At 44.7% G+C, this 65,991-nt stretch overlaps 3 protein-coding genes across 6 annotated transcripts; 1 reads left to right on the forward strand and 2 right to left on the reverse strand.

The window, feature by feature from the left end:
- Positions 1–2,127: 2,127 nt before the first annotated feature.
- Positions 2,128–34,029, reverse strand: LOC129825359 (leucine-rich repeat and fibronectin type-III domain-containing protein 5-like). Of its 3 annotated transcripts, none has more exons than XM_055885409.1 (6): positions 33,282–34,029; positions 8,119–9,035; positions 7,655–7,829; positions 7,102–7,441; positions 3,963–4,263; positions 2,128–3,844 (listed from the first exon to the last, which is right to left on the reverse strand). In XM_055885409.1, the coding sequence occupies exons 2-6, from the start codon at positions 9,007–9,009 to the stop codon at positions 3,230–3,232; spliced, it is 2,322 nt and encodes a 773-aa protein (XP_055741384.1). In that variant the 5' UTR covers positions 9,010–9,035; positions 33,282–34,029; the 3' UTR covers positions 2,128–3,229. The 3 variants fall into 3 exon arrangements, with proteins under 3 accessions (XP_055741384.1, XP_055741386.1, XP_055741385.1); XM_055885411.1 differs by lacking the exon at positions 33,282–34,029 and adding an exon at positions 33,095–33,243; XM_055885410.1 differs by lacking the exon at positions 33,282–34,029 and adding an exon at positions 10,347–13,065.
- Positions 34,030–37,424: 3,395 nt separating this feature from the next.
- LOC129825361 (sterile alpha motif domain-containing protein 15-like) lies at positions 37,425–40,486 on the reverse strand. Of its 2 annotated transcripts, none has more exons than XM_055885415.1 (4): positions 40,255–40,486; positions 38,796–38,902; positions 38,495–38,593; positions 37,425–37,633 (listed from the first exon to the last, which is right to left on the reverse strand). In XM_055885415.1, exons 2-4 carry the CDS (start codon positions 38,865–38,867, stop codon positions 37,463–37,465), a joined length of 342 nt encoding a protein of 113 aa, XP_055741390.1. In that variant the 5' UTR covers positions 38,868–38,902; positions 40,255–40,486; the 3' UTR covers positions 37,425–37,462. The 2 variants fall into 2 exon arrangements, with proteins under 2 accessions (XP_055741390.1, XP_055741389.1); XM_055885414.1 differs by lacking the exon at positions 40,255–40,486 and adding an exon at positions 39,155–39,291.
- LOC129825360 (methylmalonate-semialdehyde dehydrogenase [acylating], mitochondrial-like) lies at positions 39,428–59,262 on the forward strand. The gene is made up of 12 exons (XM_055885413.1): positions 39,428–39,707; positions 50,034–50,075; positions 50,238–50,312; positions 53,393–53,554; positions 53,638–53,716; positions 54,227–54,529; positions 54,881–55,002; positions 55,622–55,811; positions 56,007–56,188; positions 57,787–57,966; positions 58,286–58,384; positions 58,547–59,262. Exons 1-12 carry the CDS (start codon positions 39,669–39,671, stop codon positions 58,646–58,648), a joined length of 1,575 nt encoding a protein of 524 aa, XP_055741388.1. The 5' UTR covers positions 39,428–39,668; the 3' UTR covers positions 58,649–59,262.
- Positions 59,263–65,991: the final 6,729 nt, after the last annotated feature.

Genomic DNA, 65,991 nt, shown 5'->3' on the forward strand with positions numbered 1-65,991 from the left:
ATACATGTATTATTAACACACACCTCTGGTACCCATCAGAGACTGAGTCGAGGTCCGGGCCTGGCTCCTCCGCTACACATTTTAATCATCCATAATGAGAGAGAAATAATAAATACAAGTGCCTTTCGCTCCAGCCTGGCCTGTTTGGCTGACATACAGTACCAGTCAAAAGCTTGGTCAAACCTACTCATTCCAGGGTTTTTCTTTATTTTTACTATTTTCTACATTGTAGAATAATAGTGAAGACATTAAAACTATGAAATAACACATATGGAATCATGTAGTAACCAAAAAAGTGTTCAATCAAAATATATTTTATATTTGAGATTCTTCTTAGTTGCCACCCTTTGCCTTGATGACGGCTTTGCACATTCTTGGTATTCTCTCAACCAGCTTCACGAGGTTGTCATCTGGAATGCATTTCAATTAACAGGTGTGCCTTGTTAAAAGTTAATTTGTGGAATTTATTTCCTTCTTAATGCATTTGAGCCAATCAGTTGTGTTGTGACAAGGTGGTATACAGAAGATAACCCTATTTGGTAAAAGGCCAAGTCCATATTATGGCAAGAACAGCTCAAATAAACAAAGAGAAATGACAGTCCATCATTACAATAAGACATGAAGAGAACTTTGAACGTTTCTTCAAGTGCAGTCGCAAAAACCATCATGCACTGTGATGAAACTGGCTCTCATGAGGACCGCCACAGAAAGGGAAGACCCAGAGTTACCAGCCTCAGAAATTGCAGGCCAAATAAATGCTTCACAGAGTTCAAGTAACAGACACATCTCAACGTCAACTGTTCAGAGACTGCGTGAATCAGGCCTTCGTGGTCGAATTGCTGCAAAGAAATCACTACTAAAGGACACCAATAATAATAAGAGACTTGCTTGGGCCAAGAAACACAAGCAATGGACATTAGATCGGTGGAAATCTGTCTTTTGGTCTGATGAGTCCTAATATGACATTTTTGGTTTTTGGTCTTGGTCTCATTTTTGGTCTCTTTGTGAGACGCAGAGTGAACGGATGATCTCTGCATGTGTGGTTCCCACCGTGAAGCATGGAGGAGGAGGTGTGATGATGGGGGGGGTGCTTTGCTGGTGACACTCAGTGATTTATTTAGAATTCAAGGCACACTTATGGCTACCACAGCATGTGGTCATCCCATCTGGTTTTCGCTTAGTGGCACTATCATTTGTTTTTCAATAGGACAATGACCCAACACAACTCTAGGCCGTGTAAGGGCTATTTGACCAAGAAGGAGAGTGATGGAGTGCTGCATCAGATGACCTGGCCTCCACAATCACCTGACCTCAACCCAATTGAGATGGTTTGGGATGAGTTGGAGAGTTAAAATGCTTTAAGATTATACTGAACCTTAATCTCATTTGTTTTTCAGTCGTGACTCGTGATTATAGGTCGTTTGTAATGGAAACGACCTGTTTGTTTACATTTTCTTTGTTTACAAACATTGAAGTGAAACAAGCTTCTATTTTGGGGTCTGATGGGCTACAGTTGAACTAAGCTGATGGGGCATTTATAAATTATATTCTTCAAGAATCAATGGGTACATTTCATTAACACAGAAGTCCAAATATTGATGAAGTAACTGCAGAGCGTCCCTTTAAGAAAGCAACAATAGAGCTTGACAGCTTGTAGTCCTAAAAAAACGGAAATGATTTACCTCTGTTTTGTTCAGTCATTCCTATGAGCAAAATTAATGGAGAAAGAATAGGGTTTTGGAATAAATGCCGAAAATAAGATCTGAGGTTAACACAGGCTTATGAGATCTTATACGTTTTGTTCTATAAGATAATATGTCAATTAACATGACCTTTATGAATTATGAAGACTTTATATCCGTTGTTTTTAAATGACAGAAATGCTTCAAAATTCACAAAAAGTGATGTTAGCTGATGAAGATTATGTCATAGAACAAAACGTATAAGATCTCCTAAGCCTGTGTGTACCACAGACCTTATTTTCGGCGTTTATCTAAAAACTCTATACATTTTCCCATTCAACGGACCATGGCGGAGTTAGTGCCTACAAATAGTCAACATTGCTCTCTATAGGTACCTGGTAAATTATGTCACAAGCATATCAATAACTGTACAGATATCATAAGGTTAAAACTACATTAGATTCCTTTTTCTCATTGGTTTATTTATACTGGTAAACATCAAACAGAAACAACAGTTAAATCAAGAGCCGACTTCTCATATACCGTTTTGTGGCTTTCGTTTTCTCTTCACCGACAAGTCAATTTACAACGATTCTTAGCCTGACATGACAAACGATGTTTTAATAATAGTAAAAAACATGAAAATGGACCACACATCCTTTATCGCTCTTGTCATCCTGTCTTTGTTTGAACTATCATATCAGCTGTGACAATAATCCTATGAACATAAGTCTTTGTGTAATTATGTGATAAAATGTATTGATTCAAACAAGAGGGCAGTATTAAGCTCAATCGATGCCGACGGGTAACATGAATGCTGCATTGTGCTGTGTATCTAGTGCGGCTTGATGAAAATATTCAGCTCTGTCACCAGACTAAATGGCACCATATTACCTATATAGTGCACTACTTTTGACCAGAGTGCACTATAGGGAATAGGGTGCTATGTCACACAGCCTGGGTACATTCTGTTCTACACTTCTGTCTGGGGCGTTCTGCATATTCACAATCCCTCCAAATGCCACCGAGTTAATTAAGACATGTCTTCAACCGTTTGGAAAATTGATGACAAGAAATATGTCCATTCATTGTCTACACAGTGATTGTAATGACTTTAAGTAACAGGCAATGTTATAACAAGTATGATCGTCCATCCCTCTCTCTCTAAATAATGCTAGACCAACTGCATTCAATACCATGTGAACACTTACGGGTGTATCGCATAATATGTTACACAACTTAACAATTTTGTACATGAAGTTGCATTATACATTTTTTGGTGCCTTTCTTCAGTTTTATCCAAAGTCAATATAAAGATGACTTTGAGATGACATTTGCTTTAAGGTCGAAAATCAAATGTTAAACATTTGCCCTTTAAAACCCTGTTCGGCCTCCTTGTCTTCAGAAATACAAGAGGAATCTGTGGGTCTTGCAGATAAAAGACCACAGTAACAGTCTGAACAAGGTATAAAGTCACTGTCTGCTCCACCACAGGCCACAAATCCAATCCAAGAAAACAGAAACCCTATAACCCTGTAAAATCCTGATCATAGAGTGCTTTCGAGAAGCCACTCGGATCCATACAGCTTGTCTCTGCTTCTGCGTATGTTTGCCATTGCACTTTCCAACTGGGGCAGTTCTCCACTCATGGACAGACTGCGTTTGGAGCGCAAACCCCCACCAGGCTTTGGCTGCTGCTGCTGTACCAGGCTGAAGTAGCAGCACTCCTTGTACGAGTCTATGTTCAGAGAGTGCCGCCGGTTCACCCTCACGCCCCCTGCTGGCACTGTCATGTAGTGGCGGGAGGACCCCCCAGGTGACCTTGGCCCTCTAGCGACCTTCGTCCATTTTGTGGAAACGGCGGAAACAACCATTTTAGCTTCCGCTGAGTTATTCCGGTTTGTGTTCTCTAACTCCACATCTGTCTGGCAGTCAGGAATGGAGGGCTTGGTGGATGTGGTGGTGGTCAGGACTGGGGGTCGCTGCTGCTTGAACAGCTCAGGGGGAGGAAAGCCTCCCCTCAGATACTCCTTATCCACCTTCTCTGGTTTCTCCAGACAGAGAATCTGCTTGGACAGAGACTTGGACATGGACTTGGGGACGCCACAGCCCTGGAGCTGACCATCACTGCTCAGAGACCGGATCTCACCCATTTCCAAAGCCTTATGAAAGAGAGAGATTTTACTGATCCCCCAGGGAGAAATGACCTCATCAGCTGTACAATAACAACAGTACAGAGACAGTAGTAACAAAGAAAAGAGCAATACTCAAAACTCCTACCTTATCCTCATCGCCTTGGTTACAGACTCGGTACCTCACTATGAGGAAGATGATGAAGGCTAAGACGGACGCCACGATGATCCCTCCGATGATGACCACGATGGTCCCTCCCAGGAACTGGGACTGCATGAAGTGGCAGCGGAGGTACTGGGGATCGGTGGTGAAGCGGATGCACCCCACCACCCGCGTGGCGGTCAGGGAGGTCACCAGGTCGTCGTAGATGGCCAGCACACACAGGTCGTACTGTGTACCGGCAGCCAGGTTGTTCACCAGGATACTCTTACTGCTCGGAGGGATCATTCTGAAAACAGAGAGAGAGAGTGTGGAATGAAAGAGTTGAGAGCATACTAGGACAATTGCAGACCAATTCTAAATCATATTGCAAGAAGTGTTCAGAGATGAGAGAATGTTATGTCTCGGATTGTAACAGAATCACAATGAAAAGTTGAATTGCTAATGTGATGTGAAAGGGGTGGAAGATAAAAAAGAATACTTCATTGTCCTAATTGTGGAAACGGAGATTCGTCTTTTTCTTTTTTTACCCAAGCCCCTGAGACACAAAAACACCCAGTGAGAAGTCGGAAGCATGAATGATGAACGATTGTATGCACACCCATCTCTCAGAAGAGACCGTCACAATAGGTCCAATGGCTCAGTTGTTGGGCTATGGCGCTGTATGCTTGAAAGACCAGAACTGTGTGTTATTCATTCACAAATGGACCTCATAAACACAATGTATGTAGAGTATGTGTAGACCAGGCCTGTTCAATGTCTGTCCTGGAGGGCCAAAACACTTCTGGTTTTCATACTCTCCTAATAAGGAACTGGTTCAGACCTAGAAAACCAGGTGAGCTCAATTAACTACCAGGTAGAAACGAAAAACAGAATGTTTCAGCCCTCCAGGACTGAAATTGAACAGCCCTGACGTAGACTGTAAGTCACTTTGGATAAAAGTGTATGTTAAATGGTCATATCGTGTCATGAATATAAGCTTCAAATATGGAGTGAAAGGGTTGCCAGATGAAAGAGCCTTGTGTAGACTGGTTTCTCAGAAGAGGCCTGAAAGATCTTCTAAGGCTTTTTGTAACATGCTGCTTTCTCTTTCATCTCGGCTTTGCCCTACAGCTCAGTGCTGACATTTTGTTTTCATTCTGTTGATTAGGTATTATCATTGGTGTACATGTTGTGTGTACTTTATACACACTGTTAGGTGACTAGGTGACTTTGACTAGGTGACTTTGTAAGTCACTGAATAAGAATGTCAGTAAATTAATTACTTTGCACGATTAGAGAAGTAGCTAATCATTAATGAGAATGTGCATATTTGACATTCATTTTAAACAACATAATAGTCACTCAACACCAATCAGGAACTACTACAAAAGATCATTGTGCCTGGTTCTTGTTAGTTCTCATTCGGGCCTGGTTCTGAGAGTTGAAATGAGGCATCAATACCAATCAAGGACTCCAAAAACAGTCCTTATATACAGCAGCGGTACGTGGGTAAAATCACTGGGGAAGCCAAGCCAGGAAAATAGCTATATTACAACCTACTGTCTGTGTTGTGATAATTGTGTTGTTTGCTCTATAACCTGTTAGTTCATATCCCTTGCCACCGTGATATAGAGGCCTAAGGCCGATACAATAAGAAGACACAGTGGCAGAATAAATTCAACCACACCTTTGTTTTATCACAAAACCGGAGAGCAAACAAGCAGTTACATGACCTACTACAGTATGGTCAAGCAAGTTAATGTTTCCGACATTTTCGGACTACTAAAAAACTATTGATTTAGAACCACAGAGAGTTGCAATGAAACAGGAGCTGCCTCCACTATTCCAGCACCATTTCAACTTCAATATTTCAACATCATCAAATCACCTATTGACCTTAGACCTATAATTCTGCCGAATCCACATAAGCTAAATATGACAATGAAATGAATTTACAGTGCATTCGGAAAGTATTCAGACCCCTTGACTTTTTCCACATTTTGTTACGTTCCAGCCTTCTTCTAAAAGCGATTACATTTTTTTAAATCCTTATCAATCTATACCCAATACCCCACAATGACAAAGCGAAAAATGTAATTGATTATACATGATTTTGAAAGGCGCACACCTGTCTATATAAGGTCCCACAGTTGACAGCGCATGTCAAAGCAAAAACTAAGCCATGAGGTCGAAGGAATTGTCTGAAGAGCTCCGAGACAGGATTGTGTCGAGGAACAGATCTGGGGAAGGGTACCAAAAAATGTCTGCAGCATTGAAGGTCCCCAAGAACACAGTGGCCTCCATCATTCTTAAATAGAAGTAGTTCGGAATCGCAAAGACTCTTCCTAGAGCTGGCCGCCTGGCCAAACTGAGCAATCTGTGGAGAAGGGCCTTGGTCAGGGAGGTGACCAAGAACCCGATGGTCACTCTGACAGAGCTCCAAAGTTCCTCTGTGAAGATGGGAGAACCTTCCAGAAGGACAACCATCTCTGCAGCACTCCACAAATCAGGCATTTAAGGTGGAGTGACCAGATGGCAGCCACTCCTCAGTAAAAGGCACATGACAGCCCGCTTGGAGTTTGCCAAAAGGCACCTGAAGGACTCTCAGACCATGAGAAACAAGATTCTCTGGTCTGATGAAACCAAGATTGAACTCTTTGGCCTGAATGCCAAGCGTCACATCTGGAGGAAACCTGGCACCATCCCTATGACACTATGAGATGCAACAATTCAAGTTTTTTCTGTTAATGACGTTTGGCTCATTAATGGTGTGCCAAATCCAAATCCAAACTGGCTTCCCTTTACACTTTCTTTTGTTGGTGCGCCAGGACCATTCACAGTTGAGCTCACTTAGTTTAGCTGATTGGCTATTATTTTATTTTAAAAATGATCAAGGGAAGTCAAATGTTCGCTGGCTTCATTTGTATTCAATGCTATGGGTGGCAACAATGTCATATTCTTTTTTACCATACAGTATCAGATAGACGGCCTACACATACTGAGACAGAGGGACGCTGTTTCGCTCGCTCGGATGGTTTCTCCTGTGAGATACATTCAGCCTCTTGCGAATTGAAGGAAAATTATGAAACACAGAGGGACGGAAGATAAAGTAACTTTTTTTCTGCCTATATAAGCCAAGGCTCACCTGTAAACCAGAGAGTCATCGTAGGTTCCGTTGTATTGGATCTGGAACATTCGGATGCCCGGTATACTCCTCTGGAAGCTGAACCTGACCAGGGCCGAGGTAGACGTGGCCTCAGCGATCACCACCTTCTTCTCCTGGTTCGTCTTTGTGTTTCCCAGTGGCGCCACTCCTCCGCCTTCCCCACCACCACCCATCCTCGTTACCGTGGTGATATCAGAAGAACCTGGGTCCTGTTCCTTCTCCACAGTACTGTTGGTGATGTGTGGGAGTTTGGCGATCACCAGGTCAACAGTTTGTTGGGACTCCCCGGCCGGGTTGGAGGCAACACAGATGAAGGAGCCTGATGGAGCGATAGAGAACATTTATTTGCTTTTCTGTTTCCTTTCAAATGAAGGGGAAGCTAAATGTAACAAGAGAACAGAGTTCATCAAAGGATCATTTTGATTTGGATTATATGGTCTAAAAAACTGGCTTCAGGGGCTGTTAAAACCCAAAGCATACAAACAGAAACACTCAACATAATCACCATAACAGACATTTCAATGACACCCACCTGAGTCCTTCACAGTGCTGATAAGGATGTCCAGGGTCCCATCACTGTGCACCGCAGCCCGGGAGGAGTTGGACATGAGCCGGCCATCTGGGGCGATCCAGTGGATGATGGGGTCTGGGTCGCCCCTGGCCTTACAGCGCAGAGATACACTCTGACCCTCCAATGCTCGCAGCTCCTAGATGGTGTTAGGGAAAACAATATTACTTCTGTGATAATTATTGAGTTATCGCGACAAAAGCAGTTATCATGATTTGCAATAGCACGATAATCAATGTTAGGCAATCATTGCAATAAAAGCGGTTATCTTGGAAAGGGAGGACAAAAGGTGTGTTATAAAACAAAAGGTGTGTTCAGTGACACGCTTGATAATGCATATTTTGTCAGTTATCATGATACTGTTATCACTGGGTTATCGCGATACTATTTACCAATGATGTGTTGTGACTGTATCATCTCAGCCCTACCTGGGAGTGTCTGGTGATAAGAGGGGGCTCACAGAGGAACTCTTCTTCAGACACGGTCCAGAAGTATCGCCCAGCCAGGTGCTGCGGAGCCGCACATGTCTCCAGATCATCCTCCCTCCTCAGCCTCCTCAGCCACAGCAGCTCACAGTTACACCTCAGTGGGTTCCCCCCAAAACTCAACGCAAATGACGTCGGCCCCATGCTCCCTGATGTGGCCAAGACGCCGGCCCGTTGGAACACTGGGTCTGGCGGAAGCTTCTGGAGCTTGTTGGATGTGACGTCAAGGCGTTTGAGCTTCTGCAGGCCAGAGAAGGTTCCCTCAGGAATGTAGCTAAGCATGTTGTGGTCCAAGCCCAGGGTGTGGAGGCTGGTCATTCTCTGGATGGCCACCCAGGGGGCGCTTTCTAAGTTGTTGTAGGACAGATCTAACTCCTCTAGAGCTGTGAGATCATTGAAGGCCCCGATGTGGATGTGAATCAGCTGATTGTTGTTGAGAATGAGATGTTGGAGCTTGGACATCCCACTGAAGGAGTCGTTGGTGAGCATCGTCAGACGGTTGCTGTCCAGATGCAAGGCTCTGAGGTTCTCCAGATCTTTAAAGGCGTGAGGTGAAATGGAGCTGATGGTGTTCCGAGACAACGTCATGTCTTGCAGTTTGGTCATGTTGGCGAAGTCCCGTCGTTTGATGCTCGTAACGAAGTTGTCACCCAGACGCATCTCCACGGTGTGACGGTCGATGTCGGGCGGGACGAAGAGGAGGCCCTTCTTGTCGCAGAGGGTTGCTAGGTTGGGGTTAAGCATCTGGCAGACACAGCGTTTTGGGCACACCTGGACCTTGTGGGCTTTTACAGTCATGCCAAGTACCATCAGATAAACTAACAGGGTCTCCATCAGGCTTTGCAGTTAGGCTAACACACCTGGACAGATAAGAAAGAGAAAGCATTTTAATATCCTACATGTTGAATGGAGATAACCCCAAGACACTGATATAAGGTAATTTACCTCAAATAGGAGACAAGAGAGAAAGTATTTTAATAACATGCAATTGGATGAAGTTGCACCAGACGGATCCAAGGTGAGTTTTTTCCCCTGACAGAATGGGAACATACACCAAAGTAGAGACCGGAGAGAAAATATTGTTTTCGTTTATTTGGATACCGCTACTCTTCCTGGATCCTGGGGTCCAATCAAATGCCAAAACAAAGCCGTGATATACACCCACACAAAAACAATGAAGTAGAAACAAGAGAGACAGAATTGTATATGTTTATTTGGATTTCCATTAGCTGTTACTTTTTCCAGAGCTACTCCAAAGATATTTATAACTAACACAAGACAATGGGAGCAAATTAATCATAGTGGGCAGGACAAGCAAGGTGATGGGCAGAGACAAGCATGAGCTAGTGAGATCCTATTGTCGCGTTCCAGCATTTATTTGCATATTTCCGTTAGGGAACGCATACTCTGTGAAGTGCACGTGTGCAGTAACTCAATTCGCTCTTGCACCTGAACAACGCAATTTTTTGAAACTTTGGCAAAGGGTAAAGTCTACAAAGCAGGGTCTGCTTTGGTCGTTATAGATTCTAGTTTTGGAAACAGAAAAAAACTGTATGGAGATCGAATGTTTCATTGATGAGAAAATTAGCAGAATGTCGGCCAAAATCCATCTTGCTCCATCTTCTCACAATGCCTGCCACTGGGCTTCCTCTCATCACCATATTTGGTAGCGAGTGGAAACGGCAACCGGATGCTTCACATATATACATCTGGTAAAATAGCTGGCTTATTGTTCTACCTGTGGCTACTCTTCCTGGGGTTCAGACAAAACAGAACAAAACAATCATACAACAGGTGTCACACCCTGATCTGTTTCACCTGTCTTTGTGATTGTCTCCACCCCCCTCCAGGTGTCGCCCATCTTCCCCATTGTCCCGTGTGTATTTATAACGTGTTCTCTGTTTGTCTGTTGCCAGTTCAACTTGTCTGTCAAGTCAACCAGCGTTTTTGTATCAGCTCCTGCTTTTCCCCAGTCTCTTTTCTTGTCCTCCTGGTTTTGACCATTGCCTATCCTGGGCCTGCCCACCTGACCACTCTGCCTGCCCCTGACTCTGAGCCTGCCTGTACCATCCTGTACCTTTAACCCGTCTCTGGATTACCGACCTCTGCCTGACCTGAGCCTGCCTGCCATCCTGGGGGGGGGGGGGGGGCCGATAACCGGATGTTCTTGCCTGTTGCGGTCTGCTTCGCGGTCCTGGAGTGGGCCCACTCATCTAGACTGGCCTGCCAGTCATCCGACAATGTCTTAAATCATCCGGCAATGTCTGCAGCTGCGCCTCATGGCGACCAATCACAGTTCCATGGTGGGTGAGAGCCGACCGTAAATGGTGGAGTTCTGAATGTTCCTCGGACGACTGAGAAATCTCTGCTGGGTCCATTGTAGGCGTAGGTCTACTGTAGGAATAATGCTAGTACAAACTAGAACCCAGGCGCAGAGAAACACAGCAAGCAGAGATAAGGGTAAATCCAGAACCTTAACAGAACCAAGGCAACCGCACAAGCGCACACAAATAAAACATTAGACCTAAGCAAAGATACAGGCCAACTAAGGAACCTAAATAACAAGGCAACCAGGTGAACAGAGAAAGTAATTAAACACAGGTGAATCCAATAAATTATAATCAGGGTAACCTGGAAACTAGAAAACAGGGTAAGGGTGCCCTCCAGGGATAACCTAAGGAAACAACAGTCAAATAACACAGAAACTGTGACACTTGGTGGTTCCAAACTTCTTCCATTTAAAAATGATGGAGGCCACTGTGTTCTTTGGGACCTTCAATGCTGCAGAAATTGTTTGGTACCCTTCTCCGGACCTGTGCCTCGACACAATCCTGTCTCGGAGCTCTATTGACAATTCCCTCAACCTCATGGCTTGGTTTGTGTTTTGACATGCACTGTCAACTGTGGGACCTTATATAGACAGGTGTGCTCCTTTCCAAATCATGTCAAATCAATTGAATTTACCACAGGTGGACTCCAATCAAGCTGTAGAAACATTTTCAGAATGATCAATGGGAACAGGATGGACCTGAGCTCAATTTTGAGTCTCGTAGCCAGTGGTGATTTTAGCATGTAAATCTAAAAAATAAAAATAAATCTGGAATGCATGCCAGCAAAGCCACTACACAACACAACACTAAACAATACATTAATTGCACTAGGGCCTACATAAACCTATCCCAACAGCAGAGTCCCAACAGCAGTTCCAACACCTTACCACTGCTACATCTGACTATCAGCGGAGCCTTGTCTGGCAGCGAAACAGTTCATTCAGCCTCATTTACTGCCTCTTAAAAAAACATAACTGAAATGGCTGACTTGCTTAAACAAATGTGATGTCTTCTGACAATTGAGATGTACAAACTATGGCATAAGGGGACGACAAGCGGATAAGAGACAATCCGTAATTTTGATTAAGACATTAATGAGCGAGCTAGGACGGACGTAGTCAATGTAACTATTTGTTCAGCACTTTTGAAATGTAGGGCGACAGAATTCAGAACATGGCCCATTCTTACAGTGTTCTCCCTGTACACCAAGTCAGAACTGTAGGATAAATAAAGGGGGAATATATGCAGACAAGGAAACCTCTTACAATATTCAATGATTACATTTCTCTAAAACAGGTCATAGGCTAGATGTGCACCACCAAGTCAGAACAGTAGGCGAAATTAAGAGGTGAAAATAGACCAGATTATTAGGATGAGGCACATGGGCTACTAACAGCTTACTACACAACATACACTTAGTATTACTTTCTTAGCTACAGTATACATATCTCCCTGGCATATTACATCATTTATGCAGCAGCATACAATACATTTTTGGACTCACCTGGTTGTGCTGTGCTCACTTGAACAGGAAGGTGGTGTGGTGGTCCTTCGTGGGCAAATTTTGTCATCAATCACAGCAATATCATTTTAGAGAGAGCAGAGCACACACTGTCTCCCTGACCTGACATTCCAATGAACACCGCTGCTATGACTACGATACATCAAATTCCCTTAGAGAACAAGTTTATGACCCTGTTTTATAGATATTTTTACCACTACTGAGTACAACAGTTATAGAAATGTGTTGACTCCCTGTCCTGTGTTGACTGCTCTGGTGGCTGGTGCTGGTGAAAGGGTAGTAGTAGCCCTAGCAGAGATGTCTGAAGTAAAGTCAATGACTAAAGGACTGTGGTGTAATTGTGAAATGGACAAGTTATAACTCCTTAAGCATCGCAAATGATCTTGACCCAAAGTGGTCGTGTGTATATAAGGGTTTGCATGTGTGTGCGTTTGTGTATGTGATAGAGATATAGTGAGCTAGTATGCGTGTGTGAGTGTGTGTTTATGTGTGTGTGTGTGTGTGTGCCAACCAGCCTTCTGCTGTGCATGGCACGGCCTCTGGATGTGCAATGAGGCGGGGCGGACCTGCTACTTTCCGACTCAAATGGCACTGGAGACGTGATATTGATTCACCCTGTAGAGATGGGGCTTTTTTCACCTGTGAAAACTCAGCCAAACATGAAGAGAATGGTTACGACAGTAATCTCTGCTAAATTCGTTTTGTAAGGACAAAGGGACAACCCCATCGCCGAGACATGGGGAGCAGCAGGAAATCCATGTCGGAGCCTGTCTACCTAATTTTGCCTTTAAAACTTCTTAGGGATAGCCCCTTTTTTTCAATTGTCACCTAAAATGACATACCAAATCTAAATGCCTGTAACTCAGACCCTGAAGCAAGGATATGCATATTCTTAGTACCATTTGAAAGGAAACACTATAACACAAGATCTGGTAGAAGAAAATACAAAGAAAAAACTTTTTTTCTTTCTACCACCATCTTTGAAATGCAAGAGAAAGGTCCCAGTTCTAGCCTGTCTAGGATCAGCGTGGCGCTAGCGGCACACCCCCCCCCCCCCCCACTGAAAAACCAGTGCCGCGAAATTCAAAAAAAATATTTTTTTAAAATATTTAACTTTCACACATTAAAGTCCAATACAGCTAATGAAAGACACAGATCTTGTGAATCCAGTCAACATTTCCGATTTTTAAAATGTTTTACAGGGAAGACACAATATGTAAAGATGTACATCTATTACCTAAAAACACATTAGCATAATCCACCATCTTTTATTTGTCCACCAACACCAGTAGCCATCACCAATTTGGCTAAACTAAGATATTTATAGCCCCTAACCAACAAAAAAACTCATTAGATGACAGTCTGATAACATATTTATGGTATGGGATAGGTTTTGTTAGAAAAAAGTGCATATTTCAGGTAGATGGCATAGTTTACAATTGCACCCACCATCACAAATGGACTAGAATAATTACAATGAGCAACGTGTTTACCTAACTACTAATCATCAAACATTTCGTAAAAATACACAGCATACACGAATCGAAAGACACAGATCCTGTGAATACAGACAATATTTCAGATTTTCTAAGTGTCTTACAGCGAAAACACAATAAATCGTTATATTAGCTTAGCACATAGCAATTAGCAGCCCAGCATTGATTCTAGCCAAAGTGAGCGATAAAAGTCAACATCGCCAAAAGATATTAATTTTTTCACTAACCTTCTCAGAATTCTTCCGATGACACTCCTGTAACATCACATTACAACATGCATATACAGTTTGATCGAAAATGTTTATATTTAGCCACCAAAATCATGGTTAGACAATGTGAAATGTAGACAAGCTGGTAAAGAAAAAGTCCTTGCGCCACTTAGACAGTGATCTACTCTTATACATAAATACTCATAAACGTGACTAAAAAATATAGGGTGGACAGGGATTGATAGACAATTTAATTCTTAATACAATTGCGTTATTACATTTTTTAATTTATCCTTACTTTTCAATACAATTTGCGCCAAGCGAAGCTACGTCAAAAAACATGGCGTCCTAAGCCACTAAAATGTTTCGACAGAAACACGATTTATCATAATAAAAATGTCCTACCTTGAGCTGTTCTTCCATCAGTATCTTGGGCAAAGGATCCTTTCTTGGGAGAAATCGTCTTTTGGTGGAAAGCTGTCCTCTTGCCATGTGGAAATGTCAACTGCGTTCGGGATGAACTGAAAAGCGTGCCCAACTTTTCACATCGTTGCAAAAATAAATGTCCCAAAATCGCACTAAACGGATATAAATTGCTATAAAACGCTTTAAATTAACTACCTTATGATGTTTTTAACTCCTATAACGAGTGAAAAGATGACCGGAGAAATATAACAGGCTAAACTAACGCTTGGAACAGGTGCGCTGGTGTCCTCTAGGCTCATGACGCAGCTCCCAAAGAATGACTAGCTTCAGGGTTTTTCATTTGTAGGGCCTGTGAACGCGCAATCGACCCCGTTGGAATCGTCATCACGTAAAGGCATCCAGGGGAAGACGTAAGAAGTGTCCGTATAGTCATAGCAACGACAGTGCCCTTTTAACTGACTTCAGAAGAGTGGCCAACATTTCTCAAATCTGACTCCATGTCAGGGAAATTGCTGTAGAATGGGCTCTGTTCCACTTAGAGACAAAATTTCAACTCCTATAGAAACTATAGACTGTTTTCTATCCAATAATAATAATAATATGCATATTGTACGATCAAGGATTTTGTGGGAAGCCGTTTAAAAAATTTGCCAAATTAGCATAAATAGTCTAAACAGCGCCCCCATCCCCAACAGGCTAGCAATCACTCTGGCTGTAATTCCAAGGGTGTCCACAAGATGGCAGCAGTGTATGTGCAAAGTTTCAGCCGGATAACTTGACGCATGAGCGAACTACATAACATTTAGTGTGAAGTTACACAGGTACATTTGGGCAAATCGTAAAGGAGACATTGGCATTCATATGACATTTTTCTGCCAGAATATCGTCAAATCTGTATACTTGGACTTTGATTTAGCTTTTCCAGTATTAGTAGCTCTATTATAAGTTCAACATTTGCAAAATGTTCTTATAATTTTATAATTCTTGTTCTTATAAAATATAATTTTATATATTCTTATAATTTTGGTCCAAAAGGAAAAGGCATGTTGTCGCAAAAGGATAGCACTTACATTTTGCAACAGACACGGATATTCCCGTAGAGCCCAGCTCATTGGCTATCTGGCTAGCTTTTGTTTGACCCAGATTAGTGCTTATTTGACAAAGATACAGTCGATAAAATGAAGACCAGCCGCGTCATCGGTGTGCCATGAAGGCGTCGCTCTCTGACCAAATATGGTGTCCTATAGGATATACTACACCCCTAATGATATAGGGAAGTCTCGTTATGTTCTAGGATCTCTGAGGAATACATACGAATGCGATTTGACTGGTTGAAACAACATTTAGGGTGAGATTTTCACAGATTCCTTTCTTTGCAACTTGAACGAGGGGAAGTACAAAATCGATTGTGCATGCTATATGGACCTTTTTAGGATATGAAATAGGATTTCATCTAACAAAACGACACTTCATGTTATTTCTGGGACCCTTTGGATGATAAATCAGAGCAAGATTTCAGAATTTAAGTATACATTTCACCTTCTGAGGTGAATTTATCAAACCTATCACGGTGAAAAAAGTGTTTTGTTAGGAGCTCTCCTCAAACAATAGCATGGCATTTTTTTCGCAGTAATAGCTACTCTAAATTGGACAGTGCAGTTATATTAACAATGTCACGTTCCTGACCTTGTTTTCCTTTTGTATAGTTGTGTTTAGTGGGTCAGGACGTGAGCTGGGTGGGCAGTCTGTGTTGTTTGTTCTATGTTAAGTGTCAGGTTTAATTTGTATGGCTCTCAATCAGAGGCAGGTGTTTTACGTTTTCCTCTGATTGAGAACCATATATAGGTAGGTTGTTTCACATTGTTTGTTGTGGGTGGTTGTCTTCCGTGTCTGTATGTCTACCACACGGGACTGTTTCGTTTGTCATTTCGTATATGTAGTCTGTTCCTGTTCGTGCGTTCTTCGTAATTTTGTAAGTTCTCAAGTCCAGGTCTGTCTACATCGTTTATTTGTTTTGTAGTCTGTTAAAGTGTTTCGTGTTTCGTCTTACTTTAATAAACTTCAGTATGTCATATAACAACGCTGCGCTTTGGTCCAATCCCTACTCCTCCTCTTCGGACGAAGAGGAGGAGAACGACCGTTACAGAACCACCCACCAAACAAGGATCAAGCAGCGGGGAAAAAGGCAGCGACAGCAACAGCAGAAATCCCAGGACTCCTGGACATGGGAGGAGATCCTGAACGGAGAAGGACCCTGGGCACAGGCTGGGGAGTATCGCCGCCCCAAAGCTGAGCTGGAGAAAGCGAAAGCTGAGCGGCGGCGATATGAGGAGGCAGCAAGGCAGCGCGACAGGTACGAGAGGCAGCCCCATAATTTTTTTTGGGGGGGGGGGGGGGGGGGGGGGCTAGAGAGGAGTGTGGCTAAGCCAGGTAGCAGACCTGAGCGCACTCCTCGTGCTTATTATAAGCAACGCGTCACTGGTCAGGCACCGTGTTATGCGGTTAAGCGCACGGTGTCGCCAGTGCGTGCCCATAGCCCGGTGCGCTATAGGGCACCCCCCCGAAAGTGTCGTGTGAGTGTGGGCATCCAGCCGGGGCGTATTGTGCCTGCTCAGCGCGTCTGGTCTCCGGTACGCAGTTTCGGTCCAGGGTATCCTGCGCCGGCTCTGCGTGCTGTGTCTCCGGGGCGCTCGTACCGGGCAAATGTGGGAGTGGAGCCTAAGGGAGAGGTTCGTGTAGTAGGCACTAGATCTCCAGTGCTCATCCACAGCCCGGTTCAACCTGTGCCTGCACTCTGGAGAGTACGGGCTGGAGTAGTACTCCAGCCTGGGGGAGTGGTGCCAAGGCTGCGCACCAGAGCTCCAGTGCTCCCTCACAGCCCGGTCCTTCAGGTGCCTTTTAACATCAAGCCTCCTGTAGGTCTCTCCAGCCTGGTGGGTCCTGTGGCAGCTCCACACACCAGGCTGTCTTTCTGTCTCCTCCCTACAGGTGTGCCACTCTGCCCAGAGCCGCCTGCACTGCCAGTCTGCCCAGAACTGCCTGTCTGTCCCGAGCTGTCAGGGCTGCCCGTCTGTCCCGAGCCGTCAGAGCTGGCCGTCTGCCCAGCGGCGCCTGAACTGCCCGTCTGCCCAACGCCGTCTGAACTGTCCGTCTGCCAAGCGCCGCATGAACTGCCCGTCTGTACTGAGCCTTCAAAGCCGCCCGTCTGTACTGAGCCTGCAAAGCCTGCCCATCTGCCATGAGCCTTCAGAGCCGTCCGCCAGACAGGAGCCGCTAGAGCCTTCCGGCAGACAGGAGCAGCCAAAGCCTTCCGCCAGCCATGACCAGCCAGAGCCGTCAGCCAGCCATGACCAGCCAGAGCCGTCAGCCAGCCATGACCAGCCAGAGCCGTCATCCAGCCATGACCAGCCAGAGCCGTCATCCAGCCATGACCAGCCAGAGCCGTCATCCAGCCATGACCAGCCAGAGCCGTCATCCAGCCATGACCAGCCAGAGCCGTCAGCCAGCCATGACCAGCCAGAGCCGTCATCCAGCCATGACCAGCCAGAGCCGTCATCCAGCCATGACCAGCCAGAGCCATCATCCAGCCATGACCAGCCAGAGCCGTCATCCAGCCAGGATCCGCCAGAGCCGTCATCCAGCCAGGATCCGCCAGAGCCGTCATCCAGCCAGGATCCGCCAGAGCCGTCATCCAGCCAGGATCCGCCAGAGCCAGCCAGCCAGGATCCGCCAGAGCCAGCCAGCCAGGATCCGCCAGAGCCAGCCAGTCAGGATCCGCCATCCAGTCCGGAGCTGCCGTCCCTCAGTCCGGAGCTGCCCCTTATCCCGGTGCTGGTCCTTATCACGGTGATGCCCCTTAATTTAGGTGGGTTTATTTGGAGGGTGGTCATTGAGAGGGGGATACGGAAGCAGGGAGTGACTATGGTGGTGTGGGGACAGCGTCCGGAGCCACCGTGGACAGATGCCCACCCAAACCCTCCCCTTGAGGTTGAGTTTTGCGGCCGGAGTCCGCATCCTGGGGGGGGGGGGGGGGGGGGGGGGGGCTGGGTAATGTCACGTTCCTGACCTTGTTTTCCTTTTGTATAGTTGTGTTTAGTGGGTCAGGACGTGAGCTGGGTGGGCAGTCTGTGTTGTTTGTTCTATGTTAAGTGTCAGGAGCCGCTAGAGCCTTCCGCCAGACAGGAGCAGCCAAAGCCTTCCACCAGACAGGATCAGCCAGAGCCTTCCGCCAGACAGGATCAGCCAGAGCCTTCCGCCAGACAGGATCAGCCAGAGCCGAACGACCGTTACAAACAAGAATTGAAGCTTTCAGACGATATAAGACACTTATATGTACCGACATTTGTTGTTTCTCTAAAATCTGCGATGGTGACAAAAGGCGCTGCATGATTTACAACTGTCCCGTTGACGGGACGCCGATCCTTTACGTTGGGGTTTCTACACAGCAATTTGCATAGCAAGCCACACTCATCACCTAAATGAACATATAACTTGATAATCAATCAATTATTGAATTAATAATTTACTCAACCTTAGAATGTTAACCCTTAGAAAACATAGAGAACATATGCACACACACACACACACGATCACTACTTGTCTTTGTGAGAGGAATTGATGTGTCGAAAGCACAGAAAACACACAGCTCAGACACCCATACATACCCCACAAGACATGCCACCAGGGGTCTCTTCACAGTCCCCAAGTCAGAGCAATGACTACATGGAACTCTCTTCCACATCAAGTAACTCAATCGATTGTTGGCCGTCACCACATTGGCCGTCACTTCCTGTTGAATCTGCAGACGTGTTGCTGTGCGTTTTGTTGCTGTGCGTTTTGCTGCCAACTTTACTTTACTTTGCTAGCTGACAACTTTACGTTTTTTGTTTTGTTTCTGTTTTTAATTACCGTTTATATTTTTAGTTTTTCCATCGCAACTTTTTTCCCTCATTCAACTTTTTCACTCCGGACGCTTTATCTGGACATGGTTCGTCAACACCTTCAACAGCCGAAGCTAAGTAGTAACATTAACATGATGTCTTCTAATTGCAGTCGCTGTACTCATAATATACAGGAGAACGATCGCATTACGGCGAAAATAGCTGTGCTGCAAGCCCAGCTTCAGACGCAATCGTTAGGCAAGGGTAATTTCAGTGTAGGAAAGGAAGAAACAGCGTCTGTGCCACCAGTAAGTACAGATAGTAACGTTAGTATAAATCCCCCCGCACAGTCCCCGCAGCCGGACAACTTTCTCATGGCTTCTGGAGGGAAATGCTGTTGGAATGCTCAACCGGTGTCGCTCATTCAGCCGACAGAAACTTTCAACCGGTTTTCCCCATTATGTAGCGAGTCGGAGTCTGAGTCTGAGTCTTCTCTTGTCTCTACTCCTCCCGTTACGGGGTCTGAGACGCCGAAGGCTCCCACCGTTAGCTCTGACAAATTGAAAACCCTAGTCATTGGCGACTCCATTACCCGCAGTATTAGACTTAAAACGAATCACCCAGCGATCATACACTGTTTACCAGGGGGCAGGGCTACCGACGTTAAGGCTAATCTTAAGATGGTGCTGGCTAAAGCTAAATCTGGCGAGTGTAGAGAGTATAGAGATATTGTTATCCACGTCGGCACCAACGATGTTAGGATGAAACAGTCAGAGGTCACCAAGTGCAACATAGCTTCAGCGTGTAAATCAGCTAGAAAGATGTGTCGGCATCGAGTAATTGTCTCTGGCCCCCTCCCAGTTAGGGGGAGTGACGAGCTCTACAGCAGAGTCTCAGCACTCAATCGCTGGTTGAAAACTGTTTTCTGCCCCTCCCAAAAGATAGAATTTGTAGATAATTGGCCCTCTTTCTGGGACTCACCCACAAACAGGACCAAGCCTGACCTGCTAAGGAGTGACGGACTCCATCCTACCTGGAGGGGTGCTCTCATCTTATCTACCAACATAGATAGGGCTCTAACTCCTTTAGCCCCATAATGAAATAGGGTGCAGGCCAGGCAGCAGGCTGTTAGCCAACCTGCCAGCTTAGTGGAGTCTGCCAATAGCACAGTCAGTGTAGTCAGCTCTGCCATACCCATTGAGACTGTGTCTGTGCCTCGACCTAGGTTGGGCAAAACTAAACATGGCGGTGTTCGCCTTAGCAATCTTATTAGGATAAAGACCTCCTCCATTCCTGCCATTATTGAAAGAGATCGTGATACCTCACATCTCAAAATAGGGTTACTTAATGTTAGATCCCTCACTTCAAAGGCAGTCATAGTCAATGAACTAATCACTGATCATAATCTTGATGTGATTGGCCTGACTGAAACATGGCTTAAGCCTGATGAATTTACTGTGTTAAATGAGGCCTCACCTCCTGGTTACACTAGTGACCATATCCCCCGTGCATCCCGCAAAGGCGGAGGTGTTGCTAACATCTACGATAGCAAATTTCAATTTACAAAAAAAAAAATGGCGTTTTCGTCTTTTGAGCTTCTAGTCATGAAATCTATGCAGCCTACTCAATCACTTTTTATAGCTACTGTTTACAGGCCTCCTGGGCCATATACAGCGTTCCTCTCTGAGTTTCCTGAATTCCTATCAGACCTTGTAGTCATAGCAGATCATATTCTAATTTTTGGTGATTTTAATATTCACATGGAGAAGTCCACAGACCCACTCCAAAAGTCTTTCGGAGCCATCATCGACTCAGTGGGTTTTGTCCAACATGTCTCTGGACCTACTCACTGCCACAGTCATACTCTGGACCTAGTTTTGTCCCATGGAATAAATGTTGTAGATCTTAATGTTTTTCCACATAATCCTGGACTATCGGACCACCATTTTATTACGTTTGCAATCGCAACAAATAATCTGCTCAGACCCCAACCAAGGAGCATCAAAAGTCGTGCTATAAATTCTCAGACAACACAAAAATTCCTTGATGCCCTTCCAGACTCCTTCTGCCTACCCAAGGACGTCAGAGGACAAAAATCAGTTAACCACTTAACTGAGGAACTCAATTTAACCTTGCGCAATACCCTAGATGCAGTTGCACCCCTAAAAACGAAAAACATTTGTCATAAGAAACTAGCTCCCTGGTATACAGAAAATACCCGAGCTTTGAAGCAAGCTTCCAGGAAATTGGAACGGAAATGGCGCCACACAAAACTGGAAGTCTTCCGACTAGCTTGGAAAGACAGTACCGTGCAGTACCGAAGAGCCCTCACTGCTGCTCGATCATCCTACTTTTCCAACTTAATCGAGGAAAATAAGAACAATCCAAAATTTCTTTTTGATACTGTTGCAAAGCTAACTAAAAAGCAGCATTCCCCAAGAGAGGATGGCTTTCACTTCAGCAGTAATAAATTCATGAACTTCTTTGAGGAAAAGATCATGACCATTAGAAAGCAAATTACGGACTCCTCTTTGAATCTGCGTATTCCTCCAGGGCTTAGCTGTCCTGGATCTGCACAGCTCTGCGAGGGCCTGGGATCGGGAGAGACACTTAAGTGTTTTAGTACTATATCTCTTGACACAATGATGAAAATAATCATGGCCTCTAAACCTTCAAGCTGCATACTGGATCCTATTCCTACTAAACTGCTGAAGGAGCTGCTTCCTGTGCTTGGCCCACCTATGTTGAACATAATAAACAGCTCTCTATCCACCGGATGTGTACCAAACTCACTAAAAGTGGCAGTGATAAAGCCTCTCTTGAAAAAGCCAAACCTTGACCCGGAAAATATAAAAAACTATCGGCCTATATCGAATCTTCCATTCCTCTCAAAAATTTTAGAAAAAGCTGTTGCGCAGCAGCTCACTGCCTTTCTGAAGACAAACAATGTATACGAAATGCTTCAGTCTGGTTTTAGACCCCATCACAGCACTGAGACTGCACTTGTGAAGGTGGTAAATTACCTTTTAATGGCGTCAGACCGAGGCTCTGCATCTGTCCTCGTGCTACTAGACCTTAGTGCTGCCTTTGACACCATCGATCACCACATTCTTTTGGAGAGACTGGATACCCAAATTGGTCTACACGGACAAGTTCTGGCCTGGTTTAGATCTTACCTGTCGGAAAGATATCCGTTTGTCTCTGTGAATGGTCTGTCCTCTGACAAATCAACTGTACATTTCGGTGTTCCTCAAGGTTCCGTTTTAGGACCACTATTGTTTTCACTATATATTTTACCTCTTGGGGATGTTATTCGAAAACATAATGTTAACTTTCACTGCTATGCGGATGACACACAGCTGTACATTTCAATGAAACATGGTGAAGCCCCAAAATTGCCCTCGCTAGAAGCCTGTGTTTCAGACATAAGGAAGTGGATGGCTGAAAACTTTCTACTTTTAAACTCGGACAAAACAGAGATGCTTGTTCTAGGTCCCAAGAAACAAAGAGATCTTCTGTTAAATCTGACAATTCATCTTGATGGTTGTAAAGTCGTCTCAAATAAAACTGTGAAGGACCTCGGCGTTACTCTTGACCCTGATCTCTCTTTTGACGAACATATCAAGACTGTTTCAAGGACAGCTTTTTTCCATCTACGTAACATTGCAAAAATCAGAAATTTTCTGTCCAAAAATGATGCAGAAAAATTAATCCATGCATTTGTTACTTCTAGGTTAGACTACTGCAATGCTCTACTTTCCGGCTACCCGGATAAAGCACTAAATAAACTTCAGTTAGTGCTAAATACGGCTGCTAGAATCCTGACTAGAACCAAGAAATTTGATCATATTACTCCAGTGCTAGCTTCCCTACACTGGCTTCCTGTTAAGGCAAGGGCTGATTTCAAGGTTTTACTGTTAACCTATAAAGCGTTACATGGGCTTGCTCCTACCTATCTTTCCGAGTTGGTCCTGCCGTACATACCTACACGTACGCTACGGTCACAAGACGCAGGCCTCCTAATTGTCCCTAAAATTTCTAAGCAAACAGCTGGAGGCAGGGCTTTCTCCTATAGATCTCCATTTTTATGGAACAGTCTGCCTACCCATGTGAGAGACGCAGACTCGGTCTCAACCTTTAAGTCTTTACTGAAGACTTATCTCTTCAGTAGGTCATATGATTGAGTGTAGTCTGGCCCAGGAGTGTGAAGGTGAACGGAAAGGCTCTGGAGCAACGAACCGCCCTTGCTGTCTCTCCAGGGCCGGTTCCCCTCTCTCCACTGGGATTCTCTGCCTCTAACCCTGTTACTGGGGCTGAGTCACTGGCTTGCTGGTGCTCTTTCATGCCGTCCCTAGGAGGGGTGCGTCACTTGAGTGGGTTGAGTTACTGACGTGAACTTCCTGTCTGGGTTGGCGACCCCCCTTGGTTGTGCTGTGGTGGAGACCTTTGTGGGCTATACTCGGCCTTGTCTCAGGATTGTAAGTTGGTGGTTGAGGATATCCCTCTAGTGGTGTGGGGGCTGTGCTTTGGCAGAGTGGGTGGGGTTATATCCTTCCTGTTTGGCCCTGTCCGGGGGTTTCTTCGGATGGGGCCACAGTGTCTCCTGACCGCTCCTGTCTCAGCCTCCAGTATTTATGCTGCAGTAGTTTATGTGTCGGGGGGCTAGGGTCAGTTGGTTATACCTGGAGTACTTCTCCTGTCTTATCCAGTGTCCTGTGTGAATTTAAGTATGCTCTCTCTAATTCTCTCGTTCTCTCTTTCTCTCTGAGAACCTGAGCCCTAGGACCATACGTCAGGACTACCGGGCATGCTGACACCTTGCTGTCCCCAGTCCGCCCGGCCTTGCTGCTATTCCAGTTTCAACTGTTTCTGCCTGCGGTTACGAAACCCCTACCTGTCCCAGACCTGCTGTTTTCAACTCTTAATGATCGGCTATGAAAAGCCAACTGAGATTTATTCCTGATTATTATTTGACCATGCTTGTCATTTATGAACATTTTGAAAATCTTGGCTCTCTCTAATTTTCTCCTTCTCTCTTTCTTTCTCTCGGAGGACCTGGGCCCTAGGACCATGCGTCGGGACTGCCGCCCGTGGTGACTCCTTGCTGTCCCCAGTCCGCCTGGCCTTGCTGCTATTCCAGTTTCAGCTGTTCTGCCTGCGGTTATGGAACCGCCACCTGTCCCAGACCTGTTGTTTTTCAACTCTTAATGATCAGCTATGAAAAGCCAACTGAAAATTATTCATGATTATTATTTGACCATGCTTGTCACTTATGAACATTTTTGAACATCTTGGCATAGTTCTGTTATAATCTCCACCCGGCACAGCCAGAAGAGGACTGGCCACCCCTCATAGCCTGGTTCCTCTCTAGGTTTCTTCCTAGGTTTTGGCCTTTCTAGGGAGTTTTTCCTAGCCACCGTGCTTCTACACCTGCATTCTAGCTGTTTGGGGTTTTAGGCTGGGTTTCTGTACAGCACTTCGAGATATTATCTGATGTACGAAGGGCTATATAAAATAAAATTGATTGATTGATTGATCGAGCAGTAAAATCAGATTTAAAAAACACCTCATGGCACAACATGGACTGTGAAGAGACACACACACAAACACACACGCATACGCACACACACTAACACATGTTCCTAATTGAAAGCAGCTTGCTAGACAACCTCCAGCTATACAGAGACACTCAGGGGCAGCAGCAGCATACCATTGTTCTAGTAGAGGATATCTACTGTATGCTTTCCCTGGGGCAGTGATCGCCCATAAAAAAAGCCTTATGCAGCATCATACACACGCACACACACACACACACACACACACACACACACACACACACACACACACACACACACACACACACACACACACACACACACACACACACACACACACACACACACACACACACACACACACACACACACACACACACACACTTCCTTCTGCAGCAGGCCCAGTCAGGTCACGAGGGATCTGTTTTCAGATGGTCTAACGTATGCTGGGGCTCATGTAGAGAGAGCTACTGCATCATCACACTCTGCTGCTAGTCTGGGGGAGAGAGAGGGGGAGAGAAAGAGAGGGGGGGGGGGAGAGACTTATACAGGATACTAACATCAAAATGAAAACCTTCAGTCAAAATCTAAATAAATCTAAAACCTTGATTTTGGACAAAATTACCTGAATTGACGATTACTATTAAGGACTATCAAGAAAAAACTTCTAACAAACCAAAATCTGCAGAAGAAACACAGCAGAACCTGGAAATACCATCCAACACAAAACTGAGTGAGTAATATTCAGTCTGAAGCTACTTCTGAAGCCAAAAAGTAAAATACAATAATCTCTAGGTTATTTTGTTATATAAAGCTAAGTTAATAAGTATACTAAGCTACCAAGCTCAACCAAGCTAATTGAAGAGACCTGGCGGCACCTTCAATTAGCACTGAAGTGTGAAGTCAGATGTGTGAAAACTCTTGAGCCCAAAAATGGCAGGAGAGTCACCGCCCCCCACCCAAATGCAGAGGTTTTTGAAGCCCCAATGGCTTATCCCTGTCCAGAGGTCATGGTCATTACAATACAGTACCCCTGGATGTTAAAAATAACCCTGCAAGGAATAAGTACAAAAAAAGCTCCTCAAGGACAATCCAGAGACACTATTTGCTGACAGCTACAAGGAGGGGAACGTAAGCAACTTAATATTCCACACAGACCATCCCCTGGCATGGCACAGTGCTATAAGAGTACACTACCCCTATGTCAAGAGAGAGGGTATTGGCCCAGGATGGAAACCATATTGAGAAAATTGAAACAACCTCTGTCAACGTGTACAAGTCTGGGACAGTAATGGTGCAGGGCATCTTCATACATTTCCAGCAGGAATTTTACGGGATCAAAGAGAGCGCACAGCAGGAAAAGCTCTCTCTCTGTGATAACTTACCCATCCTGAGTGAGTCTGATCTCTTCAAACTGTCCTGCAGATGAGGAGAGTCACCCCCCAGCACTGAACACACCCAGGTCCCACAACTGCACTGCTCCTCCATCATTGAGAGGGATAAATCCACAGAGCTGGAGAGAGACATGGTGGAGCTCAGAGAGCTAGTTCACACAATCCAGACAGAAAAAGCCTACAAAACAGGCAAGCACAACAACACCCCCCCAAACAAGACCCGAAGGGCAGAAGGTGGAGATGGACGGCTGTCTGAGAGAGCTGGCTGCTCTACAGACTGAGGTGAGAGAACTTAAGAGGTACACATGCCACTGAAGGATGAGGTCAGAAAGCTGAGGTGTGACAGAGAGCAGAACAGCCCACCACAGACCCGGAACACAACCTCAACACCACGATGGGACAGACAACAAGGACCCACCAACCCAACAGACCCCACCCTCCCTAACAGCCCTCCTGTCAGCTCCCCCGATAGCCCTCCTGACAACCCCCCCACACCCACTGAGGACACACAAAAGCCAGAGATTGTGCTCCTCATTGACTCAAAGAGAATAAACTTTTTCCCAAACACAAAGTGGCTAAACTCTGGTGCCTAAACACTAGGCATGCCCTGGAGCTGTGTCAGAGGACAGACTAGGGACCCCAGCCACATCTTAACTCACACGGGCACAAATGACCTGAGGGCCCAGCAGGAAAAGGTGTCAACAGCACTCAAGGGAGTGATTGAAAAAGCTTATTCCACTATCCCCAACGCACAAGTGGTTATCTCCAACTTGCTTGAAAAAATAAAGGAGAGCCGCACTCTCTCGGAGCTCAGATGCAAAAATGTAATGTCCAACATTTCGACAGACAAACTGTCTTCGTCAGGGTATATCTCCACCCTGCTACCACAAAAATACTTTCACCCTGCCACCATACAGCAGGTGAATACAAGCATTTCATGAGACTGTGCCTCAAAACCTAATGTATACCTGGCCCACCACTCCACCATGGACTTGAATAGCCTTTATGACCAGGTCCATTTTGGTGGCGCCTCTGGACTGGGGGCCCTCGTTGCATGCCCCGGACTGGGGACCCTCGCTGCAGGCCCCGGACTGGGGACCCTCGCTGTAAGCCCAGGACTGGGGACCCTCGCTGCAGGCCCCGGACTGGGGACCCTCGCTGCAGGCCCCGGACTGGGGACCGTCGCTGGAGGCTCCGGACTGGGGACCGTCGCTGGAGGCTCCGGACTGGAGACCGTCGCTGGAGGCTCCGGACTGGAGACCGTCGCTGCAGGCTCCGGACAGCGGATCAATACTGGAGGCTTCATGCCATGGATCCTTATTGCAGGCTCCGGGCCATGGACCATCACTGGAGGCTTTGTGCCATGAATCATCACTGGAGGCTTCGTGCCGTGGATCATCACTGGAGGCTTCGTGCCGTGGATCATCACTGGAGGCTTCGTGCCGTGGATCATCACTGGAGGCTTCGAGCCGTAGATCATCACTGGAGGCTTCGTGCCGTGGATCATCACTGGAGCCTTCGTTCTTGGAGTAGGCACTGGATACACTGGGCCGTGGAGGCGCACTGGAGGTCTCAAGCGTAGAGCCTGCACAACCCGTCCTGGCTGGATGGTTACCTTCGCCCGGCAAAGGCGGGGCGCTGGCACAGGATGCACTGGGCTGTGCAGATGCACCGGAGACACAGTGCGCAGAGCCGGCGCAGGATATCCTGGGCCGTAGAGACGCACTGGCGGCCAGATGCGCTGAGCCGGCACCATCCGTCCTGGCTGGATGCCCACTCTAGCCCGGCCGATGCGGGGAGCTGGAATGTAGCGCACCGGGCTGTGAACTCGCACTGGAGCCACCGTGCGCTCCACCGCATAACACAGTGCCTGACCAGTACCACGCTCCTTATGGTAAGCACGAGGAGTTGGCTCAGGTCTGAATCCTGACTCTGCCACACTCCCGTCCTCCCGGTCTTTTGTGCCAGCCGTGACCCTGTGGAATCCTGGGCCCTTTTTCTCTCTGCCTCCGCTTTCCTCGCTGCTTCACCTGCTCCCAGGGCAGGCAATCCTTTCCCGCCAGGATCTCCTCCCACGTCCAGGATCCTTTCCCAATCAGGATGTCCTCCCATGTCCATTCCTCCTTACCACGCTGCTTGGTCCGTTTGTGGTGGGTAGTTCTGTCACGAACGTCTTCAGGGTGGAAATGACCGGACCAAGGTGCAGCGTAGTTAGCGTACATTTCTTTTCATTTATGAATGTCGCAAACAAAAACAAGAAACAACAAAACGAACGTGAAGCTGACTATGGCTATACAGGCCACTAACACAGACAACCACCAGCCACACCCCAAGCAAACCCTGGCCACACCCAATATAGCCCCCCCATATCAGACCTATGTCTCTTCTGCCCACCCCATGCCCCCCACCCCTGCGGCAGGACATATGCCCAGGCCGTGAGCAGAGCAACAGGCCCAACCCCCACTATTACACCCGCCCAAGCCGCATCCTGCGACCTAAGAAGTTGCCCTAGAGCACACAAAAAAACTAGACAAACCTCGGCCTAAACATCAGCGCCACATGTAACTTCCACAAAGCTGTGAACGATCTGAGCGACAAGGATAGAAGGGCTTTCAATGTCATCAAAAGGAACAGAAATTGAACATACCAATTAGGATCTGGCAAAAAATTAAAGATTTATGGTTGTGAGGTCTGGGGTCCACTCACATACCAAGAATTCACAAAATGGGACAAACACCAAATTGAGACTCTATATGCAGAATTCTGCAAAATATCCTTTGTGTACAATGTAAAACACCAAATAATGCATGCAAAACAGAATTAGGCCGATACCCGCTAATTATTAAAATCCAGAAAATAGCCTTTAAATTCTACAATTACCTACAAGGAAGCGATTCCTAAACCTTCCATAACAAAGCCATCACCTACAGTGAAAAGAATCTGGAGAAAAGCCGCCTAAGCAAGCTGGTCCTGGGGCTCTGTCCGGAAACACAAACAGACCCCACAGAGCCCCAGGACAGCAATACAATTAGAAAACAAAAATATAATTATTTGACACATTGGAAAGAATTTACAAAAATGCATAGCCTTGCTATTGAGAAAAGCCGCTGAAGGCAGACCTGGCACTCAAGAGAAGACAGGCTATGTGCACACTGCCCACAAAATGAGGTGGAAACTGAGCTGCACTTCCTAACCTCCTGCCAAATGTAAAACCATATTAGAGACACACAGGCCTCAGATTACACAGACCCACAAAGAATTTGAAAATAAATAAAATATTTATAAACTCCCATATCTATTGGGTGAAATACCACAGTGTGCAATCTCAGCAGCAAGATTTGTGACCTGTTGCCACAAGAAAAGGGCAACCAGTGAAGAACAAACACCATTATAAATACAACCTATATATCTGTTTATTTATTTTCCCTTTTGTACTTGTTGTTTCATATTTCACAAGGAGGAACAGATTAAGGGCATGGTAGCATTCCAAATACCCTTATGCTGATGTAAACACTTTCCGATTTGTTGACCTGGAGGGAATTGTTCAACACATTAGATAGTTTGATTAAAAACATTCCTTAATTAAACTGTCAGGTTGGGTTTAAATGGTTTAAGTAGGTCAGACCTGAACACATCATCCTGTGTGTGTGTGTGTGTGTGTGTGTGTGTGTGTGTGTGTGTGTGTGTGTGTGTGTGTGTGTGTGTGTGTGTGTGTGTGTGTGTGTGTGTGTGTGTGTGTGTGTGAATGCGAGTGAGTGAGTGAGTGAGTGAGTGAGTGAGTGAGTGAGTGAGTGAGTGAGAGACAGAGCGAGTGAGAGTGTGTGTGTGCCTACGGGTTTGTGAAACAGAGACTGTGTGTTTGTTGAAAGAGCAATTTATATCAGTGTGTCTGCCAACCTTAATGCCAACACGATTAAGGTTGGCAGCTCTTGGGTGACATTCTTGATACCATGGCAACACCAAAACAACACTTTGGGCTGGCATGTATTTAAAGGTTCATTCTCAGACAACCCAATACTGCATAGAGCCAGTACTATTGTATTTTATTGACCTTTTGGATTCCAATTCTACTATTGCAGAGAGGTATACTACGATTGAAGCTAGATCTACTCAGGGTTTTCTAAAGTTAGCCAGCTTCAGTTAGCTTCACATTCCAGCTCAGGCTTTATCCGTACTACGACAGTGGATATTGCTTGTCCGCCTAACGCTAACTATAACAGTCTTGTAACTGCGTGTGCAGGTCGCACATAAATAGTCAAACACAACTCTTCATTGAAACAAGCGAGTCAGTGCCACGTTTTTTGTATTTGTTGCCGAAATCAAAAGGAGAGAAGTTGTCTTGCAAATTCAGCAACTAGGTGTGAAATAGGCTTTTTGAAGTGTCGTCTTTACTTTATTACTTATCGTTAATGCCGTCTTTGGTGTGCTTATCAATGCACCAGCTCCTTTTTCCCTCACTCCTATCAATACAAAATTGTATTAAGGCACAAACAAGTTTTACTGTGTGTGAAGTTTCAAATGCATTCCCAATTGATAAATGTCTAATGTGATAGGTATTCCTCAAATGAAGAGGATGATAATGCAATCTTTGCCAGATGGAGGGGATCTGATTTCATTGGTACTCAAACAAGGGGCCAGGGTTCCGGTCTGGAAGCACGCTTTGACAGCACCTACAATATTGTTTCGGTACTGCAGTTTATCTGAATCACGGCCGAGAAAGACAATTCCCATTGACCGCCCCATAGACAAGTCAAATTTGAACATTCCTAATAAGACACTATAGTCATCACCTTTGTACACCAAACATGCATTGAATTATTCAAATTATTGTCGCTGAGGCCGATTTTTTCCCCCCCCATCACTCACAACTGAAGATATTCATGCTCTGATGTCATGACCCCAGCTAGCCAGGGTACGTTCCGGTTGGCTTGTTTAGCTGTCCGCGTGCTCTGTCAGAGTCCCGGGGCATGTTGGCTAGTGCGCAGGCGGAGTAATCCCAGTAAGAAAGATGGCAGAAACCACGAAACAGCATATGCGAATGTGAGTAGATTACATTGTAATTTCTCTATTGATTTGTTGTTAATAAAATAAAATGTAATTTAAAAAATAAAATAAAAATTACATTGACAACAAAGGTCGGGCATCTTGGAGGCAGTCTCTAGTTGTTATTATACCTCACTGCTCTCAACTCGCAGCTCAGCCACTTCATTCAGGATAAATGGAGTTAGCACTGTGTTAGCCTGTGTTAGCCCGGGAGCAGGTTAGTTCTGAAGGATTCGTTGCCATAGAAATGTACCTGGCTAAAAGGTGAGCCACTTCCGTGGTACCGGTTATCCAGAGTTGAACTCAGAGTTGACCAAAGTTACCCCACTAACTCCTTAAACCATGTACGTAGTTTAGGGCTCTGGTCCTGTTCATAGATAACTGCTGGTATTTTGTTTGCCATTGTGGTCATACTTTATTGATTTCTGAACGTTGGAGGAAAAAGTGAATTACATTTAGGGTGGCTGAAGGAATGGGGTGACTGAATCAAACTGATCTTATAGGTCTTTCTGTCTCACTTACACACACACACACCGTCAGACACGGAGGCATAAAATAATGCTTCATACCTTCCATTTTCTTCCCACTGATATAAGATAAGTAACCTGGTTTAAGTGAGCTTAACCCTGGACGTAATGAGCTGCCAGCTACATTCTCTAGTGGATGAGATCCCAAAGGGCTGTGAGGTCTGGGGTGTTGCTGGTTCAGTTTCACCATGGAGAAGGGCATCTTAGCATGCTGAGTGAACAGGCCCCGCTGTATCAATAGAACTGCCTTGAGAGCTTTCTGAATTGTTCATTGAGGTGTGAGACTTCCTTTTCCCTTTGGCCTGAAGATTCAAAAATGCATCTGTTGTTGTTGTTTTTTATAGAGAATGCTTATTTCTCCTGGCAAATACATCCAATTCCTATTGAATATGTTGTGCTTTCAGCAAGCTACTGTGGCGTAGGCAATAGATTGGTCGATGTGCTCATTCTGCTTAAGCCCAAGCCACAGCTCTTTTTATGGGTTGGTGGTGGAAGGAACTATACTATTTTCTATGCACATCTCTCACTTTTTAGACTACGAATCATGCTTGTGAAAGACATAAGCCTTGTCTTCAATGGGAAGGCTATGTGGTGATGAATATTGTTAATGTGTGATATTGAATATAGAAAGTAATCAAAGATGAAGTTGTAGCCTTTCTGGCAGTCAGCAAACAGAATCAGTGAAATTAGTCATTCAGGGGTTATAGTGTGCCAGTCACAATGGTGCCTCTCAGGCTCCCATGAATAATAAGATAGATGATATCCAACACAGACACAAAAATAAGAAACACGTTTATAGGGTCACATATTCACATGTCAGAGACCTGTATCAACATAAATCTATACCTTGTCCAGTCGTTAATTAATTTGGCTACTTTAGTCAATCCAGGCTAATTTATTATATGCTATATAACAACATAACAAGTGAATGACAAATGCCTCATTTGCATTTTAGTAAGGGACGTTTATGGCATTAATTAAGCGTGGGCATATTTCCTTCTCTCTTAGCACTGCACGTTATCTTGGTTGGACTGATAAGAACTCATATCATGCCGAGCACGAGCGCAGTCAATTCATATCTTAATTCAATCTGATGTGATCCACCATGCATCTGTAAGTGGACAAGACGAGAATGGGTACATTACATGATTCTCAATTTCACCTAGAAAAAGAAAAGAAAAACCTCAACATGCAAGCAATGGGGTTCTATAAATACACATTTAATCTGACCGCGCCTTTCTCATCATATGATGGGAATTTTTGACCTTGCAGTGTTATAGTGTTATGGGGCTCCCGAGTGCCGCAGCGGTCTAAGGCTCTGCATCTCAGTGCAAGAGGCGCCCTACAGTCCCTGGTTCGAATCCAGGCTGTATCACACCCGGCCGTGATTGGGAGTCCCATAGGGCGGCGCACAATTGGCACAGCGTCGTCTGGGTAGGCCGTCATTGTAAATAAGAATTAGTTCTTAACTGACTTGCCTAGTTAAATAAAAAAATAAAAAAAGCTTTTCAACCATACTATTTAGGAGATTACTCACGTTTTCACATAGCCTACTCCGGCGTGAGAGAGGCAATTGAGATGGGAGCCTCATTGCACTAAAAACTGTACCACTGCTCCCCATGCAATTTCTTCAAATGCGATTCCCCAAAAGAGTTCAACAGCAATGTGATGCGGAGGCTAACGTTTAATGTATGGTAGGCTATAAAATATAGGTAAAAGTTTACCTTGAAGACGGAACATCAGTTATGTTCGATCCAGGGTAGTACCGCGTACATTCTTCCCCAAATGCTGTTATGAGCGCCAATGCATTTTGACAGAATTATGTGCAATGTAAATGGGGGTTCCTTGACTCAGGACACCAAAAAAATTGCGCTGGATCCTACAATAGTTTGTGACAATGGCCATCGAAACCACTGATGCCCTTCAAGAAATCCATGACCAGCATACAAAGCAACATTCCAAGGCTTTCCTTCCCCAGTTTATCTTCGTGGAAAATGCTCACTGGAAGTTGCCTATCTAAAAAAAAAAAAAAAAAACTGCAGGTGAATAGGGTCCCGCTGTCGCTTTGATGGTGCCGCTTTCCAGCTTCAACTCAGTGGCTTGACTCTGCGCATTCCACCCGCATGCACCGTTTAGCAGGGAAAACGCCTTTGAAGAGACAGGCAGCTATCTATTCGGCGCTGTCTACTGACGGCGGGTGCTGAATTAGGATCGCGTTACAGCAGCCAAATGTTTGCATCGCTTTTTGTCGGCAGGTCCGCGGATGATATGCTGGCTCAACGCGACCTAATTCAGACGGACACCCCGCCAGATCCAATGTGTCCTCCGGTCTGGACGTCACAGAAGTCGTTGACTACTGTCAACCTTTCCCCGCCACCGAGCCAGCTCCATTTCGCGGGTGACTGGAGGCGCTGTGCTTGGAATGGTAATAGAGGGTGCCCACAGCACTAGGGACCATTTGTGCATTTATCCAGACAGATGCAGTGCTTCCCAGCACAATCTTAAAACTGTAGTTTACTGATTCATTAATTTAGTCAGAACTCAACTGAGAATGCAGTATTCCTATAGTATGCAAATATATACACTGCTCAAAAAAATTAAGTGAACACTTAAACAACACAATGTAACTCCAAGTCAATCACACTTCTGTGAAATCAAACTGTCCACTTAGGAAGCAACACTGATTGACAATAAATTTCACATGCTGTTGTGCAAATGGTATTGACAAAAGGTCGAAATTATAGGCAATTAGCAAGACACCTGCAATAAAGGAGTGGTTCTGCAGGTGGTGACCACAGACCACTTCTCAGTTCCTATGCTTCCTGGCTGATGTTTTGGTCACTTTTGAATGCTCACTCTAGTGGTAGCATGAGACGGAGTCTACAACCCACACAAGTGGCTCAGGTAGTGCAGCTCATCCAGGATGGCACATCAATGCGAGCTGTGGCAAGAAGGTTTGCTGTGTCTGTCAGCGTAGTGTCCAGAGCATGGAGGCGCTACCAGGAGACAGGCCAGTACATCAGGAGACGTGGAGGAGGGCGTAGGAGGGCAACAACCCAGCAGCAGGACCGCTACCTCCGCCTTAGTGCAAGGAGGAGCACTGCCAGAGCCCTGCAAAATGACCTCCAGCAGGCCACAAATGTGCTTGTGTCTGCTCAAACGGTCAGAAACAGACTCCATGAGGGTGGTGTGAGGGCCCGACGTCCACAGGTGGGGGTTGTGCTTACAGCCCAACACCGTGCAGGACGTTTGGCATTTGCCAGAGAACACCAAGATTGGCAAATTCGCCACTGGCGCCCTGTGCTCTTCACAGATGAAAGCAGGTTCACACTGAGCACATGTGACAGAGTCTGGAGACGCCGTGGAGAACGTTCTGCTGCCTGCAACATCCTCCAGCATGAACGGTTTGGCGGTGGGTCAGTCATGGTGTGGGGTGGCATTTCTTCGGGGGGCCGCAAAGCCCTCCATGTGCTCGCCAGAGGTAGCCTGACTGCCATTAGGTACCGAGGTGAGATCCTCAGACCCCTTGTGAGACCATATGCTGGTGCGGTTGGCCCTGGGTTCTTTCTAATGCAAGACAATGCTTGACCTCATGTGGCTGGAGTGTGTCAGCAGTTCCTGCAAGAGGAAGGCATTGATGCTATGGACTGGCCCGCCCGTTCCCCAGACCTGAATCCAATTGAGCACATCTGGGACAACATGTTTCGCTCCATCCACCAACGCCACGTTGCACCACAGACTGTCCAGGAGTTGGCGGATGCTTTAGTCCAGGTCTGGGAGGAGATCCCTCAGGAGACCATCCGCCACCTCATCAGGAGCATGCCCAGGCGTTGTAGGGAGGTCATACAAGCACGTGGAGGCCACACACACTACTGAGCCTCATTTTGACTTGTTTTAAGGACATTACATCAAAGTTGGATCAGCCTGTAGTGTGGTTTTCCACTTTAATTTTGAGTGTGACTCCAAATCCAGACCTCCATGGGTTGATAAATTTGATTTCCATTGATAATATTTGGGTGATTTTGTTGTCAGCACATTCAACTATGTAAAGAAAAAAGTATTTAATAAGAATGTTTCATTCATTCAGATCTAGGATGTGTTATTTTAGTGTTCCCTTTATTTTTTGAGCAGTGTATATAAAATAAATATGAATTACCATCTTATTTATCATCACAAATAATTATGAGCTCACCACATTTATGAGCAAGCACTAAGCCAATTAAGCTCAATGATTTGATGCAGTGAGACATACACACACACAATCTAATTGGTGCATAATAAGAATAGATCTGCTGCAGCTCTGCAAACAAATAAAGCACACAAATAACAGCAACTGTAGCCTAGGCACCTGTGGTTAGGACCCTATATATAATATCCTTACAATGTGTATCATGTACTGGCAAATTGAAGAACAGCCTTATACCATATGCTAATTTCAGCATCTTTCAACCTAACAATTTCTGCATTATACAAGGCAACATCCTTCTCATGTTTGGCAAGAAAATGACAGGTTGGCTATAACCACCTTGGCAAGAAAATGACAGGTTGGCTATAACCATCTTGGCAAGAAAATGACAGGTTGGCTATAACCACCTTGGCAAGAAAATGACAGGTTGGCTATAACCACCTTGGCAAGAAAATGACAGGTTGGCTATAACCACCTTGGCAAGAAAATGACAGGTTGGCTATAACCACCTTGGCAAGAAAATGACAGGTTGGCTATAACCGCCTTGGCAAGAAAGTGACAGGTTGGCTATAACCACCTTGGCAAGAAAATGACAGGTTGGCTATAACTGCCTTGGCACTCCCTGCTTTGCCTCTGGCACCTACTCCTCAGGCTAAAGCACAGGGCTAGCCACAGGCTATTGCTGATGTGTTTATGTAATGGAGGTGCTTCAGTGATTTACAACCTTGCTTGAGACCTGAAGACTTGCGTTAGCTACCTGAGCTGTGTAGGCTTTAGATCAGCGGGCTAACATGGTATTGTGGCATGAAGAAGTGATGAAGATGCCTGGGAATGATACGTCTGATGTCATCTTATCATCTTCTGCACTTCTTCACGTTGAAAATGCACTTAACACAGGTGTTCTCTGAGTGCGTTCTCTTAACAGGAAATATGACTCTTCCTCAGAACAAATACATTCCTGCCTCTTACCACAGCAATTCATAATACACAAAGTGTTGGGTTTCATCTAATACAGCACTACACTGAGGATCTCTACTGCAGATCAATACAGCCTCATTCAGCCACTGTATACAGGCACGGTTCAGATCAACAAGGACAGCTTGTGCCCAAGGTGTTGGAATGAAGGGATTTGTGGTAATTTCAAGAGCCTTTTGAGTTTTGCTCTGTCTAATACATTATTTTAGAATGCAGAAAACGACATACTGTTGTTGTACCTTGCATTACCTAGTTAATCAATAAAGGACATTGTAATGAGGAAACTGTGTGCCAACTGTTCATGGACCAATTGAGTATTCATTTCATTCAATAAACCTTCATACTCTGTCGGTCCATGCATAAGTGGAACATAGCCTTAAGGGGCCCTTGGCTTAGAATATTTATCTGTTTTTATGCACACTATGTCAGGAGGTCTAGACCCTTTGGCACGGCAGGTAGTGCACTAACTACAGGGTCATAGTTCTAAGCCCTTCACTTCACCAGCTGTTACCCCACAATCACATTACTACAAATGAAATCATCTGAAAAACTAAATGCACACCCCAGAACACCAATTTAATCACAAAGTGCCTTACAAAACGCTGTCTTGAAATAGTGTCTCAACATCTGTAATTGAATGGAACATTATTGTCTCATCATTCACAACTAACGTCATCTTACAAACAACACACTGACAGACAGCTCATTCATTCATGTTTCTTTTATCAGAAGGACAGATTCCATTCACTGTTTCCTGTCGAGGAACTGTGTGTAGGTGAAGGAATCGGCCCAGTCCCCTGTTCTGCTCTTCTTCTCCAGGAACAGGCCCATGCTGTCTCTGGGGGGGTCTGCGATGCTGCGGCTCCACAGCGGCTCTGATGTCCCCAGCAGCTCACGCACATGTGCAGAGATGGCCTACAGGGGGGTATAACACAGGGAGGAGGAGCTGAGTCAAACCATAGGCTACTAAAATATAAGTGTCACGTTCAGTAGGGTACGTTGTAGAACGTTTAGATAGAAATGTATTGCATTTTAGAATAGACATGCCCCTCTGAAATGTATACACTCTTAGAAAAAAAGGTGCTATCTAGAACCTAAAAGGGTTCTTCGTCTATCCCCATAGGAAAACCCGTTGAACAACCCTTTTTGGTTCCAGGTTCCACCCTTTCCACAGAGGGTTCTACCTGGAATCCAAAAGAGTTCTCCTGTGGGGACTGCCGAAGAACTCGTTTGGAATCTAAGAGTGTAGAGTGAGGAAGAAATGGCAGCTTTATTCATATTATTTCTATCTGCAATAATCAGTTCGTTGCACACTCCTGATTACAGGGGTGTTCAGGGCTGATGACCCTAACTCCCACAAGCATTAATAATAGGCTATAAATGAGAGCATCACCATGCACATTATAAATATGAACCCTGGTCCAGTTTAGCTGCTATCACCTGGTGAGTTGGCCTCTGAAATATCAATTATTATCTGTGCTGCATCTGATTTTATGCATTTGGCTGTGCATGATATAGCATGTTGTGCAGCCCATCATTAAAAATTAGCCTACAACTGAGATGGGAAGATTGTCCAATTCTTTCTTATTTGGGTTGGAACAATCCTGCACACATTCATGTTGGCGCTTCCAGTAAGTTTTAGTGCAGAGATTACTGGAGTCTAGCCTATTTCTACTTTCCATTCAGACTTTTTCATTCAAAAATAACTCTATCGAAATTAAAAGTAAGTCAAATAAAAGCTTAGAATTTTAAAGCTTTGTAGGACCATCTCCTTACCTTCATATCCTCAAAGTCTGTGATTCCTAATCTTGGCAGATAGCAGCAATTTACATAAATCAGCTTTTTACCTGTGATGAGGTTCTCAGTGAAACAGGCCTGGGGGGATAAAGACAGAGCTGTTGAATAAGTGTCTCTCTATCACCAAAGTAGCCTATGCCTAGACTGCTTCTGTCTAAGCCACATTATTATAAAGTTACTCTGATGTTAGGCTAGCTAAAATAAAACTGGAAAGTTACTTGTCATTGTGAAGAAATTAGTAACTAAGTCACTTAATTGTTAACTTAATATGTTTACTCACTGTATAATGTGGATATCCTAAGGATCTTATCCATTTTTCCACGTCCTGGCAACTCCAGTGAAGGAAGGCCATCTTGCCTGTGTTTCTGTTACCATAGAAACTGCCACCTGTCGGGAAAGGTGCTAATGTATCTATCTCATAAATATAACATTTTAGGTAAGCACTGAAATACTTTCAAATGTATCCTGATGTAACTTATTTATAGCAGTAAAACTCAGACCAAGGTCAATATAAAAAGTGTCTGTCACATTATAAATAGTGGAATCCGAAATAAGTAAAAGTAATTTCAAGTGACTAATTGAATATGCTCTATTCTATTTATATTCTACGATATTCAATAATATTCTAATGTATTCTACCATGTTTGAAAGAAGACACTTGTTCTCACGTCTTCGTTCGATAATGAAAAAAATGGTGTAAATTAGAATGATGGACTCGACTTGGGATCAATGAAACACATGTAACAGAGCACTCATTTTCGTGTCAGCGTCGACTGGTCGCAATCATTAAAGGCCAGCCAATGCGCTTCATACATTTGGGGGAGTTTTTTCTTTTTCGCCTACTGATTGGTTCTTTCCCATGCTATTGTCCCGCCCAGATTGGGTCCTATTCACGGGAATCATGCATGCCAATTTCACAGACTGTTAAAGCATCTGCTGCGCTTGTCAATGTGGCCCAACCTCGCTGTCTCAGTGAAAGAGCAGATAAACATTTCAGCGTTTGCTCTTTCTACGTCCTCAGCCAGTTTGACGCCATGATGTGTGACTGTTAGTCGGCTAACCTTTTCTAGTGTCTAGAGGTATCTGTATTTTGGGTCTGACCAGCTGGGGAGTGCGTACTTTTGGGCTAAAAGCAATCACAGTTGCTTCAACCATGGCAGGGATACTAGCAAGGTCGTTATGGAGCAAAAAGGTAAACCACATACCTCGTGCAGCTTTTCTAAATGCATTGTTTGTTTGAAGCTTGAGTGGCTGACTAGCTATCTTGCTAGAATGGCACGTTAGCTAGCTCGCTAGTTGGTGCCACACTTTTCGATGTCGAAACATACACTTATAATTATTTCCCCCCTTGGCATTGCAACATATAGCTATTTTCTGTAGCATGCAATTGGGCAAGTTAACGTTAGCTCTCGAGTTCAACTAGCTAGCTACAATGCCACATAGTTAGCTTAGCTAGTCGTCTTGCAGAAAGTTAGGCTTTTGGATCTTAGCCAATGGAAACTAAACATTGAAAAGTGATCCTTATGTGTTCTATATCGTGGAGCTCTGCTCCTAGTGGTTTACCCCGCTGCATAGGCAGCGAATAGCCTGAGAAATTATGTACACACCTGCAGCCAATAATAACGGCCATCTTTAAATCGGACGACCCTGCTGACGTGAGTAACTACAGGCCCATTAGTATACTACCTGTGGTGTCAAAGGTTGTTGAAAAGTGTGTAGCAGAACAACTGATTGCCCACCTCAACAACAGCCCCTTCACATTACACTCCATGCAGTTTGGCTTCAGAGCGAAACACTCCACAGAAACGGCCAACTGCTTTCTACTGGAAAATGTGAAGTCCAAGATGGACAAAGGGGGCGTTGTTGGGGCTGTGTTTCTGGACCTAAGGAAGGCTTTTGATACTGTTAACCATGAGATTCTCATCACAAAATTGTCCAAGTTCAACTTTTCCCCCGATGCCTTGAGATGGATGAAATCATACCTTGAGGGCAGAACTCAGTGTGTCAGAGTGAGCAATGAGCTGTCGCCCACTCTTAGCTATGATGTGGGCGTGCCCCAAGGGTCAATACTGGGGCCCCTCCTGTTCAGCCTGTACATTAATGATCTGCCTTCTGTCTATACATTAATGATCTGCCTTCTGTCTGTACTGGGTCTGAAGTTCAAATGTATGCAGATGATACAGTGATATATGTGCATGCAAAGAGCAAACAACAAGCTGCACAAGAACTCACTACTGTAATGGTCCAGGTTACAAAGTGGCTCAGTGACTCATGTTTGCATCTCAATGTGAAAAAAAACTGTTTGCATGTTCTTCACAAAGAGGGCAACAGATGCTACTGAGCCAGATGTCTTCGTGTCAGGGGAGAAGCTCCAGGTGGTATCTGATTTTAAGTACCCTGGCATCATACTTGATTCCAACCTCTCTTTTAAAAATCATGTGAAAAAGGTAATTCAGATAACCAAATTCAACCTAGCTAATTTCCGATTTATACGAAATTGTTTGATTACAGAGGTAGCAAAACTGTACTTCAAATCTATGATACTCCCCCACTTAGCATACTGCTTGACTAGTTGGGCCCAAGCTTGCTGTACAACATTAAAACCTATTCAGTCTGTCTACAAACAGGCTCTCAAAGTGCTTGATAGGAAGCCAAATAGCCATCATCACTGTTACATCCTCAGAAAGCATGAGCTCCTGAGTTGGGAAAATCTTGTGCAATACACCGACGCATGTCTTGTATTCAAGATCCAAAATGGCCTGGCTCCCCCTCCACACAGTATTTTTGTTAAACAGAAAACCCAAACATATGGCAGCAGATCCACAAGGTCTGCCATGAGAGGTGACTGTATAGTTCCCTTAAGGAAAAGCACCTTTCTCTGTGAGAGCTTCCCATGTCTGGAATACACCGTCATCAGACACACATAACTGCACCACATATCACACTTTCACAAAATGCATGAAGACATGGCTAAAGGTCAATCAAATTTGTGAACATAATCCCTAGCTGTGTATTGCCGCTTTCTATGTTGTCTGTTGTCTGTAGCTTGTGAGGTGTGGAAACACTTTTTGCTTTAATGAATTTTGTCTTGCTGCTTTTTGTCCTATGTTGCTCTGTCTGTATGCTATGTCTTGCTTGTCCTATGTTTCTCTGCATGTGCACACTGCTCAATGATTGTCTATATTGTAATTGTTTTTAATAACCTGCCCAGGGACTGTGGTTGAAAATTAGCCGGCTGGCTTAAACCGGCACTTTTACTGAAACGTTGATTCATGTGCACTGTTCCTGTAAAATGTAAATAAATAAAAAACTCAATAGGAGCACAGGTGACCCAATCAGCCTCCCATTATCTTCAGCGACAGGACTGGACTGAAGACGCCTAGAGAGAAGACTCAGGACAAACCCGCTGTCAATTTCCTAGTCTCCACGTTGTCCTTCATGAGCATGCCTTTTCCACCCCAAAAGCTCTTTTAAGAGCTCAGTGTCGCTGCGCCACTATGGCGGCTACGGACCCACACGACTTATGTTTCGTGTGTTGGGTTTTGCAGCACGCTAGGGGCGGCCACACAGATCCCCGGACTGCCATAGCTGCACCCTCCTTTCTTTAAAGGAGAGAAAGAAAGGAGAGGAAACAGCAGTGGACATTTTTCAAGGGAGATCTCCCTCTGGAAGATGCTATGTCTGTGCTAGCCTCAGATTCTGAGGCATCATATGACGACGGTGTCTCCGGAGATGACGAGGACGTTGGGAAGTGTCTGGGTTTTTCTTCGGAAAAACCCTGTCTACTGACCAAAGCTGAAATGACCCCCCCCCCCCCCCCCCCTCCCCCCTCCCTATGGAGAGCGAGGGGGATTTCACATCCTTGGGCGAGGAAGAGACGGGCTCTAAATTTTCAGCAGCCATCTCCTATATAATGCCCTCTCTGCACTCTGACTTTACAGGGCTCATTGAGCGGGCCACGAGCCGTCTGGAGATTACACTGCCCCCCTCCATTCCCTCTGTTCTGGAAGTGGATATGATGGTGGGCGGCCCTTACTCTAGACAAAGACTGGTGGCTGTGCCTTCGGCACTGGCCATGCCCTCTCTCACTAAATATGTGTAGGGTGCATGGGAGTTGCCTTTAATGGCCAGAGCACTGGCGAAGGCGTACACCCCGTTCACCAAAGTGGACGGGAAATGGCCTCAGGAGATCCCTAGGCTCGAGGACGCCCTAGCCGCGTACCTCGCCCCAGGTTCGAGCTCCTGGCCGTCGTCCAGGAAACCCACACTACCTACGACTAAGGACCGACTCACAGCACAGCTGGTAGAGAAGTCATTCATTCTAGGTGTACAGGCAATAGCAGCAGCTAATAATGTTGCCCTCCTGGCAGCCTCTATCCTGTCTCACCACGGGTAGGACTGAGCTGTCGGGAGAGGAGATGGAGGAAGCGTTGAAGATTTCCGGTGCCATCCTCCATCTCACATAGGCGTTGGCTCTATGTGTGGGGAGGTCCATGGCCACTTCGGTGGTCGTGGAGCGACTCTTCTGACTGTCTTTGACGGCTATGAAGGAGACTGACAAAGTCTCCCTAATGAACACTCCCATCTCTGACAGTGGTCTCTTCGGAGCAGCCGTCAAAGATGCGACGGTGCGTTTCGGGAAGCTTGAGGAGGATAAAAAGCAGCTGTCTAGACACCTGCCATTAGCAGGAGGGTCTCGAGCAACTTCAAAGGAATCCCCTCGCTCCACCGTCTCCAGTAGTCCTGGGTCTACTGCCAGACAGGGAGCCCGTCGAGCGGCAGCACCTGGTGTAGTCAGAAGAGGCAGTCAGAAGAGACGATGAGTGGGAGAGGGCAGGAGAGCGCGCAGCACCTGGTGTAGTCAGAAGAGGCAGTCAGAAGAGACAATGACGGGACGAGTGGGAGAGGGCAGGAGAGCGCGCAGCACCTGGTGTAGTCAGAAGAGGCAGTCAGAAGAGACGATGACGGGACGAGTGGGAGAGGGCAGGAGAGCGCGCAGCACCTGGTGTAGTCAGAAGAGACGATGACGGGACGAGTGGGAGAGGGCAGGAGAGCGCGCAGCACTTCAGGTGATAACGCCCACTGTTCATCCCCCAACAGGGTTGGAGGAGCCAATGTGTCCTTTGTTAATAAAGAATGTGTTCCCTCTGACTTTGTCACAAGATAACCTATTTTCCATAACAAGAAGGAACCTGAGCGGTCTCAATTTATCTCTCTCTCTTCCTCTCACCACTGTGTGTAGCACAGCCCACTACAAGTACGTAGCTGAGCACACACAGGAGGATGTTGTGAGTGGGAATGACATGAGGGAAGCGAGACGGACACTCTTAATAAGCCGTCATGCTATACCTCATACAAAACCCTACACACTCTCAGGAGTGAGGTGGCTAGGGGTTTAAAGAACAGTCTGCGGACACAGCCCCATGTTGGGCCGATGACGCAATCACTGTTGGGAGACGGCACATTAACTCAGGCAGGCGTCCCAGTTAGTGTAGCTCAGACCCATCCTGCGTTCACAGAGGGCTGGAACCACAAGGTTACGAGTATAACCAAAGGGTCGGCGTCCCCGTTTCTCACAGAATGCGTCAATATTTCCTCCCCCTTTCGTGCGGGGCCCACCCTGGGCTGTCCCACTACTTCAGTGTCGAGGGACAGCGACGGCTTGGGCCATAGAGGAATACAGGTCCTTCCTACGGCTTCGTGCTCTCCCGCTCTCAGAGCATTACTCGGAGTGGCAGCGAAGCCAGGAGGAGAGGGTGCAGCTAAGTCGTGTGCTGGAGAAGGGTTATGCCATCTAATTCCACCGAACTCCTCCCCCGTTTTCTGGCGTGGTGGAGACGGTGATGGAGACGCCAGAGAAAGTAGCCGCTCTTGTGAAAGAGATTACAGAACTTTTGGCGAAGGAGGCGGTCACCGTAGTTCCCCAAGAGAAAAGGAACAGCGGGCTATACTCACCCTACTTCCTAGTGCCAAAGAAGATGGGGGGAATGAGGCCAATATTGGATTTACGCACTCTCAATGAGAGCGTAGCCAAATGGCCCTTTTGAATGCTTGCGACAACGTCTGCTCTAATGTATCCACAACAAAGACTTTTGTATAAGCATAGACCTAAAGGATGCATACTTTCATGTGCCGGTGCATCCGCGTCACAGGAAGTTTCTGCGTTTCGCCTTCCAAGGGGTGGCGTACGATAATGCCGTTCGGGTACGCCCTGGCACCTCGCAACTTTTCCAAATGCGCGGAGGCAGCATTGGAACCATTGCTTCGTCAAGGGCTAAGGCTACTAGCCTACCTAGACGACCTACTGGTTCTTGCCCCGTCAGCAGAGCTGGCGATCATACACACGACACAGACAGTGATTCATCTCACACGTTTGGTGTTCGCTGTGAATTTGGAAAAGAGCACGCCTTGGCCCAGTCATCGGATTGTCTACCTGTGCTTATAGCTAGACACTGGCTATGAAGGCTCGAATGTCAGATCCTCGGCGGGCTGCCTTGTTGCTAGCCCTACGAAGGCTTTATCCGAATCACATGGTGACGGCGCATTCCGTCATGACACTCATGTCGTCTGCCCACTCCGTGGTTCATCTGGGACTTCTGCACATGCACAGAATACAGCAAGGGCTTGCCCAACTATGACTGGACCCAGTGAGGCACCGTCATCGTTTTTTTTTTTTTTTGGTAGTTCCCCTCTCGCTCAGAGCGGACCTGAACTGTTGGAGAGACCTGTGCGTCCTGACGCAAGGGGTCCCAATAGGCAGAGTGTCCTCCTACATGCCAGTGTTTTACAGACGCTTGTCTGACTGGATGGGAGGGACATGTCAGGCTCTGGCGGTAGGTGTGTGACCTCCCTCGGAACACCACATCAGCCTCCTGGAGTTGGAGACAGTTCTACTGGTTCTGACCCACTCTGTGTCTACCCTACGGGGTCAGGACGTGCTGCTCTGGTCGGACAACCAAACCACAGTAGCCTACATATATCGGCAAGGAGGAGTCAGGTCTCCTGCACTCCACCGGCTGGCGGAGGAATTGTGGCTGTGGGCTCACGAGCACCTTCGCTCGTTGACAGCAACACACATTCCAGGCTATCAGAACGTCGGTGCAGACCTCATGTCTCGAGGCGGTCCCCAAGACGACGAGTGGCAGCTGCACCTCGACATTGTTCTCCAAATATGGGAATGGTTTGGGGTGGACCTGTTCCGAGGTGGAGCTGTTCGCGTCACGTGTTAACGCGCAGTGTCCCCTATAGTTTTCCCTACGAGCCCAGGATGAACCGCCACTAGGGATAGACGCTTTTGCGCACCAGTGGCCAGATGTTCTCCTGTATGCATTGCCACCGCTGTCCTGTGTTCTCCCATTGATAGCCCGGGTGAGAACAGGAGGGCTGTCTATCATATTGATAGCCCCCGATCGCCCAGGGACTCCGTGGTATGCGGAGATGACTCAAATGTTGATTGTGCCATCATGGCCAATTCCACATCAAGAGGACGCGATGTCTCAGGTGGCAGGCATGATAAAGCAATTGCCTCTAATCGGCCAGCCACTGGGGGTTTGGCTCCTGAGAGGGACAGGCTAGAGCGCCGTGGGTTATCTGATTCAGTAATCAGAACGATACAGGGCTCGCGTGCCAGTTCCACATACAGGACGTATGCCAGCAGATGGAACGTGTTTTCACAATGGTGTGCCAAAGAGAATGTGGACCCCGTGTGCTGTCAGGTTGAGAGCGAGCTCTCATTCCTACAGTTCATGTTTGACAAGCAGCGCTCACCCGCCACCATTAAGGTATTCGCGGCAGCGATTTCAGCATTTCATGAGGGGTTTGGCAGAGTCACCGTCTTCAGCCACCCTCTAGTGAAACGATTTCTACTGGGAACGCGGCGGCTTAGGCCAGCGGTTAGAGCCATGCTGCCCCAGTGGGATTTAACTTTGGTACTCAAGGCGCTCTGCGACATGCCGTTCGAGCCATTGAATCAAATCCCCCTCAAGATGTTGTCTCTGAAGATGTTCTCTCTTGACTACAGCCAAGCGTGTCAGTGATTTGTGTGCTCTTTCGATGAGACCCGACTGCCTTGCCATCAATGGCGACTTGAGCAGAGTGGTGTTATGTCCTAACCCGGCATTTATGTAGAAGGTTATTAAGAGCTCATATAAGTCACAGACCGTTGAGCTATGGGCTTTCTCCCTCCGCCCCCGCCTCCCCATGCGAAGCGGAGAGAGGAGAGGCTTCATTGCTTGTGCCCGGTGTGCGCCTTGGCGTGCTACGTGCAGCGCACGGCAATGATTAGGTCATCGCCTCAGCTGTTTGTGTGTCACGGTGCTAGTACAGTTGGTGGACCACTTTCAAAACAGCTGCGGTCTCATTGGCTTTGCGAAGGAATTGAGACGGCTTATGAGGCGGCAGAACGGCCACTGCCTCATGGCGTCAGAGCCCACTCCACTCGTGGAGTAGCGGCGCCTGCGGCCCTTTTCAGAGGAACAGGGGTAGAGGATATTTGTGCAGCGGCGTCTTGATTGTCATGTCTCCTTTTGTCCGATTCTACCTGTTTAGACTAGAGGTCGACCGATTATGATTTTTCAATACCGATACCAATTATTGGAGGACAAAAAAGCCGATACCGATTAATCGGCCGATCTTTATAAAAAAATTTTTTTTATATATATATATATCATACACACAATGAACACTTTTATTTTAACTTAATATAATACATAAATACGCACACAGCTCTGAAGTGACAATGATACTGAAGAGTCTGCTTAGGAGACAAATACTCTCAACTGTTTGAATAAAAATAGAGTTTAAGTTACCTGTGATGAATGTTGACAACAAAACCTTAATTTCTATATGCAGGAAATCCTATTTTAATAATTGGCATGGTAAGAATTGACAATCAAAGTGCGAGTCATAATTCCCATGACACCTAGCAAAATCTGAAAAGCGGTTCCTTCATTTATTGCATAGGATATTTTTAGATTCACTTAAAATAAGGTCTGTGTTTCCTGTAGGCTTACATCACCGTGCCAATTTTATAACTGTGTAGATATCCATAGGACAAGGTAACTCTGATCAATATTGGCTAAATATAAGCGAAGATAAAAAAAATTGTAGAGTGGATTTATGAAAATATGTTGACAAACGTTACCTTATCCTAGTGAGATTTACACGGGTATCAAAACGTCGAGGCGGTTTAAGCCTGCACGAAACACAGACCTTATTTGAAGTAGATCAAGACATTCTCTATGGAAGACATGAACGGTAAAATAACGAAGGAACCCCTTTCAAATTCAGCCGCAAGTTATTACAGGAATTATAACACGTCGACTATTTCTCTCTAAACTATATACCTTTGACTAATCCAGAAACTATCACCTCGAAAACAAAACGTTTATTCCGTTCTGTATTTTATCTAACGGGTGGCAGAATTACGTAAAATTCTGGCAAATTAGTTCGCAAAGAGCCAGGCGGCCCAAACTGTTGCATATACCCTGACTCTGCATGTAATGAACGCAAGAGAAATGACACAATTTCACCTGGTTAATATTGCCTGCTAACCTGGATTTCTATTAGCTAAATATGCAGGTTTAAAAATATATACTTGTGTATTGATTTTAAGAAAAGCATTGATGTTTATGGTTAAGTACACATTGGAGCAATGACAGTCATTGATTGATTGTTTTTTATAAGATAAGTTTAATGCTAGCTAGCAACTTACCTTAGCTTACTGCATTCGCCAACAGGCAGGCTCCTCGTGGAGTGCAATGTAATCAGGTGTTAGAGCATTGGACTAGTTAACTGTAATGTTGCAAGATTGGATCCCCCGAGCTGACAAGGTTAAAAATCTGTCGTTCTGCCTCGTTCCTAGGCCGTCATTGAAAGTAAGAATGTGTTGTTAACTGACTTGCCCAGTTAAATAAAGATTTCCGGGGAAAAAAATAACGATTTCCGATTGTTATGAAAACTTGAAATCGGCCCCGATTAATCGGCCATTCCGATTAATCGGTCGACCTCTAGTTTAGACATGTCGTCTAACTCTCCAGCTCGTTCTGTACTCAGTCTGGCTGAAGGGAGAATTTGAGTTAAGAAAAGATGGAGGACTATTGGGCAGGGTTCCCATTAGGTCCGCTCTCTTAGTTGTCAGAGAGTAAGACACGTGCCACATGACCTTTGTTTGACACTGTCAGTACAGCAGAGAATGTCTAGACTGCCCACCAGTGTATCACTGTATAGGGGCGGAGTGATGAGGGAAATAGTGCTGTAACTGGTGTTACTTTACTATTAGACCGGTCACTGGAATTGATGGAACATTGAGGTGTCATGTATCTGCTGAGGCAGAGTAGTTGGCCCATATTCTATTATCTGCCCACGAATCATTGGCTTTGCCTATAGATTGAGTGTGGCGGGTTACACTGAGGAATCGGTGAGTAGGTCTTCTAAATCGGTTCAGTCTGTACTCAGCTTTGCTGATGAGAAGGCTAGAATTAAGACAAAAAAGGCAGGATCAATGGACATGGTTTCCATCAGGTCCGCTTTCTCCTATTAGAATGACTACATGACATTCCTCCTGGCTGGGGTGGCACAGTAGAGTCATGTTTTTATGTCCTGCCCACAAGTCTATGACTGTGTTTGGGCGGATGGATTAGGGATATAGTTCCTGTAACAGGTGTTACAGTACTATTTGACCAATTTTGAATGCCGACAAAGTTTTGAGTTCATCTATCTGCTTTTACAGATTTCTATGGCTTTATTCTGCTTTATCTGTCCACTAGTCATTTTTTTTATTTTTTTTATTTCACCTTTATTTAACCAGGTAGGCTAGTTGAGAACAAGTTCTCATTTGCAACTGCGACCTGGCCAAGATAAAGCATAGCAGTGTGAACAGACAACAACACAGAGTTACACATGGAGTAAACAATAAACAAGTCAATAACATGGTAGAAAAAAAAAAGAGAATCTATATACAATGTGTGCAAAAGGCATGAGGTAGGCAATAAATCGAGTAATTACAATTTAGCAGTGGCGGTGCCTCTGAACTGAGTAGTGCAGATTAGACCGAGGACGCAGTACATTGTGACACAATCTGTTTTCACAGTGTGTTACAGTGTTGCGGGATTTGGTCGCAGCCATTACTGGACCAGACCTTTTCATAAAGTTTGGGAAGTGTTCGGTTCGGCAGGGAATATATTTTGGAGCGTTGCGCTCCACCTTAAACCACTAGGAGTCCTATGGGGCGGAGCTCCACGATATAGAACGATAGTTACCGGAGTAAGGCCCTGCCGACCCCCAGTCTCGCTGAAGATCATTTTTCAGGAGGCTGATTGAGGGGAAGCGTCCCCTTATATAGGGACACCTATACTCCTATTGGCTGCAGATGTGTGCATAATTTTTTCTCTCTGGCTATTTGCTGCCTAGGCAGTGTGGAAAACTACTAGGAGCAGAGCTCCCCTATGGGGCTCCGCTCCACTCATACTGTAAAACTGGAGTTACAACTCCGATAACTATCGTTTTCTCTCTTTTACAGGCACCCCTTCAGATGGGTCGCATGTGTTATTCATCATCCGTGGTGAGTTAACATCATGCAATCATAACTACATTTATGAGTGTTTGTAACTACAGAAGACTTGTATATTAGAATACATGCTCATACAATCTAGACATGTGCAGATATGATGATTTGATATGGTGGATGACCGCATTGTCCCCCTGTGCTTTTGCAACCTTGCAGCCCACCACCAAGTTGTTCATTGACGGCAAGTTTGTTGAGTCAAACACCTCAGAATGGCTGGACATTCACAACCCTGTAAGTATTTCTGCATTAACACAAACACATCGCAACGGGAGTTCATGCAAACACTAAAAAGCAATGTGTAAACCGGTCGGGAGCTGGAGATGAAGAACTCTTTAGGGTGTCATTTAATATGTATGATTTGGAAAGTGAAGAAATGGGAGCCTATTCTTCGTAGCCAGTTCAATTGAACCTTGACATGTTTATGCACTCGCATTCACTAACTCAGGCCTGGGGGGCCTGTCTGCATCTACTTCATGTAAACTTGTCATTGTCTTGCTCCAGGAAGTATTCACACCCTCTTTACTTTTTCCACATTTTGTGTTACAAAGTGGAATTAAAATTGATTTAATTGTTGTCAATGATCTATGCAAAATAGTCTCAAAAAGTAAGGGACAAATTCAAACATTTGTCAAAAAAATAAATACAACACTAATCTTGATTAGATAAGTATTCAGCCCATGAATCAATACGTTACAATCACATTTGGCAGCAACTATAGCAGTGAGTCTTTCTGGGTAAGTCTCTAAAAGCTTTCCACACCTGGATTGTGCAGATTTTGCCCAATATTCTTACAATTTTTTTTTAAAGCTCTGGCAAATTGGTGGTTGATCATTGCTAGCAGATTTAAGACAACTGTAACTGGCCACTCAGGAACATTCACTGTCTTCTTTTTCCACAACTCCAGTGTAGAATTGGCCTTGTATTTTTGGACAGTGGTTCCCAAATTTTTTATAGTCCCATACCCCTTCAAACATTCAAGCTCCAGCTGCATACCCCCTCTAGCACCAGGGTCAGCGCACTCTCAAATGTTGTTTTTTGCTATCATTGTAAGCCTGCCCCACACCAACACTATACATTTATTAAACATAAGAATGAGTGTGAGTTTTTGTCACAACCCAGCTCGTGGGAAGTGACAAAGAAGGACCAGGGCACAAATGATAATAATCAATAATTTTGCTTTTTATTTAACTATCTTACATACAGTTGAAGTCGGAAGTTTACATACACTTAGGTTGAAGTCATTAAAAACTCGTTTTCAACCACTCCACAAATTTCTTGTAAACAAACTATAGTTTTGGCAAGTCGGTTAGGACATCTAACATCTATCTATTTCACCAGCCTCGTTGGCGGGTGGTCAGGGATCCACATTGCAAGCATTTCACTCGCAATTGTGAATAAAAATAGTCAAGTGTGATCACATTTCTAGTAAAATAAATGCTGCAGTAGCTGTTCAAAGAATTGATGCTGTTTTTGTTTCATAGCTATTAATCGCAGTCAAAGCACTAGGAATGAATAATGCTTCCCGTGCGGAGGTGAAGAGCTTAGTGAAAGATTCATTATTAGAAGCGCTGCGCGCAGGCGTAAAAGTTGGTCTAATTTACTTGAAACTAAAGTCTACTGGAATGAGACTTTGTCCCTGTGTTTCTTGGCTATTTACATTTTGTTCACAAGCTAGGTTGTTTTTCTATTTGAGTTTCAACTGCTAGGGAAGAGAAGACAATGGTTCTAGTCAGACTCAATCTCACATGCACAAACATGACTCTAGTCGTGCTATTACAGTCACCTCCGCCCTTAAAGGGGCAGGTGAACGTTTTTGTATCTGATACTGTAATTTGGTTAAAAGACTCAGGTCACAAAAAATGTATCTAAACAATATACCACATTAGTTAGTTACTTACTAGTAATGCATGTATTGTTTTAGAAACATTACAAAGCATGTTCATCGTTGTAAAAAAAAAAATTCTGCCTGGTAAAAATGTGTGCCTGGTAGATTTTTACATCTACCCGCCACAGTGGCTGGTGAACAAAAAAGTAAATTTTATGACCTGTCTGTCACTGTTTTAAAGTCACAATTGGCCTCATGGTGAAATCCTTGAGCGGTTTCTTTCCTCTTCGGCAACTGAGTTAGGAAGGACACCTGTATCTTTGTAGTGACTGGGTTTATTGATACGCCATCCAAAGTGCAATTAATAACTTCACCATGCTCAAAGGGATATTCAATGTTAGCTTATTTTACCAATAGTTGCCCTTCTTTGCGAGGCATTAGAAACCCTCCCTGGTCTTTGGTTGAATCTGTACTTGAAATTCACTGCTTGACTGAGGGACCTTACAATGTATGTGTGGGATACAGAGATGAGGTAGCCATTAAAAAATTGTTACACTATTATTGCACACAGTGAGTCCATGCAACTTGTGACTTGTTAAGCATATTTTTACTCCTGAACTTATTTAAGCTTGCCATAACAAAGGGGTTGAATACTTATTGACTCAAGACAATCCAGCTTTTAATTTAAAGTTTGTCAACATTTCCAACCAAATTCACATAGAAATGTTAGTTATAAATCTGTCATTCTCATTGAAAGCAAGTCTAAGAAGCGGTAGATCTGTTCTATGTGCGCTATTTCTATGCTTCCCGCTAAGATTCATTTTTGCGTCTTTTACTTTCGGTTTTGTACACCAGTTTCAAACAACTGAAAATACAATATTTTTGGTTACCGAAATATATTTTCCATAAAAAGGCAAGTGGCTAAAAAAAGCCAAGGCAATAGCATGGTGGTAGAGCATGGCATAAAAGGCAAATTCTCCTGAGTCTAAACATTATATAGTCATTCTGAATTACGTATACATGCATCATTACAGATTTTGGTTGTTTTATAAACCTGATAACTTTCAATTGAACAGTGAGACATCTGATACTTTGGGTACAGAGTGAAAATTCAGCAGTTTAGTAAGTTCAAGATTAGATTGTCAGTTCCTGAGTCATATAGATTGAAAAAACTTGTATACATTTTACTTCAGACCGTTTTTAATTTGTGGAGGCAATTAAGCAAGCAAATCATATGATTATAACCAAACATTTGAGGATGTGGTGGTTGCCGATCTTGTTCGTCATCAGGCTTGCCCTGACAAATAGAACATTTTGAAATGCTATCGGACTCTATTCTACATGTCATGACACTTATCCCTATACACAGTTCATTTTTATCTCAAGTTTCTTAAAAGTTACACCTTTCTGGACAGGCCCCAGATGTAGTTGGTCTCTGTTCATAATGACCTGGTCATCTCTTGTCCCTCTTCTCTCCCTACTTCAGGCTACTAATGAGGTGGTGAGTCGTGTGCCCAAAGCCACCCACACGGAGATGCTGGCTGCAGTAGACTCCTGCTCCAGGGCTTATGCCTCCTGGTCCGAGACTTCCATCCTCACCCGCCAGCAGATCTTCCTCCGATACCAGCAGCTCATCAAGGAAAACATTGTAAGGAAAGCCCCTGGTCTGAAATCGGGCCTGCATACATGTTTCTTAACAATAACCAGGTCCTAAAACATTAATGTTTACAGAAAGAGCTGGCCAGGCTGATCACTCTGGAGCAAGGCAAGACTCTAGCCGACGCGGAGGGAGACGTCTTCAGAGGATTGCGTGAGTAGACAGTCCCCTTAAGTAGGCATGGGAAACGGGAGAAAATGTTTAATTGAAACGGGGAGATGGCTACCACAAGAACTTGTCCAATAAATGCTTATTTTAGTCTTCTCTAGTCTGTATCAGAGTCTCTGTATCTGATCTCTGCCTCGGAGTCTCTGTATCTCTGTTCTCTGTCTCGGAGTCTCTGTATCGGAGTCTCTGTATCTTTGATCTCTGTATCGGAGTCTCTGCATCTCTGTATCGGAGTCTCTGTATCTCTGATCTCTGTATCTCTGATCTCTGTATCGGAGTCTCTGTATCTCTGATCTCTGTATCGGAGTCTCTGTATCGGAGTCTCTGTATCGGAGTCTCTTGATCTCTGATCTCTTGATCTCCTTTAGCAACACACGTATTTGACCCTCTGCCTACCCTCTTTCACCCCTACTCTGATCTCTACCTCCACATGTACTGTTTGACCTTCAGCTCCCTGGCTTTTCTCACATGTCTCTGCTCCTCTCTGCCCCCTAGAGGTGGCAGAGCACGCCTGCAGCATCACCTCCCTGATGCTGGGGGAGACCCTGCCCTCCATCACCAAAGACATGGATACCTACACCTACCGCCTGCCCATCGGGGTGTGTGCCGGCATCGCCCCCTTCAACTTTCCTGCCATGATTCCTCTGTGGATGTTCCCCATGGGTATGGTGTGTGGCAACACCTACCTGATGAAGCCCTCCGAGCGCGTCCCAGGGTGCACCATGCTGCTGGCCAAGCTGCTGCAGGATGCAGGGTTGCCTGACGGGACCCTGAACATCATCCATGGACAGCACGCTGGTGAGACGGGGTTGTGTGTGTGCTTAGTCTTTATAAAACATGCTATTGAAGTGTGTGTCCTGTTTCCCAGGATGCAATGAAGCAGGCTATGCTGATCATGTGTGTTAGTGCTGCATCTACAAGACCATTCAGATTACTGATATACCTCAAGCATTATGTTAAACGTTTTGCATAATGTGTGTAGGTAATGTATTTAAGTGCTTTAGGGGAAAGGAGTCCATATAAGAAAGGTTGTTTGTTTCATTTCCAAGGTGATTACACCATGCCATCTTGTACCCTTACAGTGCCATGTAATGATGATGGGATGATGCTGATGAGGGAAATTAGATGACCTTTGACCTCTTTCCGTAGCTGTGAACTTCATTTGTGACCACCCAGCCATCAAGGCCATCAGCTTTGTGGGCTCCAACCAGGCAGGAGAGTACATCTACGAGAGAGGATCCAAGAACGGCAAGAGAGTGCAGTCCAACATGGTAAATATGATGACCAGCAACCGTTCTATGAATGGGGTCAATTGGGGATTAAATCATTGAAGAATCCCTTACGCATTTAAGAAACATGTCTGCCTTAAAAGTGCAAAATGCTGAAATCGCTCCACCATTTCCCGGTTGAAAAAAATGGAATAATTCACATATTTTGTTTGTGACAGAACAAGTTTGTAGACAATCATTGTACCATCTAAACCACTGTGAAATATATTTTCAATAACCAAAAATATTGTATTTTCAATTGTTTGTAGTGTTCAAAACCAAAAGACGCAAATAACGAAACTTCAGAATGCAAAACATAGAAATAGCGCACATAGAAGATTTACCACTAAACCTGCTTTCAATTAGAATGACAGATCTATAACTCGCTTTTCTATGTGAATTTGGTCGGGTCGGCCAAAAATTTACATAGCAGCTTTTAAATAGTTTACTGTGGCCTTAACCATACTGCAAGATGAATAGTTTTATCAAGACTGAGACAATAGATGGCTGTCGATCCTTGAGTTTTTCTTGAGATACTTATTGCATAGGTCTACTGTATGTCTTTGCACGTTCCTAAAATGTATTGCAGTAAATGTAACAACCCATGTGTTCTGGCTTGTAGGGAGCTAAGAACCACGGTGTGGTGATGCCTGACGCCAACAAGGAGACCACTCTGAACCAGCTGGTGGGCGCGGCCTTCGGCGCAGCAGGACAGCGTTGTATGGCTCTCTCAACTGCCATTCTGGTAGGCGAAGCTCGTGATTGGCTCCCAGAGCTGGTGGAGCGCTCCAAAGCCCTGCGTGTCAATGCAGGTACCTCACCCTTTTACCTAAAAGATTCACTAACCCCGGTGTGAATTTAAGACTTGCTAGTGTTTTCCCCCATTTGAAACAGTACATCCACTAGCTCCAGTCCACATACCGTATCATGCAACATTGCTCAGAATTGGAATGTCCATCATATGAATTCTAATTCCATGTTTTCTTCCTTTGTGTGGGTGTATCTAGGTGACCAGCCAGGTGCTGACGTGGGTCCACTGATCTCCCCTGAGGCCAGGGCCCGTGTTGAGATGTTGATCCAGAGTGGCGTGGACGAGGGAGCTACGTTATTGCTGGATGGACGCAATGTCCACGTCAAAGGATACGAGAATGGAAACTTCGTAGGACCCACTATCATCGGCAACGTAACGGTAAGGGGGGCGGGGTCTATGAATTTTGGTCAGCTGAGTGATTGACTTTCAGTAGCTGAGCTAAAGCCAAGGTTTCCTCATCTACAAGTAATCCGGCTACATTATTACATTACATCATGTAACTTTTAGTGAACCACCGCACCTCTATACTTAAGCAATAGGGGTGTGATATATGGCCAATATAGCACGGCTAAGTGCTGTTCTCATCCAAGGCACAACGCGGAGTGCCTGGATACAGCCCTTAGCAGTGGTATATTAGCTATATACCACAAACCCCCGAGGTGCCTTATTGCTATTATAAACTGGTTACCATCGTAATTAGAACAGAAAAAATGTATGTTTTGTCATACCCGTGGTACACGGTCTTATATGCCACAGCTTTCAGCCAATCAGCATTGGAAGGCTAAAACCACCAAGTTTATGTTTGGGTTTACATCACTGGAGTATCTCACAACAACGCTGAACCTTGGTACAGTGGGAATGACACTTTCACATAAAGGAGATTAACGTTCAAACTTCTGACATGCCTGTAGTAGCTCTAACTCACTGTTATAGTAGATAAGAGTATTTAACCCTTATCCTGCAGTACTAGCTAACCAAGGCCCCTCTTGTGGGCAGAGGTTGGAACCAAATTATTTATTTTGCAACTGTTCTGTTCCGAGCAGAATCCCTATTTTATTTTGTTCCGAACAGCATAATAAAGTTCTGAACCGGTTCGAACCCCAGAAAAGTAATAGTTAATTTAAGTGTATATATTATTTTTTTTAATCTGGTGAAATCCACTAATTAGCAGATATAGATCAGCTTACTATGGAACCGGTAAGCTCGTTTGTTTGATGGACAGATAAGTGCAGGCGTGAAATGCGACTGAAATTTTACCGGTAGGGAGAGCGAGAGGGGTGGACATGGAGGGGGCATGCTTGAAGCGCTGGGCATCATGTCATGAATTGGAAAGTGTTTAGGCTATTACTAGCACTGAAATATATTTATATTACACTAGACATTAGGAATATGTTTGGAACAATAAATAACATTATTAACCGGTTCTCAAGATTTGAAAATAATGGTTCTGTTCTGGAATACTAGAGATCCATTTCCTTTCCTCAATGTTCTTCTTGTTTTTGGTTCAGTTCCCTGAAACAGTTCCAACCCCTGCTTGTAGGTTAATGTCTGGCTGGAGTTAAGAGGCCTGACTTGACCAGCGACGTCTGCCTGCAATATGGAGATCTTGGCTGATAAACAATTAGTCACATTGATGGTTGTGTTATCTTCCCTCCATATAGACAAGATAACACAGTGCCTTTGTCAACCTGACTGCAACTTTCCACTTTTTCTCACGTTCACTATCCTTGAGGTTTTCGGGTGTGAATCTTCAGCTCATACAGTTCTGTGTATCCCCTTCCACAAGTCATACCACTTCACTTATTATATTGGATCTTTCCTTTCAAAGCTGATTTGCCTTCAACTCATTTGGAAGGCCTGCAATAATAATACATGATAGTCCACCCAATCTCTATTCTTGACATAATATCCTGTAGAACACTGACAGGGAGCTTAATCTCCTGCTTTCCCACTCCTCCTCCCCCTCCCCTCCCCAGCCAGCGATGAAGTGCTACACGGAGGAGATCTTTGGGCCGGTGCTGGTGGTTCTGGAGGCTGACACTCTGGACGATGCCATCTCCCTGGTCAACAACAACCAGTATGGCAACGGAACCGCCATCTTCACTACCAACGGCGCTACCGCCCGCAAGTACACACACGAGGTGGATGTCGGACAGGTGAGCCATAGTTCAACGTTCAGAGAATTCCGGTAGGTGCTTAGGAAAGTAAGACCTGTGTGATTTGATGTCAAGCATTGCAAGTAGTTTCCCATTGATCATTGGATGACTTAATTTCCTGATAAATTGGTGATTCATAGCTTGTGGTTACTCAGTGGGGGTTTAATCTGCTTTTAATGGGATTTAAGATTCTGAGGGACAACCATCTATTGTTCACAGAACTATTTTGCAACAATGCACAAGGCTTTTTCATGGATCCTGTAATTTCTCTGTCGACATTTATCTCCTTGATTCATAATGTGATCTGTATGTCTGTCAGATTGGAGTGAACGTGCCCATCCCCGTCCCCCTGCCCATGTTCTCCTTTACCGGCTCCAGGGGTTCGTTCAGGGGGGACACCAACTTCTACGGAAAACAGGTTAGCTCAACACCGGAAATGACCAGCACAAGCCCACAATTTTTTCTCACCCACTGATTTTATCATACGATCATATTGATCCTACGTTTCTTTTTCAGACAACTATATATGAGGTGGAATTTTCTGTGGTTGACTGTCTCCTCTCCTGTGTTGCCGCTACAGGGCATTCAGTTCTACACTCAGATCAAGACGGTGACTTCACAGTGGAAGGCTGAGGACGCCACGACTAAGGCTGCAGCAGTTACCATGCCAACCATGCGCTAAACGGAATGTACGCTTGTAAATGTGGTGTTCTCTCCCTGGCACAACGTTCTACTGACTGACATTCACAAGGGGTTAGCAGCCAAGGGGTCTGGATAACTGATACGACTTTATTGCAGTCCTGGAATATGTTTTATACAGAGTGTACTATGTGAGCAAAGTTTATATATTGGAGATTGACCCTGTTAATGAAAGTAATGTTTCTTATAGGGTGGTGTCAGATTAGATCTGAAATGTACTGTTACTATAGCCTCAAACCCTTCTGTTTAAACATTAGACATATGCTGCTCCTGGGAGTTCCATGAGAACGATGGACTAGATGGAATGCAAAGGGTGAGAGAAGGCCTCTGTTGCCCATAGGCAAAGATCTAGGATCAGTACTCCCCTCGCATCCTAACTATAACCATTAGGAGGGGAACAGCGGTACACTGACTGTAGATAAGCATCTAGAAGTGGCTTCACCCCAGTCCCACAGCCATCATGGTCATTAGTGTCCCCAACCTGTGGAACAGAGACAGTGTCAAAGTGTCAGTATTTGTGAGTGCATTCGAAAAATCAAATTTGTAAAGTTAGTGAGTGGTGTTCCTGTTTTACATGGAATAAAGATATCCATTGAATACTGTTGCTAAGTATACTACTTCCTATGCCTCATCACTGACCTCTATATAACTAGACATTGTATTTTTGACATTTCTCTCTCAAGCATGAATATTGAACATGAATATGGCAACGTTCAGGATGAATCAAACCACTATTTTTAATTCATCAATATATTTTGTGCGTAAAGCGTCTCCAAACACACTTTCATAACCCTAAAATGTGCCTAAATAATCTACAAGATCAGAGTACTTTTCAATCTACAAGTTGGTGCTTAAACTGACTAATATGGATACATTTAGATGGCTGTCCTTTATTGAGGCCTACAGTGCATTCGGAAAGTATTCAGACCCCTTGACTTTTTCCACATTTTGTTACAGCCTTATTCTAAAATGGATGAAGTAGTTTTTCCCCCCCTATAATTATAAAGCAAAAACAGGTTTTTACATTTTTTGCACATTTTATTTAAATGAATCTTAAATGCTTGTTTTCAGACCCTTTGCTCAGTACTTTGTAGAAGCACCTTTGGCAGTGATTACAGCCGTGAGTCTTCTTGGGTGTGACGTTACAAGCTTGGCACACCTGTATTTGGGGAGTTTCTCCCATTCTCTGTAGATCCTCTCAATTTTTGTATTTATTTTTATTTCACCTTTATTTAACCAGGTAGGCCAGTTGAGAACTAGTTCTCATTTACAACTGCGACTTGGCCAAGATAAAGCAAAGCAGTGCGACCAAAAACAACAACACAGAGTTACACATGGGATGAACAAATATACAGTCAATAACACAATAGAAAATCTGTATACAGTGTGTACAAATGAAGTAAGGAGGTAAGGCAAAAATAGGCCATATTGGCAAAGTAATTACAATTTAGCAATTAACACTGGAGTGATAGATGTGCAGAGGAGGATGTGCAAGTAGAAATACTGGTGTGCAAAAGAGCAGAAAAAAACATATGGGGATGAGGTAGGTAGTTGGTGCTATTTACAGATGGGCTGTGTACAGCTGCAGCGATTGGTAAGCTGCTCTGACAGCCCATGCTTGAAGTTAGTGAGGGAGATATAAGTCTCCAACTTCAGTGATTTTTGCAATTCGTTCCAGTCATTGACAGCAGAGAACTGGAAGGAATGGCGGCCAAAGGAGGTGTTGGCTTTGGGGATGACCAGTGAAATATACCTGCTGGAGCGCTTGCTACGGGTGGGTGTTGCTATGGTGACCAGTGAGCTGAGATAAGGCGGGGCTTTACCTAGCAAAGATGACCTGGAGCCAGTAAGTTTGGTGACGAATATGTAGTGAGGACCAGCCAACGAGAGCATACAGGTCGCAATGGTGGGTAGTATATGGGGCTTTGGTGACAAAACGGATGGCACTGTTATATACTGTGTCCAATTTGCTGAGTAGAGTGTTGGCGGCTATTTTATAAATGACATCGCTGAAGTCAAGGACCGTTAGGATAGCCAGTTTTACGAGGGTATATTTGGCAACGTGTGAAGGAGGCTTTGTTGCGAAATAAGAAGCCGGTTCTAGATTTAATTTTGGATTGGAGATGCTTAATATGAGTCTGGAAGGAGAGTTTACAGTCTAGCCAGACAGCTAGGTATTTATAATTGTCCACATATTCTAAGTCAGAACCGTCCAGAGTAATGATGCTAGGCGGGTGGGCACTTGCATGCAGCGATCGGTTGAACAGCATGCATTAAGTTTTACTGCCAGAGGTCCGGACAACATGCCCTCCGATTTGACACACTGAACTCTATCTGAGAAGTAGTTAGTGAACCAGGCGAGGCAGTCATTAGAGAAACCAAGGCTGTTGAGTCAGCCGATAAGAATACGGTGATAGACAGAGTCGAAAGCCTTGGCCAGGTTGATGAAGACGGCTGCACAGTACTGTTTTTTATCGATGGTGGTTGTTGTCCTGTTGGAAGGTAGACCTTCATCCTGAGCACTCTGGAGCAGATTTTCATCAAGGATCTCTCTGTACTTTGCTCCATACATTTTTACCTCGATCCTGACTAGTCTCCCAGTCCCTGCCGCTGAAAAACATCCCCTCAGCATGATGCTGCCACTACCATGCTTCACCATAGGGATGGTGCCATGTTTACTCCAGATGTGACACTTGGCATTCAGGCCAAATAGTTCAGTCTTGGTTTCATTAGACCAAAGAATCTTGTTTCTCATGGTCTGAGTGTCTTTTATGTGCCTTTTGGCGAACTCCAAGCGGGCTGTCATGTGCCTTTTACTGAGGAGTGGTTTCCGTCTGGCTGCTCTACTACAAAATGCCTGCTTTGGTGCAGTGCTGCAGAGATGGTTGTCCTTCTGGAAGGTTTTCCCATCTCCACAGAGGAACTCTGGAGCTCTGTCAGTGACCATCGGGTTTTTGGTCACTTCCCTGACCAAGGCCCTTCTCCCCAGATTGCTCAGTTTCGCCAGGCGAAACTTGTTCTTGTTCTTGGGAACCTTCAATGCTGCAGACATTTTTGGTACCCTTCCCCAGATCTGTGTCTCGGAGCTCTACGGACAATTCCTTCGACCTCATGGCTTTTGTTTTTGCTCTGACGTGCACTGTCAACTGTGGGACCTTATATAGACGGGTGTGTGCCTTTCCAAATCATGTCCAATCAATTGAATTTATCACAGGTGGACTCTAATCAAGTTGTAGAAACAACTCAAGGATGATCAATGGAAACAGGATGCACCTAAGCTCAATTTTGAGTCCAATAGCAAAGGGTCTGAATACTTATGTAAATAAGGTATTTCTGTTTTATTTTGTATACATTTGCAAAAAATAAAAAAAACTTATGGGGTCTTTTTTATTTATTTAATCCATTTTAGAATAAGGCTGTAGGGTAACAAAATGTGGAGAATGGGTCTGAAAACTTTCCGAATGCACTGTATATTCTAAACCCGTTTTCTCCATGTATTCTACTGAGTCTGTCAACAAATTCTAATTAATAAAGGTATACCACATTTAAAGGGATGGCTTTTTGAAATGTGATTTATAGATCAAGTCTAAGAAGCTGTTGATTTGTTCTATGTGAGCGACGTCAATTGTTTTTTCATCTTTTACTTTCGGTTTTGTACAGCAGCTTTAAACAGCAGACACAACGTTTTTGGTTATGGAAAATATTTCACAGTGGTTTAGACCGTATAGTGTTGAATCTTTGTACCATCTTAAAACTATTAGAGTTTTAGCAACCAGGAAATGGCAGCACGATTTCTGCATAGTGCAACTTTAAGATGAAATTGAAACCCCAATGAGAATCTGTTGGCCGGCAAGTGGGAGGATTTTTAGCGGTTGATTCAAGCAATAAGGCCCGAGGGGGTGTGGTATATGGCCAATATACCACGGCTATACCACCCGACTCAACGTGGAATGCCTGAAAACAGCCCTTAGCCGTGGTATATTGGCCATATACCACACACCCCTGAGGTGCCTTATTGCTATTATAAGCTGGTTACCAAAGTAATTAGAAGAGTAAAAACAAATGTTTTGTCATACTGTACCCGTGGTATACCACAGCTTTCAGCCAATCAGCATTCAGGGCTCGAACCACCCAGTTTATCGTAACATGTTTGTCACAGATTACTCAAGTGGCCACTAACAATTAAAATAAATGTCTTGAAAAATGGAAGGCAGTCTGGAGAAGGCAAGATCAGGTGGGACCATTCTAGCCAATGAGAGTGCAGATATGCGATTGAATGCCCATCACAATGGTTTCCGCTAGTAATCACAGCCACCATGTCAAAATTAGCTATATTGTAAACATTTATGGGGAAAAAACGTGCTTTTTGGTTTGAATTTAGCTTGAGGCATAATGTTACCAGTGTGGTTAGGGTTAAGTTTAAAATCATATTTCAAGAAAAAAATTGAACTTGGCGGGATTTATGACTGTGGTTGTGGTGACCAGACACAACTCCGAAATACAAGTTTTTTATTCTGAAAGTTGTCGGGATGTCACGTGTCCTAGTTGTATCAGTACACTTGTAACAACCTAATCACTACGAAACTTCCAATCGACCAAATAAGCCACACATAGCAAATAAACCTTTACATTTTGCAAACCAAATTCGACACACATTGCCCTCTATACAAAAACTCCTTGCTTGGTGAGCAAAAAAATAAATGAAAGACGCCACCAGCTGGTGAAGCCAGATTTTGGGCCCAGTTATCCCTCACACTTCACCTCTTCCTCTGAATTTATTCAGTGCCCTCAAGGTAGCCACACATGTAGAGCACATTACATGCCTGCGTAAGGTAAGTCTGATTGGGCGTCTTCAAACTGATCACTTTTGTCATGTCGATGACCATCGTTGGTCACCGCCTTTCAAAGTGTGGTGCATGATGGGAATAAAATTGTCCGACTTGCCCCTACATGGAGTTGATGTTCTTACTCACTAATTGATTGTACATTGTACAGACAGAGCCACACCTGTTCTGAGCCCCACATTTTTTGCCAAAATAACTACAAATAATTATAACATTTTTGCGGGGCTTGCCTGTTATTTTGGCATTAATACGTATCACATATCAGTTTGCAAACAATGTAAAAAAAATAATATATATTATTGAGTTAATAAAGCCGCATACAAAGATGGTCTCTTTTTTTGTTTTCTTGAGTAAGGCAGCTCCAAAATACAGGTGTTTCAGCCTAGCTCAGTGCTTTCTGTGATGGTGGGGCAAGCCAGCAGAAAATACGGAGCGTTGCGCAGTGATTGGCTCAGTGTTCTGTCACTCATGGGGACTTAACGTCACTGCCAAGTGTAAGAGGAAACCTTGAAAATTCTTGCCCTTTGGCTGCTGCCATAGAAGTGCCCATTAAAGAAGGCTCAAGGTCATTGGCCAGAGATAAAATGACGTCAAATCACGTTATATGTACAGTAGCTTTGATTGGACTGATCATGTCAACGTCATACTTTCAAAATCTTAGCTAGCAGTCATCATGAATCAAGTCGACAATCTACTGGCAAATCCTTTTTAATCCTTGTCATATGAAGAGAAATTATAGATAAGTGTATCAGTGCTCATTGGCCATTGGACATTAACATTACATAAAGAGTGGTTTGGAAGGAATCAGAGACTAGCTGTGTGGTCCCAGATCTGGGATTAAGGGGCTCTTTTCCAAGTTTAAAATGATAAACATTCAACATTGACCATGCTGTCAATGTTAACTCGGAGGACCGCCCCGCCACCTTCCTGTTCAAGTGAGCCAAGCACAACAATGTGAGTCCAAAAATGTATTGTGTGCTGCTTCATAAATGATGTAATATGCCCTTAGCCGGGCATATTATACTGTAGCTAAGAATGTAATACTAAGTGTATGTTGTGTAGTAAGATGTTAGTAGCCCATGTGCCTCACCCTAATAATTTTGTCTATTTACCCCTCTTAATTTTGCATACTGTTCTACTGTAGCCTATAACCTGTTTTAGAGAAATGTAATCATTGAATACTGTATACTGTCTGCTTATATGCTCCCTTTATACGGTTCTAACTTGATGTACAGGGAGAGCACTGTAAGAACGACCCATGTTCTGAATTCTGCTGCTGTACATTTCAAAAGTGCTGAACAAATAGTTACATTGACTAACTAACCTCTTATCCGCTTGTCATCCCCTTACCACCATAGTTTGTCCATCTCAATTGTCATTAGAAACCACATTTGTTTAAGCAAGTCATCCATATTAGCTATGTTTTTTTAAAAGGTAGTAAATGAGGCTGAATGAACTGTTTCACTGCCAAATAAGGCTCCGCTGATAACCAGGTATAGCGGTGGTAAAATGTTGGGACTGCTGTTGGGACAGCTTTATGTGTAGGCCCTAACAGTTTGTGGGCACCTTTTGTCACCGTTATAGTGTAATTAATATATTGTTTAGTGTTGTGTAGTGGCATTGCTGGCATGCATTCCACTTACAGTTGAAGTTGAATGTTTACATACACTTAGGTTGGAGGCATTAACTCACTTTTCAACCACTCCACGAATTTCTCGTTAACAAACTATAGTTTTGGCAAGTCGATTAGGACATCTACTTTGTGCATGACACAAGTCATTTTTCCAACAATTGTTTACAGACAGATTATTTCACTTATCACAATTCCAGTGGGTCAGAAGTTTACATACACTAAATTGACTGTGCCTTTAAACAGCTTGGAAAATTCCAGAAAATTATGTCATGGCTTTAGAAGCTTCTGATAGGCTAATTGACATCATTTGAGTCAATTGGAGGTGTACCTGTGGATGTATTTCAAGGCCTACCTTCAAATTCAGTGCCTCTTTGCTTGACATCATGGGAAAATCCAAAGAAATCAGCCAAGACCTCAGACAAAAAATTGTAGATCTCCACAAGTCTGGTTCATCCTTGGGAGCAATTTCCAAACGCCTGAAGGTACCACGTTCATCTGTACAAACAATAGTACTGTCACGATCGTGTGGCGGATTAACGGACCAAAATGCAGCAGTTGGAAAATATGCCATCTTCTTTTATTTTAACACGAAGATGAACACGACACAAAAACACTTTAACAAAACAACAAAATAACAAAACGACCGTGAAGCTACAAACGTTGTGCACAAACATACAGGCTACTAACGTTCTTACATAGACAATTACCCACCACCAATGAGAGCCTATGGCTACCCTAAATAAGGCTCCCAATCAGAGACAACCGAAATCAGCTGTCTCTAATTGGGAACTCATTCAGGCAACCATAGACTCTCCTAGATAACTAACCACCATAGACAATGCTAAACAT

This window comes from Salvelinus fontinalis, chromosome 27 (genome assembly GCF_029448725.1).
Source record: "Salvelinus fontinalis isolate EN_2023a chromosome 27, ASM2944872v1, whole genome shotgun sequence".
Classification (NCBI taxonomy): domain Eukaryota; kingdom Metazoa; phylum Chordata; class Actinopteri; order Salmoniformes; family Salmonidae; genus Salvelinus; species Salvelinus fontinalis.

Bases quoted from the DNA above. Each gene is read 5' to 3' on its own strand.
- LOC129825359 (XM_055885409.1), bottom strand. From the start codon at position 9,009: ATGGAGACCCTGTTAGTTTATCTGATGGTACTTGGCATGACTGTAAAA. The intron at 7,442-7,654 runs GTGGGTGTCATT...TCGCTCCATCAG, and splicing joins CAGCACTGTGAAGGACTCAG to GCTCCTTCATCTGTGTTGCC. The intron at 4,264-7,101 runs GTGAGCCTTGGC...CTCTGTTTTCAG, and splicing joins GATGACTCTCTGGTTTACAG to AATGATCCCTCCGAGCAGTA.
- LOC129825361 (XM_055885415.1), bottom strand. From the start codon at position 38,867: ATGGCCTTCCTTCACTGGAGTTGCCAGGACGTGGAAAAATGGATAAGA. The intron at 38,594-38,795 runs GTGAGTAAACAT...TTATCCCCCCAG, and splicing joins TAGGATATCCACATTATACA to GCCTGTTTCACTGAGAACCT. The intron at 37,634-38,494 runs GTAAGGAGATGG...ACCCCCCTGTAG, and splicing joins CAGACTTTGAGGATATGAAG to GCCATCTCTGCACATGTGCG.
- LOC129825360 (XM_055885413.1), top strand. From the start codon at position 39,669: ATGGCAGGGATACTAGCAAGGTCGTTATGGAGCAAAAAG. The intron at 39,708-50,033 runs GTAAACCACATA...TCTCTTTTACAG, and splicing joins GGTCGTTATGGAGCAAAAAG to GCACCCCTTCAGATGGGTCG. The intron at 57,967-58,285 runs GTGAGCCATAGT...TATGTCTGTCAG, and splicing joins ACGAGGTGGATGTCGGACAG to ATTGGAGTGAACGTGCCCAT.